The following is a 60,948-nucleotide window of genomic DNA, read 5'->3' as shown; positions in this document are numbered from 1 at the left end:
CCAAGCACAGAGGCTGTTTTGGTCTGTGTGAGGGACAATACTGCTGGAAAGCAGGATTGTGTGTTGGTGAGGTGGGACCTTGGGTAGAAGTGGTCTGCAGGTGAGGTGTACGGGGTGGGGACAAGGAAAAGTATCGAAAAGTGGAAGCAAAAAAACCCCAGAGTGTCTCCAACAGACTAACAGCAAAGTGGGAACGGAGCCTTTCACCCAAAAAACCCCAAAGGATCCCCGTTAAACACACGTCTTGTGGCTCCACCCCTGGAGGGGCTGAACAGATGTGGAGATGAGGTTCTCAGGGTTAGAGACGGGTGGATTAATGGTTGGACTCGATGATCCTGAGGGGCTTTTCCAACCAAAATGATTCTGTGATTCCCACTCGTGACATCAACAGGGGCGGAAAGCAGGTATTCGGGTCTTGGATTTTGGATGTTGACGCCTCAAGTGGGATTGAGCTGCCCGGTTTGGTAGCGACTCATCAATAGTCTGGAGCACGAGTGTGATGGGAGCGGCTGAGGGACCTGGGGGGTTCAGCTGGAGAACAGGAGCTGAGGGGACACAGGGACACAAAGAAACGGCCTCAAGTTGCGCCAGGGGAGGTTGAGGTTGGATCTGGGGAACAATTTCTTCCCCAAAGGGCTGTGGGGCATTGGAACAGGCTGCCCAGGGCAGTGCTGGAGTCACCAGCCCTGGAGGGGTTGGACAGACACACAGATGAGGTTCTCAGGGACACGGGGCAGTGCCAGGGGTGGGTTAATGGTTGGGCTTGGTGATCTTGCGGTTCTTTTCCGTCCAAAATGACTCTTGTCATTCTGTGGAGGAGCGCACTACTTTTTCTCAGCTCCCACCCGCGCCTGGGGCGGAAGGACCCGGGGCCGGTAGCGGTGCAACCACCGCCCTCCAGTGCGGCTGCGCGCCCACGGGTCACACAAACCTCCGCTCACCGGCCAACCACCCCTAGCGGGCGCGTGGGACAGTGAGTGACAGCCATCACAACCAATGAGCGACGCCTCCACGCCCCCGCCGCTCGGGGCACGCAGCCCCTCCCACCCGGCTCCATCTCCCGTCTCCTCGCGTCTTTTTTTTCTTATTTTTTTTTTTTTCCGCCGCGGGTACTCGATTGGCTCCTCCATCCGCCAATCGGCGGCGCGGGCCGGGCCTCCGCTCCTTTCCCCCAATCCCCGCTCTGTCTGTTCTCAAGCGACGGGCACCGCAGCCAATGCGCCGCCTCCCCGCCTCCCGCCGAGGGCGGGGCGCGGCGGCAGCCAATAGGCGGCGCGGAGGGCGGGCGCGCAGGGGACGGCAGCGCTGAGGGAGGAGGCGGCCGCGCAGCTCGCCGAGGAGGAGGTTGGTCCCGGGGCGGTTTCGGCGGGCAGCTCGGCCGCGGGAAGCGGGGGGTACGCTGTGCGGCCGCTCCGCGGGGACGGGGAGCCTCACGGGGTGTGGGGGACGCCGGGCCGGGGCGGGGAACCGGGGGCGCCTCCCCACGCCCTCCTCCCCCTTTGTTGTGGTGGGCCCGGGCGGGTCGCGGCCGGGGGAGCGGGAGGGAAGGGCGGCGGGAGGCGGGGGGCGGGCGGGCTGGGGCTGCGTGAGGGGAATCGGGGATGGTCGGTGTCACCCCCCGCCGCTCACACGGCGGAACAGCCCCCGGGGGTGCGTGGGGAGGGTCGGGTTGTGCCTCCCTGCGTGTGTACGGGGGGTAAACGGCGAAAAAAAAGGTAAAGTTCTGCTTCTTCCTCTCCCCACCCAGCTCTGCGCTTCTTGCGGAGCTCAGGTGTGCTGGGGTGGTGGAGAAAGTTTAGGAGCGAGTTGTAAAGAAGCGTCGAGGGTCGCGAAGCTTCGGTTGAACCCTTTTGTCTGGTCCTGTCCTGGTGCAGAGCCACGGGTGTGAAATACACGCTGCCTACACGAGAAATGGCCACGCGAGTGGGGAGCAGTGGTTTTCTTCATGGCTCTGGTTTTGATGCTGTAGCTGTCCCTATGCGTTATAAGATGTCAACAAACACGGTCTGTTAAGTGTTTCATCTACCCTGATAACTAGAAGTTGTGTTGTGATAAATGCAAATAGTCGGTGTTCCTGCAGAGTTGTAGAGTTAGTTCCTAGTTGCAATTTTTTTTTTTTTTTTCTGTGGGGAGTGGAAGGGAAGAGAAGCAGTGACACTGTGGTATTTTTATTTTTCAGTCCTCACTCTGGAGAAATAAAAGAAAAAAAAAGGGTGAAGAGCCCTTGTGATAGTCTTGGAGAGCTGTTGAATTGAACAGCTGGGATTCAGACTGTAGCCTAGTCTAGTGTCTTTTTGGTTGTCCATCACAGTTTTTGACTGAAAAAAAAATAACAAACGTGTGTTGTGCTCCTTTCAAACACTTAACAAGCAAGTAGATAGTGTTAAGAAAAAGTTTTATGTGCTGGATTTACCAGATGAGTTTTTCTGAAAATGCTGCAACCGGCGTATATTGGGTGTAGAGCTCATGTTATCACAGCTCATGGTTATAACCGAGTCAGATTCCATCTGTAGCAAGAAGTATATAATGACAGCTTATTAGGAGACCGCACGTAACAGCAGGTTTGTCTGTTCTTTAGTGTTCCTCTCTTAGCCTGGAGAGCCGTACTTTCAAACTGATTCATGACATTATTTCTGTGGGGGCTGGACTCTGTAGTGAGAGACTGATTAGTCTTTACTTTGTTTGCCACACTGGAAAAAAGGAGAAAACCCAAAACAAAACCTCTTGTCGTTAAAGCTTCTCTTAGCAGAACAAGGTTGTTTTTTAGACTTTCCTGTGTTTTATCACGGTGTTGGAGCTTGCATGGTGTGTGAATAAATTGTTTGTGTGTATTTGTTCTGAAGTGAGCTTAAAAACTGTAGCATTTATAAAATGTAGGGAGCTAGAGGGGAATAACAATATAAATAAAGAGGAGGTTTTGAAGTTGCTTCCCCCCATTTGTTTAGCACTATCCTGATGAAAGATAACATGAGTTACAAATGCCTTTAAAGAGAAGGAGGTGACGATCTCATTTAAGGTGGTTTAAACTGAACTCAAAGGTGAGTCTAAGCATACATTTGACAATATATTGGGCTGCTTAATAGAGCAACCTGGTAGTTGATTGTTTTTTGCAGTTGTGTGGGTCAGACTCAGAGTACCCTGACAGTCAGCAAAAAGAACAAAAATGTTTGAAGTTACAGTTTTCTTCATGGGAGAAGCTGGATGTGTGTAGTATAATCTTGGAGAAGAACTTGTCAACTTTCCTGAGGTTTTGTGTGATGATGAAGAATGACGTTGAAAAAAATGAGGTTAAAAAATTGGTCTTTTAACTGATCTCTTCTTTTCCTTCCTCCAGAAGTTAGATTCATGAACAAAATCAAATAAGTTTGAATTACACGGTGAATCTCCAAATGAAAGGTGCTCCTGGGTTCTCCATTTTCCTGTTACACTTGATCTTTCTGAAGTGCTGAGCACCAGTTGATATAATTGAATTTATTGGAGCTTAAAGAAAAATCTCTGCTTCTGAGAGCAACTTTAAAACCCAAAACTTGTTTTCATCTCTCTAATCCCTTTCCCACAAAAGTCCTGGGAGAACAGGCTTTGTAGTAGGTTCTGGATAACAATGAATCTGAGCTCTGCTTGAGACTGAAGAGAATTCCTCAGTTTTGTTTGTATAAAGAACAGTACGCAAAGTTTTAATTATTATAAAAAGTATTCTAGAGTTTTCAAATGTATTCAACGCTGCCTTAATGATTGTGCATGTAAATGCCCTGTAATTGAAAGCATCCATTTATGGGCCTGACTTGCTAAGTGAGCTGTAAATTCTGCTTTTCAGATTGGATTTAATGACTTTTATCATAAAGCCACAAACTGGTTGTGAACTGTGCCGAGAGGCAAACAATACCTAAGCTTACTTTGCCAAAATATTTGTAATTGTTGATTTGTTAAACTGAATTGCTGCAGGTCATGCGATGGGATTAGGTTTTTTGTAATAGAATGGAGAGTACAGGCAGCCCTGTGTTCAATCCTCTCTGGGCCAGAAGAAATTGGCTATTGCAGAAAACCTTCCTAAATGCTTTTCTCCACTTCCAGTAGAGAAACTGTGTTACAGGCATCATTCCAGATGATATTTTATTATGATTATGTGCTTTTGACAGCCATAGTGTGAAGTAAGACCAAGAAGAAACTGCGGGAGAGCAGTTCCTGGGTTTCTTATCAGTTTAGTCTGGGGCTCAAGCTTGATTTAATTACACTGGAACAATATGAGCTTAATACAAGATGCTCTTTGGTGCAGAGTGAACTCTGCTTATCAGGGAGTTGAGGGGGCTGGCTTGTTTGAAGAACATGTACCTTAGGCCTGTATTGAAAGTGAACTTTCATTAACTAATGGTTAAATGCAATTGTTTGTGGTTTAAGAAAGTGGAGAAGCTGCTAAGCTATACAGAAAAACTGAAACAGGTACCTGCTAATCAGTTTTGTGAATATTCCTGTCAGATTTAGCCCAGGAGTAATTTTATTTTCTAAAATAGTAGAACTGACACTTGCCTGTTACAAATGGAAAATTTTAGTCAAAACAAATGAGGTGAGAAGGGCTTCAACTGCTGTGGTTTGAAGTGCTTATTCAGTGCTTTTGTGGGGCTATTAAGGTATTTTAGTTTTAAGAAGCAATATTGTGAGGTTGTTCATAATATTAAGTAGGTGGAAGAAGTATGGTGCTTTGCAGAGACAGCTGGATTGACTGACTGCTGTTGTGGTAATTTTCCTCTTTTGTAATTCTAGGAGAGTTGCTAAAATACATTGGTCCTATTAGTAGTTTAATCAAAGGTCAGTAAAATTAACATCTCTTCTTTCTCATGTCTCTAGTTGCATGCAATTTTAGTATACCTTGAATACATGTGTAACAGTGTGCTAATTTTCTAATAGCAATGTAGGGTTTTTTTTATTACATTTGCCTGTAATTTGCTGCAGTTCTTAGTAATTGAAGAAAAATCCAGCTTCTGAAGCTTTCATAACACCACAGTGAAGCTTCTTTTAGTTCTGTGTATGAGAAACATGAGTTTTTTCATTTGATTCATAATCAAACTTCATGAAATGAGTGAGAGGAAAAAAGTCTACTTTCAAATTAGGTGGGTAATTCTGCTTTCAATGAGCTGTATAAAGATAATACAGTTATGCAGAGTTTTGAGATGCAATAGTAGAGCAAAATAACCTATAAATTCCTGTGGAAATTGAGTCTGTAGATAGGCTCATTACAAAATCCTCATGCTAAAGCTGACCCAGAGGAAGAATTTTCCTTGCTCCTGTCCCCCCAGATGACAAGCAACCTGCCTTGAACTTCATCAGCTCATGTCAAAGCTTCAGAAAAGTATGTATGTGACTGCAGGTTTGAGCTTCTCCACTATGACAAAACCAGGTCTTTTTAGTATGTGTGTGTAGGGAAAGAAGAAAGAATTATCCCTTCTGAAATCTCAAAAGACAGTTTTTGGAGGGGGTGTGGTTGCAATAGAAGTGAAATACCTTGTCTTGTCAGTTCCACGGAGTTATTTAACTAGAGCGTATCCTATGTGAAAGGGAAAAGACTGGCTTGGATTTTAGTTCTAACTTCATAGAGAATTCAGATGTCCTGTGAGTTGAGATCGTGAACATTGGGAAAACTTTCTCAGATTCTGCTGTGAATAAACTCTCTTCTTGTTGTTTGGAATAATACAGCCTAAGGTATCCAGGAATGGATGATAAATTAGTTTTGCTTCTACTCAAGGCAAGATGAAATGCTTGTTTTATCATTTCTATCAGTCTTAATGACTTTGGATTAATATAGAAGACATATGCGCTGCTGCATAAGCTATGCCCTTTAAAACTTCAGCTCTCAGTACTGTTTAGCCTAACATAAGGTCTTGATACTGCCTTAATTAGATGGTGCTTCAATTAATGTGGCCTTATTCTGAAACCACTATTATCACAGGGATGCCTGTGAAGGGAAAGGGTGGATATTTCCTCCTCTCCTAAAAGATCTGAAATAATGTGCACTGGGTGAAATCAATAAAGAATCTTGTCCAAATTCCAGGACTAATGAAAAAAAACCATAGCCTTTTCAAAAAAATCACAAAACCAGGACTAAAATAGGAAGGAAATGAACTTATAGACTCTCTCTCAAATGCCACAAATTATTTTCCTCGATCTTCTTTTCTTGGGAGCTTAACTTCTGTCCTCTTTATTCCAGAAGAGCTCTTGCGAATGAAATTCCTCTAAGCCAGAATACTTCTAGTAAAACCAGAGGAGATCAGATTTCTTTATTTCAAGTTTAAGACGAATAAGCAGACTGATATGAAATATGTTGCATAAGGCTTTGGAATAAATTAGCCAGAAATCACTTGATATTTTTGGTAGCACCAGTGTATTTGTAGTGTGTTCCAGACGCTCAGGAAAGGAGAATTTCCCTTGAAGATTTTAGTCTACTTAGCATGCTGCTCTAAAGGTTTTCTTCGTCTTTTATGCTTAGTTATTGCTGGGATCATGGGCTTAATGTTTAATACTTGTTCCAGAGAGCCACAGTAGAATGGAATAATAGCAGACATGACTCAAACTGTGACTTTATAAGTTGCCAACTATGACACTGTTTGACCTACTATAGAAACACGTGTGCATCAGGAAGCGGAGATACACAACAGAGGCAGAGATGAAACAAATACCACCAAAGTTAGGCAAATTGTGAATTTTCCAGTTTTAATCTGTTGGGAATAACAGCACGTGCTCCCTGTGTTCCAGCAATCTAGAGACAGACTCGTAACTCTCTGGGTAACAGAGTGAGTCCTCCTTCGAGTATACAAATCTGTATTTTTAAGGCATAATCCAGAGAACATGGAAAGGGGTAAGATAGTGTGTTTGTTTTTTTTTTTTTTTTTTTTTTTTTTCTCTGTATCACGCTGCTGCCTTGATACTAGTAGTTCAACTGTAGTTGAGCTGAGAAAGGGGTCTCCAAAAATCTACTTACAGTTACTCACAGAGTCCCAGTATGTCGATATGTTGTAGTGGGAGTAGTACATAGGAAGGTAAAAGATCAGATTTGGCCTGTGATGTTGGGCCTCAGTAGAAAAGAATGAGTGAAGGAGAGACAATGCGAAGAATAAGCAATGGCAAGGCACATTTAACGTCCTTAAAAGCAAAGGCTGTAAATGGGTACTTGGTTTTTGGAGGTGGTTAACTGTAGACTAGAAGGAAGTAACAAAAAATATATTGCAAGGAGGAAGGGATGTTACATATTAAGCATGTATTTAATCTGTGGGCATTTTAGCAATGTGAAAATATTTTTGGCAGTGTTGTCAAAGATTGTTTTCTGGGTGCATTTGGGGAAAAAGCAATCCTTTTTTTGTGGATGAGGAAAGTGTACATTGAAAAATACTAGGGGAATGTTTTTAGTAAGAGGGTATTGTCAAAAGACAAGGTGTGGCAGGGTGATTCTTCAGGAACAAAGATCAAAACTCTTTATATTACTGTATCAATTTGAAGGCAAAAGTTACAGGTGATGAATTGAAACGAGATTTTACTGGTCAAGAATGAGCTGCAACAATGACTCCTATATCCCTTAGTATAAACATTGTATCCAAGACCATCTAGGTCGATACCTTTAGAACCCAAGGCAAATTTTTGTTTGAGCTGCTGCCAGATGTTCAGCAGCAGATACAAGGTGTCCACCTTCTGTCTCCAAATTCCTTGTGAGATGTAGATTTCTTTGTGCTTTTAATTGTAGTGTTGAGAGCTTTAGGGTAATATAATAAAAAAAGATAAGCGAAAATATAACTGTAGACTGATAGGGTTTTTCTGTGGTCTTCAGATCAGTCCTTATGCAATATCTTCAAGGACTTGTAGTTAAATTGAAGTAGTAAAGCTTTCAGGCTTGAGATCTGACCAGAGGAGCTTCCAAAACTGTCTGTGCTGTGTTCAGATACTTTCTTTATGACAAAAGGCTAATAGTCCTCTCTTAGAGAGGGGGACGTGATTCAGATGTACAGAATCCTGAAGCTTGTGGATGATGTGAACACACATGATTCTTTAGCAAAGCTTGCAGTAGTAGAACAAGGGCCACTTTCTGATGCTAGAAAGAGATCAAATTAAAGCAACCAAAAGTACTTCTTGAGACAAGTGGGCAGTTAAACTCTGGTGCTGTCTGCCACAAGAGGTTGTAGAAGCAGGTTCAAAAAGTGGTTAGATGAATTTGTGGACAACAGGTCCATAAATGGCTACTAAAGGGAACAGGTAGGAATGGAGCCTTTAATTTCCCGCTGGAACAGTTTAAGATGCTGAAGAATTACGAGAACAACATGTAACAGCCGGTTTCATGCATTTTCCTTGAGTAGTGAATCCTTTTGCCACCTTTGGAGACAGGACTACCCAGTAGGGTATTTCTTCTTAATTTCTTTCTTGCTGCATTTTCCTGGCATAATTCGCATGGATCAAAATTGCTCAGAATTCAGCCTAACTGTGCCTTGTACTTTGCAGTGCCTTCTCTAGGCTTGGAGCAGAGTGTCACTTTTGCAGAAATTAAACTGGCTGAAATATTCTCCTGTAAGCACTCATCACAAGTGGCTGAAGTATTAAACCGAGTGAAGTCCTGCCCTACTTGTGTCACATTCTCTCTGCTCAGCCTCTCAAAGACATGGGGCCAATACAGGAAGAATTTAGTGAAATTCTTATTGATACCCCTGGCAAAGCTCTGGCATGGCAAAACAACAGCTAGAAGGAAAAAGTTAGTTTAAGCTTCTCAGATTTTTAGTCTGCAGCTGTGGTGTATGTTGATTTTTTTTGTTTATTTTATTTGATTTTTTTTTTAAACAGCTGCTAAGCTGCAATAATAATTGTAATAAAGGGCTCTTTAAGCATGTCCTTTTGTTTTTTATTTTTTTAAAATCAGATCAACCTGTGCTTTCTGACAGCTTCTGCAGAAACTGGATGAGCAAATGTCTGTGGGGGAACTGGTTAAAACCGAGTATAATATTTGGAAATTTCAGTTTAGTTACGTCTGCATGGACAGTCTTTTGGAGATGGGAAAAGAAAGATTTTTTATTTATTTTATTCTTTTTTTTTTTTTTTTAAACCTCTACATATGTCAGAATAGTATTGGAATTCAAATGTAAAGGAAAACCGAAACGTATGGGGTTTCTGAATTTTCTTCCCTGCTACATGACTTAAAATATGCATTTGAAGCAGGAAAGCAAATCTTAGTTAAAAAAAAAAAAAATAGAGCACCAGAGAATCCAGAAAATTGTATATAGATCAGTGTTACGTCCGTCTTAGGGGAGAGAATACTGCAAAATTGGACACCTCATCACGAGGGGTGTTGTAAAGCTGACAAATTAGATAAAAGCAATGAGGATGTTTAGAGGGCCTGGAAGAATAGTCCATTTACCCTGGTGGTAAATGAGGCCCTTCTGAAGTGTGTATTTTATAAGGCTGACAATCAAAGGAGTGTTCTGGGGAATTGAAAGGTGTCAAATTTGAAGCTAAGGAGCAGGAAATATGTATATTATGTGTCAGTGAGCTCAGCAAACAGGAGAAGAATTGGTGTGTGGATAAGGAACGGTACTGGGACTTGGTTGCATGTGTCTGTCATCATTGAATTCATTGTTCAGATGTTAAACCACCAATTGGTGGTGTTCAAAGCGGGATCTTTGCTGCGGAAGAAGTTATCATCTTTGGTTTGGTGTTTTTTAATTTCTTGCCTCTGAAGGATCTCGTGTTGCCTTTGCTCAGTCAGCCAAGTCTTTATAAAGCTCTTAGTGACCGTGGTTCACTCAGGGAAAAACAAAACAAAACACCAAAAAACCCTCAGTTAATTAGTTTTTACTTAGTTATCTACCTGAGTCTTTCTGGAAAGGTGTTAGCACTAGTGCTGAGGTGGAAGGTATGGGCACCTGGGCTTCTTATGGCCAGAAGCTGTTGTGTTGGCTTGGCTCCCCTTGAAACTGTACCCTGAGTGTCCTAGTCAGTGTTTAATTTGAAAAAAATTGGATATTGAGTTTATTTTTATTGTGTTTGTAGCAGCCAGGGCTCCTGTGCAACACTTTTGTGATCTGCAAAACCTGTAGTCTGAAATATTTGGGACATTTATGTAATAATGTAACATTACTCAAAGAATAAAGGTTCTTTTCGTATTATAGTCTTGTGAAGAAGCTTTGACTTTTTACCAAGGCCTGTACTGACAGGACAAGGAACAAAGGTTTTAAACTGAAATACTAGGTTTAGATTGGATATAAGGAAGAAATTTTTTACTATGAGAGTGATGAGGCATTGAAACAGGTTACCCAAAGAAATTGTGCATGTGCCATCATTGGAAGTGTTGAAAGTCAGGTTGGACAGAACTTTGAGCTACCTGATCTAGTGATCCGTGTCAGGGGGTTGAATTAAATTATTTTTAACCAAAACCATTGTATGGTTCTCTAATTTGGAATAGATTCTTTTGAATGACTTGCATAAAGTTAGTGTTAATCTTGACTCCCTCTTAATGGGAACCTCTCTCTCCTTGACCCCAGAAAACTACAATTCTTGCTTCAGTCATATTTTTAGGTGCTCTCAGAAGCTCATTTTTGGAGGTATATTTTAGTTGAAACTGAAATGTCAATGCTGCTGAATGTTCTGTCTCATGGAAGTTGGAAAGTTATGATTTAAAGTTACCTGTAGAATATGATTTAGTGTTAGTTCGACCTGTCGGTCCTCACTGAAACTGCGAAGATATGATGAGGCATAAATTAGCCATGAATACTGTAGCCTGAAGTATCCCAAATAATCCATGCTGTTTTGCAGATGGAAAATTTCAATAGGATGAAGTTGGTACATTTTGGGTAGAAATGAGGCACGCGCCTGTACGTGATGGGGAAATTTGTAAGCTGCCTTCAAATCTCAAATTAAGTAGCCTGAAGGTACTGTTAGCTCTTAGCTAAAACAAAATATTTTCAGGTGACCGAACTAATTTATACAGCTTGGAAATAAGGTAACTTTCTGGACATCAAATACCCATTTGCTGCTTGGAAATAAGGTTGTTTTTGACTTCAACCCATAGGGCCATTATGTCCTAAAGCAATTTCTAACAGCTGTCTGCCTGAAATAATACGGTTGATTTGAGGCTTATGTTTTAATACCTCAAACTAGCCTAATAAAAGCTGCAAAAACAATATATCTATCTATCTATATATATATATATTTTTTTTTTTTTTTCCTAAATGGCTGTCATTTTTCTTTAAAATGATTCGAAGTGCAAATTGCAGTGAATGCTAAACATAGCCCAAGTTTCGGCATCCCTTCTAATCTTTCATTTTATATAAACATCCTGATCAGGTAGTTGATACTATCAAAATTGAAAACACAGTTCTACTACTCAGGTGCCTGCAATCTAAGATTTTAGATATCCTTTAATGAATTTTGAAAGACTTGATGATTTTAAGTGCTGCCAGTTGAGAAGTTTCATTTTCTGTAGGCAATTGAACTCTAGAGTGCAAGATGGGAATAAGCTTATTAGCAGATTTGTCAGAGAATTTCAAATCAGTGTCCTCAGTGAAATAAAAGTTGGTAGTTATTTAAAATATGACAAACAAAATGAGAAAAGGCTTGTGAAATGGCTGGCTGTCGGAAGACTTCTATCAAGCCATAATGACTAAATGACATTCAAAATGCAATTTGGCTTGCTAAATATATTTAGAGATGGGCAGAATGTGCATATATGTGTATGCAATATGTCAATCATGTGTGGAAATTTTTAATAAATGGCTAAAATGAGCCTGCCTCTGTGCAAAGTTAGACTCAAGTTAACTTCCTTGTTTTCTGGAGTTGACTTTAGGCAGGAAAGACTTGCAGAAAAATTAAATATAATCCAACAATAGCCTTAACTGTTGAAGAGTCTGCAGCAAACTTGCATTTTAACTTCAATGGTGAAATTCTGAACCATGATGAAGACAATTTCTGAACTATTATCTGCCTTGTTTTGGGTTGCAGTGTTCTATGGCATTTAGTAACGAAAGGTCCTAAGCAAGGTATTAATATTTGTTTCATGTGAAACCTCAGTGCTAACGTGTCTGTTTTGTTTTGTGTTTTTAGGGATCGGACAGGAATCTCTAATTTATTGCTTGCTGAGCGTTCTGTCTGCTGAAAGTCATGTCATCCATATTGCCATTCACTCCACCGGTGGTGAAGAGACTCCTGGGGTGGAAAAAATCTGCTGGTGGCTCTGGAGGGGCTGGTGGCGGTGAGCAGAACGGTCAGGAGGAAAAGTGGTGTGAAAAAGCAGTGAAAAGCTTGGTCAAGAAGCTCAAGAAAACAGGACAGCTGGATGAGCTCGAGAAGGCAATTACCACTCAGAATTGCAATACAAAATGTGTGACGATACCAAGGTAAGTACTGTTGTATTTGAAGTTGTTACAACCACTTAAGAAACAACTACATGGATATTTAGGCCATCCCATGAACAAATGACTAAAAAAAAAATCAGTTGCATGATTTTGCTTCTTTAAAACATGTTTTGGTTTTACATAGTGCTTGCTTTGTAAAGTCACAGTTTGTAATGGTAACTTTACGTTTCAATTTTCATTACTGCGTAGATTCCAATTTGTGTGGTATTCTGGTGGTGCCTAGCACAGCTCCTAGTTTGTAGCTCTGCCTTATGCTTTTATTTAATAACCTTGTCTGTATTCGGAGGGGCAAACTTGAATCTACGCTTCTTTAAAAAAAAAAAAAAAGAGACTAGTTTTTCCTTGGTCAATACTTCAGTCATCTAATTATTTTCACTTGTATATAGTAGTTTTATTTTCAGTTGTACAAGCTGCATCCATTCTCCATTTTGAAGGGGAATTTTCTCTTTAGAGGCAGGTTGCCGGAAGACCAGTTTATTTACTGTAATTATTATTTGTTATTGGTTAACAAAAGTGCTTTTTATTTAATAACCTGGAGTATTTCTAGAACTGCTCTTCTGCTCCTGATATGTATATACAACTAGGTGAACGACTTGCATTTTACCCCTTTGAATTTCTCAACTTAATTCACAGCAGCTGCTGTGTGAGAGGCAAGGGTTATGTTTGTCAGTATAATGCAGTCTGCTCTCGATTCACGCCGTACAGAAATCCCACTAAGGTGCATGTGTAAGCTCATTATGTGTGACATAAGTGTCAAATCACTTCACAGGTGTGTTTTTCTAGGAAAATTTAGAGGATCTGGTGGCACAGGAATATTCTGGGCACTTAGCCCGTTGTCACTTAGAATACTTTCTAGGGGAGAGAAAATGCATCTGGTTTATGAACTTAATTTCCCCATTAGCACATTTGCCCCAGCTACTTTTAAACTTTGTATTAATCATAGCGCAAGCTAGATTTGACTGGTGTCAGTAGTGATTTCCATATATCAAATGTGTTATAGTTGTTAGATCTGATAATGGTTTTAGCATTCTGTTTTAGATTTGACACAGCTTTCTGGGAAAAATCATAAGTATGTTCTGAATGAATGACAAATTCTGTTCTCTCTCTTTTCTGCTCACCTTTTGTTTCCTATGCTGCCCTCTGCTTGTATTTTCTTCCCTAGAGCAGTCCCAAAATTCTCTGGGTTTTCCTTCTGCTTCCTTCTTTTTGCCAGCTGGAAAAAAAATCAGAAATAAAATATTTGAGTTTTCTTGTCTTAAGTATATATCAGTAAACTGAGATTGGAACCTGCAGAGACATGGACTTTGAGTTGACATGCAATGACTTTATGATTTTTAGCAAGTATTTACTATGACAGAGACAAAATGCTTAACTGGAAGGCATTTCATATGACAGAAGGTCCATGTGTCATGCAGAGCTTCACTTGATATAAAATGTATATCTAACTTTTAGAGCTCTTAGAGAGACTTCCTAGAGCTCTCCTGCAGAGGTACTGGGGCAGTAAATGTTACTACTTCAGAGGAATTCTTGTTTAAATGTAATTTTGAAGATGGTGTTGGGAAATACAAACCGAATGCCAATTTATCACTGTTTCCATAGTCTACTTGTCGTCTGTATTTGACTATCTCCTCCCACATGCGTGATTGTTTTGCATTAAGGTAAATATAGTAAATAATTCTTTAAAACAGACTACAAAACTCAGTTTTACTCTGTATAGGCTCCATATTGTGACCAGCAATCCTTGCTGGGCTGTGATGGATAATCTTCCTCTACCCTCTAGTCCGCTGTAAAAAGGACTGGACCTGCATTTTATTTTTCTTTACTACCTCAGGAGAAGCTGGTAGCCTAGAGAGCTCTTCGCATGGTTTTAGTTATTACACAAGGTTTAAAATTAAACTAAGAAATGGCTTTGGTATTAAGGGATGAGGTATCAGGGTTGCCAGCAGCACTACACAGAATTCTTGAGTTTCATAGTTGGCTTTTGGACTGTTGATATAATTTAACTTTGACAGCAGTAATCTGGGTTCCCAAGAAAGAGCAAATGTCAGCTCAGTACTGTAATGACTTCTGGAGATTCTTGGTCTTGAATTTAGTAAGTTAATGAAACTGCTGCTTGAAACCAACTTTAATGAGTGTCTTTAATGATCTGCAGATCAGCAGGTCTAAATAATAAAATGCTGAATTTGAAACTTTTTGTTTTCTTCCTAGTCAGCAGGAAGTTTGAGGTGCTAAGCTGCTGAGATGTGGTTCTGATGTGACCGACCTTTCCACATGTTCTGTGTGGGGAGGGTTTTGTGTTTAGTTTTGTGTGTGTGTGTGTTTAGCCTTAGATTTAATTACTAGTACTGTTTAACTCAGTGTAGATATTGCCAAATGTTGTGGGATGCTTCTGTTTGCAACTGCTGCATTATTCCCTCAACAGAAGTTTCAGTTGTGGTTTCACAAAATTCTGGTCCCCTTGGAGATTTCCAGTGAATTTGATACAGTACTTTATACTTTTTCATCATTGAAACCTAAAACAACTCAACGCCTACAAGCTTTTTTTTTTTTTTTTTTAGAAACTGAGAGCAAAAATTGAATTAAATTGCCCCTTAAGAAATCTGAATATTGTCATTGATAACCCTGCTGCGATTGGGATTGTTCTGTTTCTGCGCTGTTTGTCCAGGTGACTACGCGTTCAGTGAGGCTCATACTGTGTGTACTATGCAAAAGCCGCTTGTTTAGTAATTAACACAATGCGGGCTAATAGAGGTTCCGAGAAAGCAGAGGCAAACAGATGGAGTGGGTGTTGGCATCGCGCAGCAGGGGTGCTGAGCTCTTCATAAGTGGGTCAGTAATCTAGAGCAGAGGCTAAATAAGTACAGAGGTCCTTTTGACACTGGCCCTCTAAGTAATTTGTAGTTATCTTGCTGAATCCTTCCAGCGAGCCAGTGGGATTCTAATTGCATAATCCCTGTGTATCCTGAAACTAAATGTTGGCATGTGAGTTCACTTTTCTAAAATTTATGATGAATTTGGTAGATTTTAAGATGACGTCTTTGCACTCTCCCTTGCAGTTTCAACACAAATAGAGCACAAGAAGAAGTCAGTGAAGAAACAGAGCATGAGCATCCGCTTATGATGTAATTCTTAGAAGGGAGCAGTTTCTTCCTTATTAGCATGGGTCGTTCTGTTGAAATAAAGCTAAAATAAAGCCTTTAACCAAGCAAACCACGTAATGAATAGTCAACAGGCATATTCATAGTCTGTCTACATTATTTAAGAAGTCATTTCAGTGGCGATAGTACAGAGTATTAGAATCCAAAGTAGGGAAACACAAATCCCTCTTTTCAGTGTCCCGGTGTTTTGGTATTTCTGTCTTAAAAAGAATACAGACATGCTTCATGCTTGCTTCTTGCTGCCTTTAAATGAGACCAAAATGCACCTGTTTTTGTAAAATGCCTGATACTGTACAAGTAACAAGAGTTTAGTGGGAGTAGGTTTGGGATAATGTTGATCTGGGATGTTGTAGCTCTTCTATTTTTAAAATGTTAAAAAAAAAAAAAAACTAAGGGAAGCATTGAGTTTTAAGACTCCTTTGTGATGTTTTATGTTCCTCTAGAGCATACATATCTGAAATCTAATGCAGAACTGTGTCCTTCCTAAGCTCTCCATCCATATCACATGTAGAATTCTCCTTCCATGCCAGCATTTGGGAAATTTGACAACTGTGGTATGGTCTGTTAAAAGATGCGTCTGTAACATTTGTTTTTCTCTTCCCAGATGTTTGTGTGCTCATGTCAGTACTGTAGAAGGGTTTAACACAGCATCAAATGACGTCCTGATTGATAACTTCAGAAACTTTCTTCTTGAACAGATAATTTTTTTGTTGATGTTAATAGTAGTAGCTATATTATAGTTTTTACATAAACTTTTGATGTCATGTGTGGAATGGTACTTAATGCCTGAATCTGAGCTTTAATGGGAGATCCTGAGTTTATATGAGGGAGTTTATCACTACTTTATATTAGAGGAAACTACAGCGCAAAAGCAGAGCAATGTTGAAGGTTGACGAAAAGTAATCTGGCAGTTCACTGGCAGAAATAAGGTTTTTAGACCAACTTGCTTGAATCTCAATTCAGAGTGTCTTTGCTGGAGCGCTAGTACCATGCAAGTGCTTTAGATCCTTAGGTGGAAAGCAGCGGTTGCTTCCAGTGCAGAGAGAAGAGTAATTGTCAAACTCTTGCTTTCCAGCCTGCTGTGCAATAAGAGTTTTATAAAGTATTTTCTGAAATATACTTTCTCTTGCTTAACACTTCAATATGTATGTAGGAAATGTAGTCTTATGTGTGCCCTCTGTCCTTCTTGCTTAACATGAGGACAGCACCCCTGTGCTATGTTTCCTGTTTTTCAGAAGCTTACTTTTGCTTTATTTTCTGCAGCCGCCCAATTCTGACTTAAGTGGGAGTGCGAGAGGGGCTCAAATCCTGCTATTGTTCTGTGAAGAGTGTAGTTGATTTGTGGGACTTACTGTCAACAATTAGACTTTGGAAGCATCTGACTTCTGCTTCAGAAAAGTTGAATTCTGCATATTTTATTATCCAGAGAAGAAACTCTACAATGGGTTCCATGGTTTTGGGAATATGGAAGATCTTCAGGGAGTGTTGGAAATGTGAAGCAGACAGACAGTTGCAAGTGAAGTGATTGGTTGACATTGAAAGCAGGAGCTAATTTCTGACCAGTTTCACCATTATTGCTGTTTCTTTGAGCTTGTTAGGATGAAACGGTAGTATTTTAAAGCCATAACTGTTGCATATCTTTCACTTCAGCCAATAGTCGAAGTGGATAACTTTTAAAATTGCTGTTATGGAATAATAAATCACACCCTGATTCTCCCAAAGAAATAGCATGGTGGTGGTTTTTAAGCATTGTGTTCAGAATGCCTTTGTAATATTTTTTCCTTAAGAAAGTAAAAATGTGATAGTCTATACTGACTGCTTCTGAAGGCTGTAATGTGGTGGGTTTTTGTGAAGCAAAAATCTGCAGGGGTTTCTTCTCCATGTGATTTCTGAGGCTAAAAGGCTGTTACTGGTGTTAAAATGAATAGTGCGATTGACACTTGACAACATTTCTCATACTTGTTTACAATGTCCAGGAAACAAATCCAGTACATCTTAATGTTGTTGTATTTCCAATGTACCCTACAAGGATTCAGCTATTAAGACTGCAGAATCTGGTGAAGGTTCATCATACATGTGAGGGTAAGACCATTTGGCATGGTCAGAATTCCCTACATAAATGCTTTTCTCTGTTATTCTAGTGTTATTCCTTTGCTTGCTTGTCCTGTAGCCCCTTGTTCATTCCTTGCAGGGAATTAATGCTATGGATAAGACTTAACAGCCTAAGCATAGTTTACAGCACATGTTAAGATTGTTTATTGAGGGCTGACTCTCTTTATTAGTGTAATAACAAGCCTTCATACGTGGAACTTTTTTTTTTTTTGTGCTGTTTGAAGTGTCCACAAAGGAGTTAAGAGCAGAAGTAAACTGGGCAGAGAAAATATCTTTTTCAAGACGGGACAGTGGGCTTGACTCTGCTGTATAAAAGCAAACAGATCTTTTTAAATTGTGGCACTTTGACACCTTTTTCTTCACATAGCTGAGTAAAAAGTAATTTCTAATTTAGGTGTACGAGGCACAGTTTTACTTGAATATAACCTGTGCTACCAGTTAATATGTCTCTTTGAATTCCTTGGGAATATTTGTTGGAAAAGTGATCACACAGGTGCATGCAGTAACCTAGTTTTAAGGATGCTTTTGATCACCCATAGAGCAGAGATGTCAAGCAAATGTGGCTTCTAGAATAGATTGTTTTCAAGCTTTAAAATCTTTCCCCAAAATAGGTTACTTCAGAGGATAGCAATACAGAAATTCCTTTGTTCCTTCTCAGGTTAAAGCCATAGGAGATGGGTGATTTTGGCAATTACACTGCAGGGGGAGATTCTTCTGGAAACTCTTTGAGGAAAGTTCCCAACATCTGCTGCTAAGCTGTGAATTAATTTAGCTGAGATAGTTGGATTGGCACAGCAGATCCTAAAATAACATTGTTGTCCAGACAGAGGTGAAATCTCTTTTCCCAGAAACAGAATTTGACACTGTAGGTTTGTAGCAGAGCTGGGATAATTCACTCTTCAAGTTGGGGTTGGATGTTGATTCTTAATCTTCGGTCACAAGTTGTGAACTGCTATGTATTAGAATATAAATATAAATAATATAAATATAAAGAATGTCCTCAAACCATATACCGTATTTCAGTCTGGATGCATTTGCTTAGATGTAAATTGGTTCTATAAATGTTTGAAGACTATAGTTGAACATCTTAAGCCTTCTAAAATATGTATAGATATTTAAGGCAGTACATTAGAATACACTAAAAGCAAAATTTTTATTGCTGAGATTACAGGAAGACCATGTTTGTAAATTGTTTTTTGATATGCTGACTCTTTTTCTCATAGGATGCAGCAGAACCCCCTCTGCTTTTCTCTTGTTGGAATTTCAATAAAAATAATGCTTTAGAACAAAGCGAGAGGGATCTTTCCTGGAAGGATGTTTGAGATTTTGAGGAGCATTGACCCAGATTAGCTTCAGAATCCCCTGATCCTCGTGGCACCTGGTGCTATGAAGACTGGATGTGTTCACTGTGTTCGGTCCTGTAGTTATGGTGGGACTTGAATGTTGTTTCTACATCCTCCATAAAAGACTAAAAGATGTTCTTGGTGCTTTCTAAGTGTCACGCCAGGCTCTGGCTTCTGCAGAACAGTAAGGACAGAATGATGGTGCTTTGCGGTGGTTTCCTGTTCCATGTGACATCTCTTCATCTCAGAGTTGGCCCGTAGGTACTCCTCTGACAGATTGCTGTGTACCTTCCTCTTAGTAAATGGTTTTGAGCCTAGAAAAAAGCCAGGTGGCTGCTGGCCAGGTGAACAAAGTACACCTGCATTGCCTGAAAATAAAATGTGAGATGATCCTGCAAGAGAAACAGTCTGTTGTTGCTGAAAGTGGCCAGTGGAAAGCAGTTGACTCCAGAGGTGTTTTTCTGACTTCTTGCAGTGCCTTCTAATCTGAGTTGAGAGTTTCTTTCAATAATTTTACAATGACAGCTTCCAACTGGTCCATGTTCTTTAGTGCAGAGAGAGAACAAAACAAAGGGATTCTGAGAGATTGCACCAACTTCAATGAAGACTTTCTCGGAGCTGGTGTGACACAAGCAGGCACCTGTCTTTCCAAGACCTTTTCCTGCTTAAAGATAAATGGAGCCAGGTTGTCTTAGTTTCTAAATGTTCAGGATGGTGTGATTGTAGACAAAAGGATGCTGGACTTAATTAAATATGTGTAAAATGATGTGCAAACTCTAGGTTGCAGGACACCTTTAGGTGCTGCAGGGACATACAATGCGAAATTAAAATTCATGCCAAGTTTGACATCTAGGCTCTATGCAAATCAATTTCTAAACTTGAGGTTAGCAATAAGTAGGACAGTGTTGGTGACATTACCTGTATCTGTTTAAAAACTACTTTTACACATTAACTACAAAACTATATTAAAAATTATAGCCTCAAGTTATGTTGTGCTTGCTCTCTCCTGTTGATTAATAAAATCAGTATATTTGATATGTAGAATAGGACACAAGATTAATATAAGCATAAGATAATGCTTTTTTTTAATAGCATTTTTTTCCTCTACCAACTGCCTTCTAATGCAGTGTTGATTGAAATTAAGAGCAGTGATTGTGTTCAAGTGTGAGATTTTATCAAAGGTACTAAAACATAATCGTTGTTTTGGTTTGCACAGCTGTGACTGATGTTGAGGACTGAATTGCCGCAACTAAGGTTAAGCTTTAGTTTAGACATAGCTCAGGTTACAGCATCTTATAAGATTGATGTCATCCTGAAAAAGGAAGTCTTAGAGTATTAAACAAAGAAACTTAGGGCTGCCAGTTTTAAGCTCGTGCAATTCAGGAAGCCACGTGACTTACCCACATCATTTCTCACAGAGCCGGTGTGCCAGGCAGAAAGTATTGGCATGTCATTTGGGGTAGGTCAAGGTGTAAAAAATAAAAGTGTGCAAGATATTTAGCCAATAGCAAAATGCTGCGTAGTTGGAAGAGCTTGCCTGGAGTCAGGAGGAAAAGTTGCTGTCAGTTTTCAGTCTATAAATTGAGATTAATTTTTCTGATAATGCCTTCACCTCCCTGATCTAAGCTGAATTATTTGGTTAGGGAGTGTAAGTTTAAGGCATTGTTCCCATCGGAGTATCAGTGATATGGAAAGCAAATTTAGGGGTGTTGGAAGTTGTTGGAATATGTGGAAATTCTTTAATTTCAAGGTGCTGTTGTTCCTCACTAGGAATGTTGTAATGGTAAGAAGCAGGAAGAGTTAGAATAAAAAATAAGTGTTTAAACTTGGTTGGCTTTATATGCCATTAATTGTTTGGTAGGTAAACTGATGCTGGGGCTGTTGAATTTTTAAAAAGTGAAAAATATGTACTTGTGGTTAATTTAGAAGTGTATCTGCTCAGCGGATCCCGCTACTGAGCTCTGACTAGGAATAGTAGTATCTGTATCTGACATTTCATGCTACTGTTAAGAAGACACATTCATCACCCAAGAAAAATAAGTTGACTGTGCTTTATTGTCAATATTGAGCCCCAGATTATCTTGGAAATAGTACTTATTTTTCTCCAATAAAAGAATCAGGGCTTTAGTCAGCCTAAGTCAATGCTAAACTATTCCCTGGCTTACTGTGGTAATTAATGTCTTTATATATGGTGAAGATTACTCTCTTCGTTATATTGTGGTTTTGTTTTGTGGTGTGATCGTGTTTTTCTTTTTTTGGTAGAAGTCAGACAATTTCGTTTTCTTGGTACTGCTTTTGCTCATGTGAATGTTTTATGACAACCAGAGCAATTTTACAAGAAAAAATTCCCAATTGTGTAGCTCAGGCTGTTAGTCTGGTAAGAATTTATAGGATAAGCAACATGCTGCAGTTCTTTAACTGCTGCAGCTTTTGAACACATATAGCTAGTTAACAGGTTCCCTACTGATTTAATCCTGTTTGGAAGCGATACCTCCTAATTTAATAAAACTAATTCCCCATGTTTTGTTTACTGCTTGTTTCTGTTCACTTACTCTGACTTGGTTGCAGTGCTGTTTGGCGGAAAACTTCTAAAATTTACAGTATACAATGCCGTAATATCATCACAAGCGGCTTTCGTTGGCTTCTGTCACACTGCATTGTTTGAAGCAGACCGGCAGGATACGGGAGAACAATCGGGAGCTGGAGTAAGTTCACATCTCGCTGCGTATGCTTCAAAATTGGCAGAAGAACAATGAAATTGGGGAAATCCCCTCGGACAAGTGCTGCGCAGTAAGCCGACTTCAGCTTTTGTTCAGAAAAGATCCCCCAAATTGTGGTGGTTTTTTATTCTGAAATGTACAAGTGGGTTTCAGTTGGTCAAGAACTGCAAGCTTTCATTCAATTGGAGTCTTTTTTCCATAATTGTAGCAAAACTGATCATTTATTTGGATGCTTGGGTTATCTTTTCTTAGGTACTTGATAGAGAAAAGCTTGATGCAAAAGAAGTAAACTGAGTTTTGCTTAAATGCAGAATTTTGAGCTTACTGTGTGGTTAAATTGGTGAGTTACATCCCAGAACTGGTCTTCACTTCCTCTTAGTTTTGTGGGAGGCTTCAAGTCAAGTTCCTCTGCTGATATTTGAAATAATTTTAACTCATGCTGTAGTTTTGAAATTTTGACTCAAGGGTGTGAAATCTTTTAGCTTCGTGGCCTGGAAAGTTGCGTTTAAAATGGTGTTTGGTTGAAAAAGTATTTTCTTTTTAGCAGATAACTCAAATATAATTTCATGGACTCCAGCTACAATTTTCAGGAGCACCTTGCTGTGTTTGTGTAGCCTATAGCAGCGCAGCTTCCAATCACCAGAGCTTATTGATAGTTCTTTACTGTCCTTCTGTAATAAATCTCCCCTTATGTTATAGTGGGAGGACTTAAATGTAAACTTCATCACTGTATCAGGGGAAGAATTGAAGTGTGCCCATCCTGATGAATTCTGAAAAGCTAATATGAAAATACCTTTAGTTCCTTTATATCTAAATTTTGAGTGTTTTGCATCCTGTGTACCTGTCTTGCAGACTGGCGCCTTGTCTAAGCATGGTAAGTAACCAAAAATCAATGTTTTGCTGTCCCCTGTATATCTCTATTGTAAGCTGCATTGGTGGTGGCATTTTAAAAATGCCGTAATAATCTATTCAATGGTAGGAAGACATTTTTACTGGAGCTCGGTGTCAGCATGGTTGTTCATCCTGTGGGAACCCTTCAATGTTTTGGGCAATAACCGCATACATTCCAAGAAGGATTTAAGGAGCTCTCCTTGTGAGAAGCCAGGTAACCATTTACTTGAATGCTAATGGTCCTAAAGCCTTTGGAATTCTCTTTTATTTTTGGCTGCAATGGGAGAGAGAGTGAGCAGGGCAACTGCCACCTCAGCAGAATGCAAATGGTGGTAGATCAGAGTTGATTCTTTTTAGGTGGAGTGAAGAAAAGAAGCTTTTGGATCTCCTGGGAAAGTGCTTCAAGTGTTAAGCAATTGCATGTGAAGCAAGAGGGCTTGTGGGCATTGTCTTCAGGTGCGTGTTGTGGGTGTGGATCGTGAGCGAGATGCCGAAAACTTCAGGACTTGATCTTAACACGTCCTTTCTGGCCAGCTCTAGGCAGCAAAACTCTGGAAATAGATTTTAATTCCTCTTTTTCTAATAGTGTACCCTGCATACTCAGATTTTCTGTCAGTAGTGTCTAACACGGGGTCCTGTATTCTGCTCTGGGCCTGAGGAGAGCAGACGTCTGTAGTTGGGCAGCTTGGCTATTAAGTTAACTTGCTTGATTTTTGCTTTTGCTAAGCACATAAGGCAATATAATGTCTCAGCAAACAGGCTGGGTTAATTTTAAAAATAAAATACCAATTTCTTGTATCTTTGTACCAGTTGCTTGTATCTGAAGACTGAAACTCTTCAAGCCTTTTAATGCTTCCTTGCTAGTTGTGAATTTTCTTTAATATTTCTCATAAAATATGGACATTGCTGTGAGTGGTGGTAATGTCATCATCTGACTTAAGTTTTTGCTTTTACTTATTTATGAAAATGGCACAAGTGCCGTTCAGTTCTCTTCCCCAATATGTTTCTTGGGGAACCGTCCTCTATGGCTCAAACTTCATTCGAAATATCTTATGGGAAACACTGCATGCCTTAGTTATATAACAGTTGATATTATATATTCTGTGTTCATTTTTCCTCCTGGGTTTCTTGAGATGGGTGTGTAATTCGTAAGAAGCCTTCCAGAGGCAACTTCAGTTTGAAAAGAAGTATTAAAGGTTTCTGTAACTGTTGTTCTAAGAGTAATATTTTGCCAAGTTAGCATAGTTTTCAAGCAACGTGGACAAGATAAATGTCTTGCAGAGTTAATGCCTCCCCCTCACTCCCGCAAATACCTACTAGTTGGAGAAGGTTAATCAAAATGTCACATCTTTTTTCAGCTGTCCATTAGTTGCAAACCAGCCCACTCGTGTGGTAGCATCAGCCACTCGCCCACTTGGAGGATGACGGACTATTTCAGAAAAATTATTTGACGTAGCCCTTGGTATCTGTACCTTTTAGCTTGTGGGAAAAGCTTTCACCGCACCTACTATGACTAATAGTGGTTAGAGAACTTGAGATAAAGGTTGTTTTTTTAATATCTGTCTGGTGCTAGTCCTGAAATGTGTACGTTTATGTTTTTTGAAAGTATGATCTTCCATGAGATTCCTTTCTGCTGTTAACAAAGCAATTTGTTGTGGATAGATCAGCCAGTATTGTGAGTATATCTTCCTATAAAGATCCTCTGTCCTTTGATACTTCTGTTTAGGGCTGTTAAGGATGACAGAGAGCGTTAATCTGCGAAACTGCATTGGGTGTCATGTTAACCCACTGCGTGATACCGCTTACTAATACCAACAAGCAAAAAAGAAAAAGTAACAACCACATGTGGTGTGAAATGAAATTGAGATTAATCTGTTGGGTTCTTCATTCCTTACGTAACTTATAAGGAAGATATTAACAGTTTGACGTTGTTCCTGTCTGGAAGACCGTACAAGTCATCTGTCTCTTTAGTTGGAACTTTTCAGTGGTAATTCAAATATTAGAAAGAATTGCTTGATCAGCTGTTTTCACAGGCATGGCATAATGAGAGTGGAAGACAGGTGGTGATTTCTTCGCTAGACTGAGTTGCTGAACACACCTGCTTCGTAGCTGCTTGCTACGTGACATGGTGCAACATCTCACTAGATATCCAGAGCTCTGATTCTTTTCCTAAATGAACATTTTTGGAGCTTGTGTTCCTGGTTGTGCTTCTTTTACTATGATAGTATAGTTTTGATACTTTATTTCTTTCAGGAGGTGGTGATCTTGTGTTCTTTGGAAAGCTTGTGTAAGAAAGTCTGAAGACTTCTTCACGTGTGATGTTCTCAGATGAAATACAGATAATTAATGTTGAAGATAAGTTCGCTCAGACACATAATGAACACAGTGCTTTCAGCTGTGGGAATTTCAAACTTGGAAGCTTCCATCCCAGTTGAAAAGCTGTATTTACGTTTCTGAAGATACTGTGAGAAATTGAAAAATAATGCAGCAATCAGAAAGCCCTTATTGGATATAATAGTGTAAAAGAAGAATGCAGTAGGAGCTCCAGGTTATAATTTCAAGAATGCCACCTTAAAGTACAAACATGCATGTCCTCAGAGCTTGTGAGCCCACATGACAGTCTTTTTTTTTTTTTTTTTTAAATTAATAACTCACCTTGTTAGTCTGGGGAGCTGCCATTGTGAATGATGTACTTGCCATCCTCACTGGATGCAGGACATCTAGAATCACAGGATGGTTTAGGTTGGAAGGGACGTTCCCAGCTCCCCCAGTGCCCCCCCTGCCATGAGCAGGGACATCTTCACCAGCTCAGGTTGCTCAGAGCCCCGTCCAGCCTGGCCTGGGATGTCTCCAGGGATGGTTCAGCCACCACCTCTCTGCCCAACCTGGGACAGGCTCTCACCACCCTCAGGGACAACAATTTCTTGCTCATATCCAGCCTCAATCTCCCTCCTTTAGTTTAAAACCATCACCCCTTGTCCTGTCACAACAAGCCCTGCTCAAAAAGTCTGTCCCCATCTTTCTCACAGGCCCCTTTGAAGTCCGGAAAGGTGCCATAAGGTCTCCCCAGAGCTTCTTTTCTCCAGCTGAACACCCCAACTCTCTCAGCCTGTCCTCCCAGCAGAGCTGCTCCAGCCTCGGATCATTCCTGTGGCTCTTCTGGCCCCTCTCCAGCAGGTCCATGTGTGTCCTGTGCTGAGCACCCAGAGCTGGACCAGCACTGCAGGGGGGTCTCACTGGAGTGTCACTTGTTTAGATGGCTTTTTTTTGAACATGTGATTGATGGGAGAAATAATGAATCAGTGTTGTGGTTCATCGTATCTCCACTAAGACTGTTTCAGAGTTTGTGCGACAGAAACTGCAGCTGCCGAAAGCTTTGGTGTTACATTGAGAGTAGGGAACTGCAGGGCATGTTTCCCAGTGAAGCTCTTAGCTCATGATTTGCATAGGTGTCTTTTGCATGCTCCTTGTCTTCAGTCTCTCTCCATAAGACTTGTGACCAGCTCCCTGCCGAATCTTGAGTGAGACTGAGCTGTGTTGCATGCCTTCTATTTCTCAGTCCTGAACACATTTCTGTGCTGCTTGACCTTGCCATTTATAAGCATAAAAGTTTGCAGGCTGCCCTCCGCCTGGCCTTGAACAGAGAGGAAACACTCCCTGGTAGGATCTACATCTGAACAGACCATATGGACAACAAGAACAGAAAGAAATATTTTACTTCTGCTTGGTTTCCATGGCATCCTGGAAAAATCACTCTTGAACTTTGAGGTGCTATCCTTCCAGTATCATGTAGTATTGAGAGAGAAATCAAGGTAACGCTGATTGTTGGCTGATTTATTTTGTCTGACAGCACTGGGCTAGCATGTCAGGATTTGGGAGAAGGAAGGAAGATACTGCACGGTCCCTCCTACTTTCTGTATTTTTGCTTTTGCAAGCAGTTTGTCGCACATGTGACTTAAGAAGTGTGCCTTTAGAAAAGGCAACAGAAGCATATACTGTTTGTCAGGACAACTTCTTGGCGCTCTGCAAAACTGGAAGAAACCAGCTCCTGGCCCTAAAATGAGCAATGGGCAGCTCAGATGTTAGGCTTTAACAGAGTATCTTTTGTACCTCATGTTCCACTTTTGCGTCCCCTGTGGACATCCTTAAAGTTTAAGCTGAAGCAAAGGGGAGTTGTGCAATGACTTATTTTTTTTATTTTCCCACAGTGTTAGAGAGGTTAATTGTATCCTGTGCCTCCTGCTTTTCTGCCTGTTTTGATGTGTTAATTTTTTAGCATACATCCATTTATAAGTAGGTTACTTAAGTCATTTTCTTCGGTTCTGATGCTCCATTTTGTATTTGATGTAGTAGTTTTGAATGTGTTGTGTAAAATTCTATGTAAACTTTATGTGTAAAAGGCTTATGATTATGAGGAATTGTGCAGTGGTTCCTGGTTTATATTCCACTGAATATGCACATATGTAAAGATTTCTTTCTTGGATCTAGTATGTCCTGAATGTGTGTATGTGAGGAGGAGGGAGGCAGGGGAAGAAGGTACAGTTAATGTTTTGAGCAAATAATCTGTGTTGCATATGTTTGATAAAAAAGGTCTGCTTTTGTGTTACAGGGGAGAGGGAAAACTAAGTGCTTTTTCTTGTTGTTATGTGTGTAAAACCAGTTGCTTAAATACAAGTAAATCTAAGGGGTTGGGGACGCATTCAGAACTGTGGGAGCTGAGTGTCCCAGCTGCCAGTTTTACTATTGTTTTGCTGAGTTTGTGCTGAGAGAAACCTGGGCTTTCAGTTCTGTGGGAGATTTCTTTGCTGGAGTCCAGGGCTCTTTTAGACATTACTTAATACCCTTTTCCTATTTTTAACAGGCTCTGTTTCTCCTTTGAAGAATGGGAGAATCTTTTAGCAAGCTGACTGCCCACCTGTGCTTAAACATGTGTAAATATCCATTTACTCTGGTTGCTTATATTACCCTTTAACAGAATTTTTCTAGGGATTTGGTTTTCTACACCAGTGTTTATTACAGAAAGGTCTCCATGGAAGAACCTTGTCCAGCTGCTCTTAAAGATGAGTTTTTCAAAAGAATTCACACTTGTGCTTTTTATTTGGCATGGTTAAGATATTAGCTTATCCCTCTAGTAGGTGCTTAGAAGGAAGATTATTTCATCCTGAATTAGTGACTCTTTACATTTTCTGTGGCAAGAAAATGAGATCAGGACCTCTGTGTTCGCATAACTCACAAGCAGAAATGAACTGTTGTAGCTTTGAGTCATGCCATTTGACGAATGTGCATGCCTGGTTGTGTACATTTAAGTAGGTAAATGACATTCTGCCACTGTAATATGGGATGATGGAAATGTGAGTAAATAGATTGGTCAGTTCTGCAGGGATGCAAAATGCCGTGAGATTCAAAGAGCAGTAGGGCAGATATAAAAGTAGCTTAACATTTGCATTGTTATTGCAGATCTCTAATGTTTTCTAGGTGAGCATAGTGCAGATAACCTTTTCCCTGCCAACCCCAGCATGGGGCAAAAAAAAAATCAGTAATTGAGACACTTAGGCCAGCAAACCTACATTTTATAATAAGCTTTTGTTCAGACAACTGGCTGTACAGCAAACTGAGGTGCTTTTTGCAAAGACAGGTAGTATAGTTCACATTGCTACTGGCTGGTGCAGAGACATTTTAGGCTGTAAGAGGGAGAAATGCTAATTGCCAGTACATAGAAAGGTCTGTCAAGTCAGAATATAAAAGCAGCTGCATGTATTTTCATTTGAAACCCAGAATTAAAGAAGCCATTATCAGGCAGATTTGGTACGATCTGTTGTCACTGCTGAATATAATACTATATGTAAGCCAATGAACTTCTAAAATTGTTGGCTTTGTTTCATCTATATTACAGCTAAGCCTTTCAAATCAGTCTGTCTTATTACTGTTTTCTTTGAGACCCTCTCTGAGCTAGTTCCAAAGGTTTGATGTATCTCCTCCCGCGCCCCCCAGCTTTTTGGGTTCTTGAACCCCACTTGCATCAGGAAGAAGATAATTGATATGAGAGGAAAGATTCTGTTCTTTTATCCATCAATTAGTTGCTCCTTTTCTCAAATTGAGTATCAGTGGAGTGTAATGGACAGTGTCTTCACAGGAGTATAACTTCAATCTGTCTACACCAGCAATGAACCAGAGCCTAAGGCAATATTGAGGTGTTCCTGCCTTGGGTTCCTGTTCCATATGTAGCTGTGTGAGGTCTTGGATCTTACATAGCAAGATTTGGGCAGGGGGGAACAAGTTAGTACACAAGGTACAGGTCTTCAATCTGCAGACGTTAACCTGCTTTCTCAGGCAAATTTTATAGAAGAAGCCATGTGCAATGCTAAAGTGATGTAATTTACTGATTTTTAATGAGGAAATGGGATTCCCTAAATCTAGTGGCCATTTTTTACTGCTCTAACTCCATTTTTGATAGCTTGGTGTAGTTCTTGAAGCAAATTCTGCACCTTTTTTCTGCCCCCTTGGCAGAATCTGAGTCAAGGCAGTAAGTCCTATAAATGTTAGGCTGGTATAAATGTGCATGTGTGCCTGTGCTAAGTGACTTCTCTAGCTCGGGTGAAAACCTGATTGCTTCTCTTATTGTTATGTTTTTCTTCTTTACTCTTTGAGTGAAAACATGAGTGGAAAAAAGAAGTGAGGCTCACATCTGTAAGGAAGACTTTGCATGCCAAATCTAGAATTTGAAAAGTAACTTTCATTCTTATCTCCCACCTTAAAACTGATAATTGGGGTTCTGTCTCAGTTTGCTGAAATTATTTTTCAGCTCCAGTGCTACAAATGCCTCTGAAAATGTAGGGGTGGACAAATTAGATTAATTGGAAGAAAGGCTCATGATGCAGGAGACAGATAAATGGAGAAGATTGCCTTGAACATGGACTTCCAAACTTGTTGGTAGCTGTATATTCTGAAAGATATGAAAGATTCAGGAAAAATGTTTTCAGTGTAATACTTCACAAATAAGTGAGTTGAATATCCAAGACCATTCTATAATGATTCCTATATAATATGGGCTTTGACTAGCATGATGATATTTGTGTTTTGGGTTTTATTTGTAATTTTTCTAGTGCTGCTACTTCAGGTGAAGAAGAGGCTGTCAGCCGAACTCTGTGCCTTTTAGCTCCTTTAGAGCTGTTCTACTTTGCAGGACTTTAAAGAAGAAAGTGGGATCACAGTTATGTATGAATTGTGACAATATTTAACAACTTCTGTATAGAGTTTCTGGTACTTCATATGTCTTTGAAGTGGTTCTGCTTACTTTAATCTGATGGCGTACTTGTTGCAAGCACTTCATTTAGTACAAAAAATACCTGGAGCGTGCAGCGTTGCCAATAGTGTAGCTAGCACTAGTGGCAGGATAGTTGTTTTATTCATTCTGTCTCTGTAAAAACTGGTAATAAATTCATATTAGCAACAACCTGTAGTATATAAATACCAGCCTAAGCACATGTGTGACAGTTTTGGTACACACAGCGTACTGTTTAAAACTCTTCTGGCTTCAGGTTCTTTTGACTACAGCCTCAAATAAAACTGCTTCTGTATAACTGAGTATTATTGACAAGACCTACCACCTTTATCCCTGGTTGTATCTTCTTTTTGGCAGATGCACTTGGAGAAAGTACAGGGACATCTTAGAGTGTGTGCAGTGCCGTGCTTGTTTGGACAGTACTTGCTTATGTGTTTTTGGATCTACAAATCCATACATCTGCCTTTTAACTGTGCTGAACTTAATTATAATAAATGGTATGGTTTAGGTTAAGTAGCAGCCTGAGGTGGCTTTATTAATTGGCATTTGGATATCAGTGAGGGGACTGTGGATCATTCTGTGTAGCTGCATCTCCATCTACTCAAGTTTTTAATTCAGAATTACTGCTACTGCAAGCCAGGCTTTTCCGTATTCAGTAAGATGAAGTTGTACTGTCACAGATTTAACACTAATATGCTGGTTGGCAGTGATCATTTTATTCGGTTCCTTTTTTTCACCTGGATGGGTCCTTTTTTCACCTGGATGGGTCATCATCCTTTGCAAATACAAGAATTGTTTTTTGGGTAGTGTGTTCCTGTTGAGATGTTGTCCATCTGTATTTTTGGACTCTTGAAAATGACTATGGTGTGTTCCTTTAGACTCATTCATCCCGTGTAGCTTATATCTGGTCATTACAGATTTTGATAGGGACTTTGATTTCTCTAATAGGGATATAATACATTAAAGCAAGCAATCATATTGCTTACTTATGAGTTTCCCATGTTCATTCTTCATGGGCACATCAATAATTCATTTGTATTTTAACTGCGACTTGATAGTCCAGTTTTGTAGTAGACTTACAGATACTATGATTCCACTAAGATAATGTTCACTTATGCTGATTGAGAACATAATTCGTGATATGTAGACGAGACAATACAAATACTTTTTAGTTATCTTTGATATTTAGGTTTTTCCTGTGTCCACATTTTTCTTGCGTGTGTCACTGTTTTCTGTCTTATTCAAGAAAGGCAGTTTTGGCACTTGGTCTCAAAATCGTGCAGCATTGCTGCAGCTCTTTGCTGTTGAGGTAATTTCTTGCCCAGAGTGGGGTTTTTTTGGAACTCTGATTTTCCTGTGAAAGGAAATGATGAAATGGAAGAAGTGAGGGCATACCGTGTGCTGTTGCATGCTGATAGCCACATTAAAGATTCTTCTTGCCAGAGTTATACAATATCACCCGAGATGCTGCTCCTTATAAGCAGATAAAAAATCAGGTTGAAACACCAGCTCTCGCAACCCTTATGGAAAAGCTCCGATGGAGACGGCTTTGATTCCACCCGTTAATAATTTATCTGACCCTTTCTTTATTACATCAGTCCTCTGGTCAATCCCAACATAGGGATTGCGGGGTAGCAGCTTAACCAGATGTCTGCTAGATTTCAATTTTCCTTAAAAATCCGTGGGTCACAGAAACTAGTTGTCATTCCTTGCAAGTATCCTTTGAACATTTCTTCTGTAGAAAAGTTTTCTTTTGTTAGGACTTCAAAACACCTGGGAAATTGAGCCAATTTGATGCTTTATGTCCCTGAAGTCCCTTATAAATTCACTTATTTTGTGGGGTCTGCAAAAGCAGCAATCTAGTATTCAAGCAGGCTTGCTCTGGGAGTGCTAGAGGCCACAGAACACAGTGATTTGCTAATCCAGGCTAGTGTTGAAAAGATAAAAATATTAGCTTTTGTATAGCTGACCTCGTTTCTGTCAACAGACCAATTGTTTTGAGAACAGCAGTGAAAATGCTCCTTGGAATGAAAGTGTCCGCTCTGGTTAGAGGAAGTATATTAGCTTTAAGCTTGTATTTTTGAGTGTATTTAAGTGCTGTCTACACAGGAAAGATTTAAGTAGAGCTTGGATGCAGGAGTCAAATTATATTTTGAAAACAATGATGCCTTACCAGTGCTGCAATATACAGTGAGTTTGAAACTAAAAAAAACCCACCCACACTGTATGGCAGGAGAATGTTCTAGCTGCTTTCTAGCATATATGATCATGTTCCAGGGGCTGGGATTGTTTCCAGACAAGATGTAACTTCTGAGTATGGATCTTAGTCCTCAATGGTTCTGAATTCTTTATGGACTAAGGCCCAGAAGGACTTTTCATATTACAAGGAATTTGGGACACTGCAGAAAGGTAGGTTTAGGAGAGAATGCTTCTTATTTATTTTTGAGGCAGTAATTCTGCGCTACTAAAAAGTCTGTGCCTCCTGTCTTCCTTTTAGATGGTTTTAGTGGTTGTCTAAACATCTTTCAGAATTCAGTCACCTTCTTTCTAGCCACAGCCTTTCTGGGATGTGTAGGAGTGTCTGCCCTTCCTCCGTCAGGGTATTGCTTGCGTATGAATGAACACACTGTGGCCTTTCATGGAAGTACTGTTTATGAAATATGCTTTTTATGGTTGTGAGGAATTCAATTCTGATTTGGTGTGTATGTGTGTGAATATCAAGAGTCCTAGTTTACTGTCTGGGTGAAGTGGTGGGACAGTCTTGCATGTTTTAGAATTTAATGTGAGCAGGAGAGTGAGGAGACCACTTTATTTTCTCAAATGTTTCTTCTAGTGAACAGTAAAAGCTGTGTTGAGCGGACTTTATTGATCATACAGGATGATTTCCTGCAGGCTCTTCAGTGTTTGGTTGTGGATTATAGGAGCTGGTGTATAGTCCTAGTGTAGGTGAGCCAGTAAAACACTGTTATGAATCCCAACTCTAAGCAGACATACATCCTGGAAGACAGTGTCATGTAAGCTACCGAAAACTGGAGCAACTTTGCTCTAATTGATCACTTTTTCTGTCCCTCCTGGCCAGCCCTCCCTGCGTGGTGTCCTCAGTTTCATTGCAAGATGTGGCTCTGTCACATCCCTCAGGATCCTGTTTGTCTCTCCGTAGCTTATGGAATATGCTGTCACCTTTGATAATTTGAATATTTATAAAGAGGTTAGCAGTGCAAAATACTGTTCTTGTTGTGCATGCTCAAGGACTATGAAATTTTACTTTTGCGTGTGTTGGGAAGCAAACACGTGGCATGTCATGCTCACACCAGTGGTTCGCCCCACAATTTTGGAAACGCGTAGTCTCAACTTTGGAACACGGCGTTGTACGAAGGATCCGTTTTTCAAAGGTCGTAAGCTGTCGGAGCTGACTGTGCCAATTAATATGCAGCAGGCTTTGTGTCTGCTGATTGTTCTTCTAATTTAATGTGCCTGATCTGTCTTCCCAGCAGTAGCGGTGCGTATTTAAGGACACGGTTCAGCATGGGGATGCTCCCTGGTGTCCCACAAGCTGCCTGTGTGTCTTCAGGGCAACTATTTCAGTTCTTAAGCAGCTTCTGGCAGTCCAGTGTCCTGGAGGCATCTCAGGAATATGAAAAAGAGAGGTTTGCAGGCTCTGCTGATGATCAATATTCCTCTTCTTGCCCACTTGGTTTCTGGAGAGCTGCGATGCTGCCCGTGTCCAAGATGGATGTGTCTTGTCCAAGACAGTCAACTCTTTTGAAGAGCTGGGTTTATGTCACAGAATGGGCCTCTCTGCAGCTCTCTTCTAGGAAAAACGTCGTCTGCTGCAAGGTTTTACCTGTGTCTTTAATGAGTAAAATGTCAAAAGGCATATTTTGTTTCATGTTTTTGTCCGTTGCCAAAATCGATGCTCTCAGTCCTGCTTTGTAGTGCTCGTGTAGCTCCATGGTGAACAGAAAAACTTATATGGATGAAAAATAACTTTCAAAATGTTAATTATTCAGCCATGTTCTATGGTCTGACAGCCAGCTTGTTGCTTTGGGTTGCTGCACAATTGGATGGACATTTCAGCCTCCCTGGGATGGCAATAGAAATTAAACGTGTGGGACGGGGCGAGAAGTGGACAAGAACCATTCAGTACCTTTTTCAGTAGCCCACACTTAATGTTTTATTAAAGTCACCATGGAATTGAGGTGGTTGTTGGCCCTGAAAGTGGTTTTAAGTACAATGCTGTTTTTTCTCCTTTGTTTCTTAACACTAATTAATTTTATCTGTGTAGGGGCCTGAAATTCAGAATACCTGCTACATCTCTCTTCGCTGTACCACTCAATCGAAATTTGTGAGTGCATCAGCTAAGCTTAGTAGCTTATATTTAACTAGTGAAACCTGTATTTAAAACCAGGAGTTTGGTGAACTTGGATTCTTTTTATTGCGACTTTTTGGAGCTGTTAAATTTAATGCAGCAGCCAAACTTCAGGCTTTTTAAGTAGGGAGTGGAGTTTTAAGTTGCTTGTGAACCCAAATTCTCTTCATTTCTGAGGTGTGTTACTTCTGTAAAATAAACTGTTGGTCTTCAGTGGTCACAGAGCAAGTCTGTGGTAGAGCTGAGCTTAATTTATCCTTCTGAAAATGTGCTGCCTGTTTACAAGTCCGTGCTGTTTTCTTGCTTTGCCTAAATCTACTGCTGCTTTTATGCCCTGAGGCTCCGTTTTCTTTCCTGTTGTGATCTTGTCATTCAACCAGTTTGGTCAAGAATTAGTTGTCTCTCCTTTACTCCTGCTTGATTTAGCAATTAAGTTTTGTTATTCTATGGTTAAGTCTTAAAATACTACACTGTAAAACTCGGTTAAATGTTCTGTTTTGTATACAGTGGAAAATAATATTTAGCTCTTAAATCGAGGAGAGTATAGAAAACTGTGAGAAGTGTCAGCTACAGTCTGCTTTTCTTCGGAGTCTGAATTCTACTGTTTTGGGATAAGCAGCAAATTAGTGTGTGCATGGAGAAATTAGAATAATACCTAAGTGGGTGTACTGAAAGTTAGATTGTGATGTTTGGTTTCAGGTACACGTGGCCTTTGTTTGAAGTCTTAGAGAAGCTTATGTTTAAAAACAAACAAAAACAAAAAAACCCAACCCATAAACTACCCTTTAAAATCTAATTTTGTCAAGAGCTAGGCTGAGGAAGTTTTGCCTGTTTTAAGGAACATTACAACTGTATTGACTACTTAAAAACCAGAGAACTTGGTCACCTTTTAAAAACATTATCATTTACCTTGAATCACGTGTTCCATTTTGATAGCCTCCTTCATATAGAAAATATAGCATGAGTTGTCAATTCAAATGCGAGTCTTACAATGCTCTATCTTCTATGTGAAAGGAAGTATTCTGTACATTTTTCCATGTTTGACATCATGGTGTTTTGAATAACCATGTTCCATATTCATATCAATTTTTTGTTTTTGTTTTCAATTTATGCACAGCACTTGCTCTGAAATTTGGGGACTGAGTACACCAAACACGATAGATCAGTGGGATACAACAGGCCTTTACAGCTTCTCTGAACAAACCAGGTGAATATTCCGCCCTCTCTCGCATCGTAGAAATCTTGTGGGAGGGATTGGCTTTGGAGGGTCTGTAAGGGGATGCTTTAGCTGTAAAAAATAGCCTAAAATGCTTCCTAGGCCTCTCATGGTATAGCATTTTAAAATATTTGCTTGCCAGTGTAGAACTCTGAGTGTTCTCAGCTGATGTTTTGACCAATGAAACTCTAATTCTGGAATACTCCTTTTTCACGCCAGTGCCGTTGAAAGAATGGGAAGACTTGTTAAATGCAAGCTCTAATGTGATTTGGTATTTATATTAACAAAGTTGGGATATTTAATTCTTTAGACCTAATCTTACAAAGTGTTTAAACTGCTTTGTATGCCACAAGCTTTCAGTTAAATCTCGCTAATTGGCTCAGATAGGAGCTACTAAAGAATTGTTTGTAAATTCTTCAGTAGTTAATGGTGGGCAAATTATAAACACGGTCTTTATTTTTTTTCATGTCACATTACTTGATTTGTGTACCGAGGTTTGTCTCCCATCCCATAACAATCATAAACATCTGCATTTGTGTAAGCATATGCAGTCTGTCTTTAAAACTAGCAGAATGTTTTCAGCTGGTAGCAAGGCAGATGAAGTCAAGAAGATAAACTGTCCAGCCCTTACAAGATGTGTATTCACACTTTTTTGCATTACAGTTATACTGCCATGTGGATCACTTGGGCAGCTGACTGCTTATAGGCTTATTTGCAGTCCTGTGGGAATTCTTATGCTTAAAACCGTAAAATATCCATGCCACAGCAAAGCCTTGAGGTTTAGCAGTGCAATGGGACTATTAAGTGTGTGATTATTTTTATTTATTTATTTTTTTTAACAACTGTCTTCTGCATTTAAAAAGATCAGTATGAAGCAATCATCTTAAATACTTGGTTGGAGGTAAAGTGGCTTTTAATGAACTCTAAATTCACTGGCAATAATCTGAACAGCTCAAAAATAAGTTAAAGACACTGCTTGATACCATCATTTTTATCACATTTGAAGCCTTTCAACAAGAATATACATAAATGTCGCTAACAATGCCATTCCACTGAATTCTGAGAATAAACAAACTACCCATCCCATGCGTGTACATTGTTGCTTGAGTGATTTAAGAGGCAACATGCAGTCTGTAAATACCTCTCCAAATCTTTCCCCTACAGATCTCTCGATGGCCGCCTACAGGTATCTCACCGTAAAGGGTTACCGCATGTTATTTACTGTCGTTTGTGGCGCTGGCCGGATCTTCACAGTCACCATGAACTTAAAGCAATTGAAAACTGTGAATATGCTTTTAATCTTAAAAAGGATGAAGTCTGTGTAAACCCTTACCACTACCAGAGGGTGGAGACGCCAGGTAGGAAGAATTCTGACTTTCTTTAGCAGCACCTCTGCGTACTTGTTCAGAATAACGTTTTAAATGAAAAACAGATGATGCTTTCTCTTGCCAGAAGATTCTTAGAGATACAGCTTTTGAGAATACCATCTCCTGGAAGTTTTTAACAGTAAAAATGCTGAAAAAACTTTACAAATGTGTTGAATACCCCTGATAAACACTTCCAGTACCATTAGCAGTTTTCAGCTGGTTAAGTATGGTCTGGACCGAACCTTTACTAATGTGGAATAGTTTTACTCAAGAGATACCACAGAAATCTGTTTATTCTATGAACTAGCAGTACATTTGCAGTATTAGTAGTGCTGAGAGTCAAAATTTCAAAATGTATTAAGAAATTGTTGATTTTTTTTTTTGGAGGGGTTTTTTTTTTGGCTCTTGGTTTGTATTTTGAGAGTCTTACTAATGCTTTGCATTTTGCTTTTCCAGTCTTGCCCCCTGTACTGGTGCCGCGGCACACTGAGATCCTAACGGAGCTTCCGCCTCTCGATGACTATACCCATTCCATTCCTGAAAACACTAATTTTCCAGCTGGGATTGAGCCACAGAGCAATTACATACCAGGTATTTTCTTAACTCCCACAGCAAACAGTACACTTAACACATTGCCACGGGGACAGAGATGGTGATTTCATCCTCCTGAGTGACTGTAGTAATTGAAAGATGTACCAGTGAATTAAATCTGGGTTGATTTTGTGTATTTATTCCAAAGGAAGTACTTGAACACTCGCTGTTTGTAGAATATGATCCTGTGTGAAACCACATCGCTGTGGTTTCACCATAGCTTACTTGGTTTCAGTAGCTTATTTGAGATTCAAAAGGCTAATGAGTGCAGAGTAGACCTTCACCTTGTGCTTTAAGCCTGTTTTACAAACATATAAGGGTTGCCAAATGCGATTTATTGGAGATTTGAGGAGTAAACAGTCAGATTTGAGGAGTAATCAATCTCACCATGTGTATGTGGAGAAAACTTAGTTGCAGAACAGTGACTTAAAGTGTTTTGTTATGTTGTTCGCAGTTGATCAAGGTCTGCTTTATGGATTTGTTACTATAGTTTGCCTATAGTTTTGTCTTTTAATATGAAAGAACAACCCAACAACATTGAATGTTTAAATAATTCCTCTCCCCCACCCCAAAGCAAATACTGCTACAGTGGACCCAAAAGCCTGTACACTTATTGGAACATAAAATCATTGACTTTTGTTTCCTGCCCAGCTTCCTGTTTCCTGTCTCTTCAGGAAGTTGCCTGGAGTGCAAAACCAAGCAAAGCTGAAGTTTTCTCAAAAACATTTAACATAGCTTCATTACAAACAAACTGAAAATTCACATTTGGACTCTTGAAGAATAAGATGACTGCCTTGAAACTAAATTATATACAATGTACAAGTTGTATCTCCGTGTCTTAAACAGAATTTTGCTTATGTTTTCTTTACGTGTATCCAAGAATTTAAATGGCATCAAAAATTTTCAATTAATTTGATCTCTTCAGTTTAATTTGTGGCACATTTGTTGCCAGCAGATCTTTAAAGAGCAATTTCAGGTGCTAGAAGCTAATGTTGTTTTCTTCACTTATGTCTACTTTTTTGACTCAAACTGAAGGTTTTTGGAAGCATTTACAAACAACTTACTGGAAAGCCACCATTAGAAAAAAATGAGCTAAAGCAATTGAGTGGTTATTTGCAGGAAGTTTCTTCAAGGTGATTGTGGGTATTCACAAAATCTTCAAATATTTACAAAGCTGAACACACCTTGCCTCCTTTTGTCACTTATACCCTAATGTTGTATTCATATAATGACATCTTGCTTTATTTGACCTGGCTAACAAAATCTTGAATATTTATCTAGTTTCTGCTAAGTCTTGTGTCTTGACAGCCTGCTTCAGAGATCCGTTTGCTTTAGGCCAGGCTTAACAGCCATTGTAGTTTTGCACCGTAAAACTCTCTCCGTACTTGGTCTACAGAGAGGTTGGTTTCACCAAAAGCTGGGAAGAAGATTGAAGGTGCAGAATGTGGCTTTTGGGGCTGTTTGTTCCCTTTCGGTTACAGATGCACTGAACTGCAATATTCAAACTTTAGGCAGTGCTCAAACTTGGCTAAGAATTTTGAACGCTGCACTTGAGCATTGATTTCCAGCTGTGGTGGTGCTCAACCTCTGGCCTTAAAACAATATTAATAGTACTAGGTGGAGGAAATATCTGTTCAGACAGAGACTAGATAGGGAAAAATAATGTGTGCCAAAGAGCTGAGATTAGCAACTGGAAACAAGAGGTGTGAGTTGGGTTGGAAATGGTTGTTGACCTTTTACCATGGCTGTGGGCTTAACTATAATGAATGATTTGGAGAGGGGTAGAGTCCTCTTTATCACAATAAATTCGCTAAAAATGTTCAAAACAAGCGTGATTTTTTCATCCTACTTCTTGCTAATAAAGATTTCCCTTAATCTTCCTTTAAAATTCTCAGTTCAATTTTGTTGCATCTCTCTTTAGCATGGTAGTTTTATAGAATGAATCAAAGATATAATTATTTTGATTCATTTTTATTTAATCAACTGACTTGATCCAGTTTCCTCTTGCTGACTTCCTTCTAATCTTAGTATATTCCTGTAAATCTCAGACATGATATTGGATATAATTGGATTTTAATTCTTAAGCGAAAGACCTTATCTTTAAATTTCTGCCGTTTGGTAATAATGTAATTAAATGTGTTTAATCTCTCAGATGTCTCAGAGACAATTCTAAGGCGATTTAGGGATAGTTTGACTTCAAACACTTTCACTAAAGAAATCCAGGTTTTGCATTTAATGTATAGGAAAAGACATTTGCCCAGTTCAAAGAAAATTATTTCCTGAAAGGCAGTTGGTTAACCTGTTATTTGGATTACAAAGTACATTTTGAGTGGAGAAAAGGAACGGCCTTTTTCTCCTGCGTTTTGAGGATATTTCTGTGGAATTAGACACAGTTTCTGGTATCAAAATGCTTCAAAATTGTTATTGAGTTTAGTTTGGTCTATGAAACTCCATCTTTAAAGAAAACTAATTAAAAGAGTAGATGATTGTTTTAATAGAGCTTGGAAGTAAAAATAATTATAATATACCTTGTATATTGTAACTAGTTAGATAAAATAGTTATTATTAATGAGTGAAATCAGCTGTTGGGTATGGAAGAAAAATGGGTTTGGTGACTGAACTAAAAAATAACCTTTAAATCTAAAAACTTGTATAAGGTGTGGGAGGGTATCTGATCTGATGGTTATTCTACATAAAGGCAGCTCACTCTTTTTTTGTAGAAGTCACCAGATGGGTTTTTTTCATTTGTAATTCTCCTAAATGTGAAAGCTGTTGATCACAATTGCAAAATTGTTACTCATTGTAGTGAAAGTATCTTGTATTAAATGGAACAAACAAGGGTCATGTGTTAATTATATAACATATCTGAGCAATTGACTGGCAGACAAGAGATGATACATTTTCCATAGGCAATAAGGCAGGTAATGGGTTTGAAGTACTGCTGGAAGGCAAAAAGGGACAGCAAAATAAAATTCTAATTCAATATTCAGGTATATGTAGCTTGTGAAGGCTTGAGGACAAAACCCCCAAGTGCTAAATATTAACACATTTCCCCAATCATTGAATCAATACGATCAATACTTGGATCTTTTTTTTTTCTTTGTGACAGAAACACCACCTCCAGGATATATCAGTGAAGATGGAGAAACAAGTGACCAGCAGCTGAACCAAAGCATGGATACAGGTAACATTTACTTTTTACTACTTTCAAGGCTTGGGCATTAATTCAGCCCAAAAGATGCTGGCAATGGCTCTCTGTACAATGTGGTGGGTTTTGTTTAAAAATACCACTTTCAGTCTTTTGTGAACCAACTAATTTTTTGTGAGGGGAATACTTTTAGAACATTCTGTGCCATATTAAGTACATTTTGTTTTGTAACAAAAGGATAGAGATCTAATTAAAGTCCTCATCAGAAAGCCTTAAAATAGATTTTAATAGCTGGCTGGTTTCAACCTACCCCTGTCTTCACGTTCTGAAAATAGGTTCATCAAAGCAAAATGTCTCTTGGCTTAAAGTGACAGAAATCCTGCGTTTTGAGAACCTCTTAACTCTGACAACCTTATCGCTTCGGCCATGTTTCAAATTAATTCTTGCATGGAATGGTTTCTGGGTAATCTGGTTGGCCTTAGTTGGACAAAGCACACTGAATGTGCTGGGTAAGAACCTCCTACGTGCTGGCAGACTTGAGTGTCTGTTTGGTTTAGCTAATGTTAGCAACCTTTTTCAGTTAAACTGGAATCACCGCACTAATTTCTGTAAGAACTGCAATAGTTTCCCCCTATCTGACAACAGGTAGCTTAATTCAAAAAGCCTGACGTCAGCACTCATTGTAGGAATGTTTCTGTTCTAACCTTCTCTATATTTTCAGTGCAAAAAAATTATGTTGGAGAGTTCATGTTTTTGTTTTTGTTTTTTTTTTTTCTGAGTTTTTTTCCTTCCTCCTTCCAGAAAATAATAATTTCCTCAGATTAGGAGATAAATCCAGCTAGTTCATTTCTAGAGATAAACCTCTCCTTTGAGAATAGAGAGAGGTAATATCTTCATTGTCTCAGCCACTCTTTCTTAGCTTTTTTTTCCACTGAATTTGGGAAGAAGTCACTACTTTCTCACATGAGTAAAGTTATGTGCACAGAGGGTGCATGAAGCGAGAGCTCTGCCAAAATACAGTGCTAAGATGTTAAGCGAGTCTTTACGAGGAGGGGTAGGTTCCCAGGAGTCTGGAACATTAAATGCAATCTTAATTCAGAATAAGCATGTGACATGCTGGAAAACTGGTTGTAGGATTTCTGAGGTTTCTTATTCCAAAGAATTCTAATCTAAACCTGTGTCTAGATAATGGTTATACCTACCCACCTGAAATAATGAGAATTATTTGCTCTGAAACAATCTGTGTTGCTTCAACAGGATCTCCTGCAGAGCTGTCTCCTAGTACTCTCTCCCCAGTTAATCATAGCCTGGGTAAGCTGGAAATACTTTTAATTGTTTCTGTGTGTGGTGACTATTCTTTATATATGTAATTACATTAAAAATGAAAATGTACTTTAAAAAAATAAGAGCTGTATTAGGAGGAGACTATTGGTTTGGCTTCCTGATGATAAACACGATAGGGCTGGGTTAATAGCTTGTTAATAACTATTTCTGTAACTATTGAGCTACTAGCAAATAAAATAACATAGTGGTGTGTGCAGGAATAGTATTTATAACATAAATATTTTAAAGGATGTTAGCCTATCCTTTATGTGGTTCAGTGTTTGATAGTTTAATCTTTTCTTTGACGTTGCCAAAATGTTTGCAAGTTATAGGAAGGCAACAGAAATGTCTCCATGTCTGGCACTCACAGTAACATCGGCTTAATCATTTTGTTGAACAAAATGCAAGTGCTGAAATACATGAGCTGTGGTCAGATTAGCTCACCCCTTCCTCTCCCCCTCCTTCCTTTGTGTGGAATCTTGAATTCCATTCTGTTTACTGGGGTAGGTAAAAATGACAGCGAGCAAAATATAATTGGAGTAGTTTGAGGGAGAGACGAAGAGCAGGGCAGATTTCAGCTTCAAATTCTATGTTAATCTTGTTTTTCAATTATTTTTTTTTTTTTAGACTTGCAACCAGTTACTTACTCAGAGCCTGCGTTTTGGTGTTCGATAGCATATTATGAATTGAATCAAAGAGTGGGAGAAACCTTCCATGCATCACAGCCTTCCCTGACCGTAGATGGCTTTACAGATCCATCAAATTCTGAACGATTTTGCCTAGGTCTGCTCTCCAACGTTAACAGAAACGCTACAGTGGAAATGACAAGGCGACACATAGGTAAAAGTCTCCCATCTTTTAAATGTTTGGTTTCATCTTAGCCATTACATTAGCTGGAATCATCCAGGCAGGATGAACAGATCTGTGTGTTGGCATCGTTGTGGAATTTCTTTCTTTCAAACCAAATCATCCCAAGGGGCAGGTTTTTGGCTTTCAGGCTCCTACTCTGCTTCAGGTGGTGTTTATAGTCTGAGTTGCTTGTAATTGAAATATAAGCTTTAATTACAAATTATTCACATGTTGCTTACTTATTCTAATATATAAAATGCAGGATGGACATTGATAGTACTTAATTTAAACTTAAATTATTTTCTGAAATGGGAAAAGCTGCCATTAAGATGACACGTGATCAAGATTTTCTTTGTAAACTGTTTTCCACAATGCAGCATCTTGGCTTTAAGTTCTTCAATAAACTACTTTTATTTTTCCTTGTTTGTTTTTTTTTTTTTTTTTCCTGGGTTCTTTTATTTAGCAACATTTACAATATTTTTTTTGTTTTCACTTTTAGTAAAAAAATAAAGTTTAACCTCTTCAGTAGAACCTTCTGACTCACTCTATGCCAAATCCAAATATTCGTTTAATAAAACTTTAGATATACAGAAACCCAGGCTATGCCTGTCATGAGTGATCAAAATGGTCAATGTTGAAGAAAAGCAAAAATATAAGGAGCGCTCATTTTTTATAGAGCAGCTCATATTTCATTTGAAAAATAGTTTTAAAGAAAAAGAAGAGAAACTGGCCTATAAAGGACCTGTTCGTTATTAATAGTTTTTTTGGGGGGATTAACTGCACATTATTTCTCTTTTGATAGAAGTAACTCATACAGATTTTTTTCTACTCAGAGAGAGAACAAGATCATAATTCAAGAGTGAACAACAGGATTTCTTATGGGTATTTTTTGCGATAGGGCTAAATGAAGTCCTGTTGGTGTCGTCCACTCAGTGGGTTGTGAAATAGTGTGGTGTGAACATTGAAGTGATGTACTTGTGTTTTCCTTTTTTTTTTTTTGCCATAGTGGCCTGTGCTACCTGACATACAACACTTTAATGTTAGCACGAGTTTTAATTCTGTTGGATCTCAACTTTTTTATTTCCATTTCGGCATTTCTTTAGTGAAAAAGTTATTTGGTGATGAACTTGGAGCTGGTTACAAGTCATTACATGGCTAGAAAATTCTGTCTCACTCTTGACCAAAAGTTATTCTGCTTCTCCTTTAAATAGTGTGTGTTCCTGGGAGAAGAATGCAAGTTAATTGTGTTCTCTTTCTACTACAGCTGTCAGCCCAGCAGTGTGGTCCTGTAGATAATTGATTTCTGTTTCTGTTTTAAAGAAAAGCTTTGGCCTTCACTGAAACAAAATACTCCCTTGTTTGTTAATCTTCTCTGGTCGTATCATAACAAGAGTTCCTTTGAATTTTGCTACAGGAAGGGGAGTGCGTCTCTATTACATCGGTGGAGAAGTTTTTGCCGAGTGCCTAAGTGATAGTGCGATTTTTGTTCAGAGCCCCAACTGTAATCAAAGATATGGCTGGCATCCTGCAACTGTGTGCAAAATTCCACCAGGTTAGTAGCCTACAAAAGAGGTCACATAAAAATATCCAGTGAATATATTCTTTTTCTTTCCTTTGGATAGTTTATTCATAGTTTATTCATAGGTTTTGGCTTCTTTGTAGCAAACACAAGCATTCATGGATTGTATCCTTTTGGTATTTTTTGTCTTTGTAGGATGCAATCTAAAAATCTTTAATAACCAAGAATTTGCTGCTCTTCTGGCTCAATCTGTGAATCAGGGTTTTGAAGCAGTTTATCAGCTTACTAGAATGTGTACCATAAGAATGAGTTTTGTTAAAGGATGGGGAGCTGAATACAGGTAAGAAAACCTTTGTTTTTAAATTTAAGTGTTAGTAGTTTTCCTTTTTTCATTAATATACTATTTCTGTGTGACTTCAAAGCCATATGTACAGGTTTCTTACTTCTACTTTAGAAATGTTGTCTCCAAGTTGAACCCATATTTTCCTTCTGCCCCTCCTAAGTCATAAAGACCAATAAACTGATTTTAGCATTGCATTGAAGTCAACTGTTGAGCAATGAATGTCGTCAAAATTCTGTTTCCTCACTCAGTCCTGCTTGCTTATTGTGGTGGAAACGCTGACAACATCTAGAAGTTACACAGCTTGTGCTATGAGATTATTTCTTCTTTATTAGTTGTACAGTTGTTTTGGTCCCTCTTGTGTTCTATATGGAGTATAATGAATCCATTAGGTTGTGGTGTGGGATAGTACCCAACAGAAAGAATTGAAGTCACTCGGAGTGCATTCTGCAAAACAAACCAGCTGGAGAACACACATTTAAAGGACGTTTTGGAACTTGTAGCGGAAAAAAATTTTTGAAAGAGTAAGATGACTGTGTAAAACTGCTAAAAACAGCTTCCTGAGTGGAAAAAATAGGGTTTTTTTTTAGTCTGCCTTTGAATAAATTCTAATTGTATTCTCTATTAGCATAAACTAAAAACTGTAGTATAGGACTCTGCCTGTTTTTAATGTAGTACAGTAATTTGGGAAGAAAAAGCACTGACTTCTGAGCACCATTAAAGATTTTGTTATTTTGGAGAGCTAGAGATGTAGTTTTAAATAAGTCCCTTAAACCTCTAGAAATTGACATCTGAAAGAAGTCTTGACCTATACTCTGTTTCCATTCAGAACGTTGGGGTTTTTTGTTTAAATCCTTATCATTTCTGAAGTTGAATAATGGCATGTAGATTCCACTGTAATTCCTTGGGTTTTTATTCTTTTATCTGCTCTTGAAATATGTACATGTAAATAGTGGCATCACTATGTGGGGGGAGGCTTCTCGGCTAAATGAGGCCAATTTTGTGAAAGCCTAATTAGATGAAATGAGAAATTTGAGTAATGGAATAAATTGGTACCTCTTTGTGAGCAAGAGGTACATGAGAAAGAATCTGGCTCAAGTTTAAAGAGCTGTTGGATTTGGCTCAAAAGGAATATGTATAAACTTACACATAATTAAATACAACATTCAAATCGGAACAGAAGAAAGGCTTAATCAGTCAGATTATATGGAGACAGCTTGAAGTGAATGGAGCGTAAGTGCTGGTTTAAAACAGTGGGGGAGGCTTTTGGTGAAGTGATTTCTAATGAAAATGTTGGCTATTAGTCCATAAACCCTTCAGAGATCATTGGGTTGAAAAAACTCGAGTGAAAACTCTATGAGAACAGCACAGAAACCAATATTACTGGCATAATGCTGAACTAGTTTCTTTTCATCTCTGTTTAAGACGCTGCTAATAAATTATTGATGCACAAAACTTGTAAGTTTTGCTGCAGTTGTGATTAAAGCAAGAAGAGGCTGCTCCTCCAACCACAACCTAGGATGTAAATGAATATAGTTGGAATTGCCAAAATAGACTAGGAAGCTCCATGAAATCCATCATTCTTGTTAAAACTTCCATGCTGAATTATTATGTCAGAAACATTTCTCATAGAACTGGCTTTGCCGAAGAATTACTTGCATTTTTGGGCATATGTGCATGAGTATGGCAAGGTGGTAGATTTTATAAGCTTGGTAGACAAAACGGTTTATTGCTTTTTGGTCAATATTTCTTGGTTTGAATCATGGTAAAAGTTCAGATCAGCAGATAAGTGTTGACGTGAACACATGAACTATCTAGGTTGAGGGTCATCTTCTGAAGAAAGTTAAGCAGAGGTAATTACACCAGAGATTTAGTGATACAAGAACTGGAAATTCACAAATAGAAGCTTTGACACATCTGCTAAGTGACTGTTGCTATTTTAGCAACCTTTGCCGGTGCAGCACAAAGCCAAGGTTGTTGGACAGATCCAGTTAGAAAATTTTGAGGAAGTGTGTTGTGGAACACATGGGGGGGGAGTTGACAGCGGTGGAATAATGAGCTTCCTTCTTTGGGAGAGGATTCAAAGTTAAATGGAATTACATTTCCTGTGGTTTAGATTGTTCTTTTATTGGATCACTTCATTTTGGCATTGGCATTCAGGGCACAGACCCTCACCACTTTCTTCTAGAAAAATGTGAAACCACAGACAACTTTTGAAATCCATCTTCTTAATCTTTCTGCCATTTTGGTTCCTCTGTTTACATAAACAGATTTTCTTCAAGCCAAGTGTTGCATTGCCAACAGTAAAAATGTGTCCGACTAATCTGCTTGCCTTGAAATCTTAACGCCTCCTTGCTTTGGCTTTGGGATAGCTAGAATTATTTGGAAAAACTGACTTAGCAACACTAGTCTTGCCAGTCTCTTGGGAAAACTCCCATGCCTGGAGTGGAGACAGTGAAGTAACAGGATTTCTCAGGCAAGAGGATGGCCAATACTGATTTATTGATTTTGAGATGAGCAGGAAGATTTTCTTTGAATAACAGGTCTCTGAAACAAGGATATGTGGCAAAGTGAGTAAAGCTTCAGGGTTGACAACTATAAAGCTTCACTGAGGCTTTCTAGATGGTGTTTAATTAATGGTTTCTGTGGTGGAAGATTATGTGCAAGTTTATATAGAAGACAAGGGAAATGCAATTTTTACTGAAATTGATTGAGGATGTTACAGTGCAAAACACACGTAGAAATGTAAGACTACAGGAAATCAGAGGTGAATTTTTGAGATAGCATCAGTCAGCGCAGCTCAGCCATGCTTTGACGTAGCATTTCTGACAACATCTGCCAGTTTCCTCAGACGTTTCTCTTGTACATTGCTTCAAAAAGCCAGACCCGATGGCTGCAATAGTGTTGTGTTGTTTGGCCATGCCGACAGTGCAGAGCCAAGTGGTTTATTCCGTATTTCTCAGTAATTTTCTACAAAATTCAAACCCTGTTATGCATACAGGCCTTTCAAAGGCTGTAATATAGCTGCATACAGCTATCTCCTCTTGTTTTAATTTTTTTTCCTTCTTTTTCCTCCCTCCTTCCTTCTCTTTCCTCCCTCCTTCCTTCTCTTTCCTCCCTCCTTCCTTCTCTTTCCTCCCTCCTTCCTTCTCTTTCCTCCCTCCTTCCTTCTCTTTCCTCCCTCCTTCCTTCTCTTTCCTCCCTCCTTCCTTCTCTTTCCTCCCTCCTTCCTTCTCTTTCCTCCCTCCTTCCTTCTCTTTCCTCCCTCCTTCCTTCTCTTTCCTCCCTCCTTCCTTCTCTTTCCTCCCTCCTTCCTTCTCTTTCCTCCCTCCTTCCTTCTCTTTCCTCCCTCCTTCCTTCTCTTTCCTCCCTCCTTCCTTCTCTTTCCTCCCTCCTTCCTTCTCTTTCCTCCCTCCTTCCTTCTCTTTCCTCCCTCCTTCCTTCTCTTTCCTCCCTCCTTCCTTCTCTTTCCTCCCTCCTTCCTTCTCTTTCCTCCCTCCTTCCTTCTCTTTCCTCCCTCCTTCCTTCTCTTTCCTCCCTCCTTCCTTCTCTTTCCTCCCTCCTTCCTTCTCTTTCCTCCCTCCTTCCTTCTCTTTCCTCCCTCCTTCCTTCTCTTTCCTCCCTCCTTCCTTCTCTTTCCTCCCTCCTTCCTTCTCTTTCCTCCCTCCTTCCTTCTCTTTCCTCCCTCCTTCCTTCTCTTTCCTCCCTCCTTCCTTCTCTTTCCTCCCTCCTTCCTTCTCTTTCCTCCCTCCTTCCTTCTCTTTCCTCCCTCCTTCCTTCTCTTTCCTCCCTCCTTCCTTCTCTTTCCTCCCTCCTTCCTTCTCTTTCCTCCCTCCTTAGACTGTCTGAAAAAAGCTTAGGAACACTTATGGTAATGGCTGCAGATTTTTATACTCCTAGGTCGTAGTTATGAATGGAAACATATTTGGTCGTATGATGGAGAACTTTTTGGCAGCTGAAGCTCCTTTCTGACTCTCCTATTTTTTATTTCCTAGACGGCAAACGGTAACAAGCACTCCTTGCTGGATCGAACTTCATCTGAACGGACCTCTACAATGGCTGGACAAAGTATTGACTCAGATGGGCTCCCCTTCAGTACGCTGCTCCAGCATGTCGTAAAACTCCTTCCTCCCTTACCAGTGGGCTAAATATTGAGTCCAATCAACAGACTTAATATAACAGCTCGTCTGTCGTTAGTATTTGTGTGTGGTCCCCATGAACTGTTTACTATCCAAAAAGGTTTTTAAAAAAAAAAAAAAGAAAAACAAGAAAAAAAAAAGAAAAACAGCACTTGAGGTCTCATCAATTAAAGCACCTTGTGGATTCTGTTTCCTATACTCTGATACTAGATGAAAATTTAGTGTATAGAAATGCCTTCTTCAGAAAGAAGAAGGGACAGTTCTAAAGACTCTTAATGGTGTTTTTATTGGGTATATAATTGAGTGTCCTAATGGTTTATCAATAACATGAATAGCTAAGTATATGTACAGGTAATGTATCATGATCTCAAATATCACAGTATTGTGCTGTTCTACATTTTAGTTCCCATAAATAGTTGTTTGTTTTTTTGATTGGGGCAAATCTCTCATAAAATTCCAAGACTCTACTCCTTTATTCTTTTATATTTTTTTATATAAGCAGATTTTCGAGTTGTCCTAAACATAAAAAGCAGACTTTCCTTGTAGAAAAGCTTAACTTTTTGCTGCCTTCTTAAAGAAAAAGAAAATCCCTCCATTGGAAGGGAAAGAAATGTCTTGAGATTCATCTGTGAAATCTTAAGATGCTTTATATGCTTAATGGGGCCTAAAATTAATTCATATTATAAATTCTGAGTATCCATCACACTAGGAGTCTATTTTTCCCTACCCATCTGAGTTGATGCATCTGTTGCCAGCAATATTGCGGGCACTGATGTAATTTGTGACTTTTTTTGTACCTCGAATCATTGAAATCAGTGTGTTTTCTCATGGAATGAGAATTTACTGTAGCATTTTGGATACTGGATTAAGTAGACAAGGTTACTGGCTTACCCCTTACATCTGTGTTTTTTTCATTAAACAGATGTCACTAAAAATAATGGATTTTTTTAGTTTTTTGGAGCCAGATACCTTGAAAAAAAAATCCTTTCCCAGGGTAAACTAGACTCTTTCGTATAGGTTTTAAATAGATGCAGCTTCTTAACATATTTCAGTAACAGAATTTAAATTTCTGATCGGAGTGGCTTTGTCTAGCTTACTTACACACCAGATCATACGCATTCATTACGTCATAATGGGCCTTGTTATTAAAAGTAGTTGCTTCTGCAAAACCTCTAGGATAGTGGTTGCTGAGGTATGACCAGCGAAGAAGGACTTCTAGGTTCTTCGTGACAGTGCATGTTATTGTGAACCCTTGGACACTACAGCTGCACCATATTAAAAATATTCTGAAATATATTCTACAGATAAGTCTGGGTTGGGAAAGGGTTGGGAAACTGTATAGAAGGGTTATTCTGACTTGAAAAAAAATATCTTACTAACAATCTTGTGATCTAGCTGTCTGTCATTCTTTTGTTATTGTGGCAGTAGCGGGATTGCCTTTGTCTGTTTTTTGTTTTGTTTTTTTTCCCCCCATTGTTTCATCCATTACACTAGTTCTGTACTTTGTAAGTACAACTAGTGAGAACTTTAGCTTTGAGAACAAAAATGTGGCCAGTGTTACAGCTTTTAATCAGTCAACTGAATCGATGATAGCGATGGATATTTTTATGCCATAATGACTAGGGCATAGAAGCAATACCAAAAATCAAGCCTTGAAAAAATGGGCCAGACACCTTTAAAAAAATGTGGCAAAGCAGTTACCAGTTTGTGTTAGTTTTACCAGTAGACTAATGTATTGGTAGAACTTGTGAACCTAAGAAATATGCTTCATGCGTGTTGCATTTGCCTAATATGTGAATACACTAATAAAAGTTTTAATTCTCATGATGGTTGGGGTTTTTCTTAATTAATTGCTATATGTGTGTGTATATATATATATATATATGTTGAACATTAGGAATCATTCTACAAAATAAATGGCACCAGTGTCCTGTATGTTGTGACTGGAAAGCTGTTGTTTAGATGGTGAAATCAGTCTTACTCATCTGTCATGGAGGTTCTGGGTCCATTTGTGTTTAGTGATAGACTTCTACTCTAGATCAAGTTTACTAAAGCTGGTGCTTTTCTCTACCACAATCCAGTTCTGTAGTCTGCATCCCGTGGATTTCTGCACGTGTCCATTTGGTGACGGTGACGTTAATTGCTTTGCTATGAACATGGTGATAGCCTTGACTGGACCCTGTTGTTTTTTTTATGGTGGGCACTTCCAAGCAGCGTACAAGGACACCGTAGGCGTTATCTGTGGGCCTGTGGTGCTGCTGGCATGCAAGGCCATTTCAGTTTGTGCAGAAGTCGCTTTTTATGACTTTTTTTTTGTACCACTGAAATATTCTCTCCTGCCATTACTGTTTCAGCCACAGCGCAGTGGAACAAGGGAACTTTATCTGTGTTTGAAATGTTTGCGTGCCTGTGTTTCATTTAAATGCCTTTGGCAGTTCTTGGGTAACTTTAACCTACTCCTGTTTCTTAATCCAGTGCCCTTCTGACTTACCCCACTGCTGTTCCACTCTTCTTCAGGATCTGACCAGTGCCTGCTCAAGCATCTTAATGCCTGTGGTACATAAGGAATGTGACTTCATCCCTCCTCTCTTCTGCCAGTCAAAGTACCAACGTCCAGAATACAAGTGAAAAGTGAACTATTTTTTTCAATTAGGCTGTTTTGTTAAATGAAATACTTACCAAGCAGGGAGTAATCAACTTTAAGTGTGGGTAGCCAGCTGCTTATCTATATCATGAAGCTGGAAAAGCTCTACATGATGTTGCCTCTAGTTTGCACTGGGATTCCGTGCACACGGGTTCTGATCTCTCTCTTGTCATTAGCCCTGAGCTTGTTTTCTATAGTACTACCAAAGCCAAGTCATCAAAAATCAGGTACTGTTAACGACCGAGCCTAAAAATCATTTTTGAGTTGCCTTTTAGCAGTTTGGATGCACTGAGTTGACATTTCAGAACCATTCCCCCCTCCAAAGAAAAACCTGATTTAGTTTAGAAGTTGTTCCAGGTCTGAGGCTTTGAGAACAATGTCGAATGTCTGGACTCCTGCACCTTTGCACTGTGAGAATTGATAGTAGAGCATCATCTTTGTGTGTTTCTCCCTTCCTTTTGTGCATGTTTCTATTTAGGTGGTAAACTCTGCAACAGGAATTTTCTGCTGTTACTTTAGCATCTTGCACAGAGTCCCTTGACTTACAAGTGCTGTTCTACAAATCCAGAACGTGGTGAGAGCTGTGGTGGTTTCTTGTTCTTATGCAGAAGTTGAGACCGATTGCAGGCAAACACCATAAATAGTTTTAATTTCAGACTCCCTGTATACTCAGCAGGGAGAGGTAAAATCTGAATTTGGGGCTCTGAATTCCTCTCTGCCTGATTTAAATACATGAAGTACAAATATCTGCCTTAAAATATTCTTGTGTGCCATCAAAGTAGTCAGCTTAGATGTTTAGGAGTAATAGCTTTAAACTAATTTACACGGTGAAAATTAGAAATCACAACTACTGTACTTCACTAAGATTTTTATGTTTATGTGTCCAACCTGATTTTTCATGTTGAAGTGGGAGGGTGTGATGTTTGGGGGTTTGATAATCATCTGCAGCTCTAAACTGTTGGCACAGTGAACTGTAAGCGCTTTGTTTTAACCTTCAAACTTGTCATACTTCATTGTGGTTACAGCTTTTTTTAGCATTGCAAACTGAAATTTTACTGCAGCTGGGTTTTGAGTTAAAATATTGTGAAATACAGGATTTCACTACACTCCACCCACACAGCATTTTACTTGAGTATAAAGCCGTGTTCCTTTTACCAAAACAAGTTCGACTATAACCTAATTTTGGGGACACTGAAGCTGCATTAATAGCTCTGAAGAACACTGGTGTTCTTAGAAGAATTACCGATATTGCAAGTAACACACCAGCTATATCAGAAAGGAAGGACCTGCTCAGGGAATTAAATTGCAGCTGGTCTGGAAGTTTATTACTATTAAGAAAACATTAATGAAATGTGTGTTTTCATGACTATGTGGCTAGGAAATAACCATCATAAACTGTATTAAAGGAGGCTGTTTAAAAATAAACTTCAGTCACATTGGTCCACTTTTCCATCTCTCTTTTGGGTAAAAATTGCTCCAAATAAGGTTGCTGTTTTCTTCTCCTGGGAAAGCACAGTTGGTGGAGTAAGTTTCTAGAACCAGACTGTCACAGCTACAAAAACAAGAATCAAGGCTTCAAAGCCAAGAAGAGTCTTTGATGTTACATTTGCTGTTGCTTCATTACCTGTAATCAGGATTAAATCTAGTTAGTTGGCAGAAGAAAAATGAGCGACAAGAAATGGATATGTAAAGATGTCAGAGCTTGATGCTCTTGATTCTTTTCTGCCACGTAGAAAATCTAGTCAGGATGGATTCAGTAAAGCCCAGTTGCTTGTTCTGTTCCTTTTGGAATAGAGTCCAAAGTGACAATGGATAAATATATATTCCAGCCCTACTGTTGTGGGTTTTTGTATTTTAATTTGCAACGGGAAGTTGAAACAAAGCTGATTTTTCTGTTAACAGCATCTAGATATTTGCTCATCTAAAGTTGTAGTAAGGTATAATAAAAAATTAATGTATGCCTCATGAATTAATTGAGCTTATGCGCAATGCACGCCTGAGGCTGCAGATTCCATTTGATTTTCTAAACTGATCTTTGCTTTAAAGTCTTACTTACCTGCCTTTTTGTTTTGAAGTAAAATTTTAAGAACAGGTATTGTGGCACCAAGCATAGGAAAATCATTAAATTTAGGCTGCCAGCAGATGTAGTTTATCTTTGTGTGAAGGAGTGGGTGCTGCCCGTTGGTTCTTATTTAAATATATGAAATCTTTGTCTTGGTGATGGGTTGCCTTTGATAGAGGAATAATGAAACAGAGACGCTGGAGCCTCAAACATGCAGCCAGTTTACAAGAAGCAGGTAAAGCTGTAGAACCGTACGTTGGACCAGAAATTGCAGAATCCGCAGGATTATTTGTCATGTGCTCCAAGCTCTGCAGAGATGTGAAAGAGTTAGGAAATAGAATACAGGAAAGCTTAGTTTGTCTAGGTTTATGAATTACTTTGAAATAAAACCCAAGCATAATGAGTTTAGAAAACACTTCAGAAGTCCTGTCTTTTCTGTTTGTGTTGCATCTCCTTGAAGAGTTGATCGGTAGGATTCACAAAGCGAAGCTGAGAAAAAGATGTGCTGAAGCTGTTGAGATTTGGGTAGGAGTTGTTCAGCATGGACTCATCAGGACTTTCACAGCTGGGTGTTGGTGTAACTTTTTTTTCTGTGCAATCACTGATGAAGCCTGTGGTTGAAAAACAAGCCTCAGGCAACAGAGACAGGCTTCCCAGGAGAGGAGCAAGACTCGATCCTACTATAGCTCTGAGAAGAGCAGAGTTTATCTTGCCAGGAAACAGTGGCAGGTAGTGCCGAGATCTGTGAGCTGGTGGAAATCCAAGTGACGCCACATGGAGAGGACCATGGACTAACCCAGGGGATGTCAGCTCGGTGAAATTCCTTAGGGACCTGAGCCAGGTTGTGCTGTGTATCGGTGCTGTGACCTCCTCACATCCTTGGTTCCCAAGCCAGGTCAAGCTTGGGCTTGTCTCTGCTGCTGGTGGAGATGGGTGAGAGCTCCACAAGGTCGACCAGAGAGTTGAACAAATGTTCACTACCTGACTGCTGTCTGAGAGTGGAGAAAGTACTTTAGAATTAGCTGCCATGTATTTTCATGAGTTATCTAGTGGAATAGCAAAGAACATCCACTTTGGCAGAAAAGGATCTGGGAAAAACATGATTTGTAGTGGGCAACAAATGAAATCCTCTTTTGGATGAGGAGTGTGGTGCATCTGAGGATGTAAGTGATGTCAGAAGTGAGGAAGGCCTGTTGAGCTGTGGGTTGGGAAGGGCTGTGGTTGCTCTGGAGAACATCAACCCTCCAGGCTGGACATGCCTTGCAAAAGAGATTCATACATATACGCCAACATAAACCCTGTATTTTCTTTTTGTAGTTAAACTTTGCAAATGATAACATTAATTTAGGAACAATAATCCCCTTCTAGACAAGTTCACTTGTCTTTTCTTTTCCAGCTTCAGAAGTCTGAGAGTCCAATGGGAGGAGAAACCACAGCTATTAGCAATGCTGAGGTTAGTACTGATGTGAGGGGAAAATATCTTCATAATGTGCTCAGGCTTTGAGGTTTGTATAGTGTGTGAAATTAAAATGGGCGAAGAGCCAGGGCTGAGAAATAACTGAGGTTTGGTAGAACAGGAAAAGTGGTAGAGCTGAAAAACAAAGTAGCTGATGCTCCGCTTCAGCAGTGATATGTGGTCACCAAAGCACCCTGACCAGTTATCTGAACGCTCTTGATTATGTATCAGCTAGTTAAAGGTCATAAAACTGGTTTTCCTTTTGTTTCAGCACTAACACAGGAGCAGGCTTAATGGAAGTTGAGCTGAGCACAACTCTAGTTTTGCATCTCTTTTTACTGTCAAAGCTAAGACTTAGCTTAGTCCCTTGAGGAGCAACTTGAGCTCAAGACTGAAGAACTGAAATAACTTGTTCTGCAGCCTGGTACTGGATGGAAGAGACTATTACCTGACCCACAAGGAGAAGCAGTCTTACAAATAAATAGTAATAAAAATCCCACAAGCCTGTGAGAAGAGGTTTGCTGTAATATCTACATGAATTTTGATTTCAGAGAAGAGTTTTGCTTGTTCTTTAATGAGAGCGCTTGGACAATCCCTGCAAGTATTCAAGTACTCCTCAGCAAATAGCACATCTCATCCTGTGAAGCAAAAGTGTTTTGTTTTGGGAGTTTTTGGTGGTATTTCTTTTGTTAGGGACTGAGCAGAAAGTCTGACTTAAGCTTTGCAAGACTTCTTTGTCTCCTGATTTCATTCTAAAAACACTTAAATCCAAAATCAGTGGGTTTTTGCATGACAAACAGCAGCCATGCCTGTCAAATGTGAAGAAAACACTGTGTTCTTCTGAGGAAGGATATTAAAGAGGACTTTTCGTTTCCTAAATGCTTATTTCCACCGGAAGTACTGTTAGAAGGAGGAAGGAAAAAACAGCTTCAAAGTTATCTACTTCAAAACGGGGGGAAATAGGAAAGGAATTAGCATGCAGGTAACAATCTAAATATTTTAGTTGTTTGGATTTAAGAGTACTGGGTTGAAACCTGCCTGGCTGATGGACCGAAGTCTCACTGAACTTCAGCTTGAAGAGGCTTTAATTCAAGTGCAGGGCACTTGATCACAGATCTGTATTATTTTTAGCTTGTCATGTCAACAGACCCTTGTTTTGTGCAGCTTCGTTTGGCTGACACACAGTATGGCAAAGATGTCCTGTCTACAGTGAAGACATCAGAAAACAGGTCAACCATCAGTTGAGTTATTGATTTGGTTTGATGTAATGAACTTAGTACATCTGAGAAGGCAGTTCTGGTCTTGGTGCCACCCCAAGGGCACAAACTAAAGCTCAGCAGTTCCATTTCTCTCATACCTTTCAGAAGGTGCTTCCTCAGGACCTTATTTCTGGTCATCTAGTTGAAATCAAGGGGAACTACCAGTAAGCTTTACTGTGGTAATACCATAATTACATGATAATGACCAGAATTTGTTTTCTCTCTGAGTTCTGCCTTCTGTTAGTAGAGCTGTGGCCAGTTTACATGTGAGTGGATGCTGTATGGAGTCAAAACCCTTGAGCCTTGTCTTTGTTAGGGAGCCAAAAGGTGACTGTAAAGTTCTGGAGATCTGTTTGTACCCAGTGCTTCCCCCGGACATGCTCTGAGAGCTTAATGAGCAGAAAGAACAATTTATTAATATCGTGACATTGGGGAGGTTGAGCAGGATTTTGGGAAATTGAATCTCTGACCTAGGGTAAGCAAGGGTGCTTCTCCTCCTGCCTTCCACCAACACCCCGTGTCTGGTGCTGTCAAAAGATCTGGGTACATTTAGAAGGCCTAATTGTGCTGTTAATTAGCACTGCAGTAGGTAGCACCGGCCACACTAATTGCTACCATCGGGTCTGTTATGTCCAACTGGGTGGCTGACAAAATACAGATAGATGGCGATGGATTAACTGACTTTTTGACCACGGTTCAGATGCTGGCTCGAGGAGCTCCAATCTGCTTGCGGAAGCTACTGGTGGGCCATATTTGCTAAGACCTTGTCAAAAGCCAGCTTAATGACTTAGCTAGGTGTTGAAATGCATTTGTATTTCTTAAATATTAGGCCCAATTGGCATCTAGTTAAAAAAAAACTCTAGCTGGATTAAAACATAAGGGGAGGAGGGAAGAATTGGTTGACTTCTTCCTGTGGTGTGGGATGTTTAAGTCGTTCCAGTTCAACCCAAAATTCATGCATTTTTGTGGTAATCTTGGCATGTCTGCACCCGTGGAGCTCTGACTATGATAATTTCCCCAGCTGCGATTGAGCTAATTCCCAAACTACTGATTTCTAAGATCTTTTGAGTTGTACAGGGGCTGTTGCTTCCCTTGATATTCATAAATGTCCTGTGCTGTAGCTGGTGTCTGTGAAACCTGGCCTTTGACTGAGCAGTCTGTGATCTTTTTTGTGTTCTTGTTATCTGTGTGTTTAAAAGATGTATAGACAAGGTTCTTAGGGACATGGTTTAATCCCAGAGTTAGGTTGTGGTTGGACTCAATGATCTTAAGGGTCTTTTCCAACTGAAATGATTCTATGATTCTGTGTGGTTAAGGCATTCTCAACTTTTACAAGCCAAGTCCCTTGGGGTCCGTTTCCCACAGAAAAGATCTAATGAAGTGTGAAGATTAAAAAGGGATGAAATGCTGATACTGAGTATGGTAAGAGGTAACGTGATCATAATTTCAGAAATAAATTTAAAAATAAAAAAAGGTAGTAAGTCTCCTCTGCCACTCTCCTTTAAAAGGTGCTTGCATGAGTTGTTCTATATAGCAGAGGCATCAGGTTCCCTCAACACGGGTGTCAAACCTCCGCAGTGATGGAGGAGGAGGGAAAATGATCTGATAGAGGTTGGTGTGGAGGAATGTCAAGGGAGCAGAGCTGGAGAATGACGTGAAGATGGAAAGCAGAGAACTACAGTCAGTAGGTTTTTCTGCCCTTGTTTTCCTGGAGACTTTGGGTGTTTTTTGTGTGTGTCAACCCAACGTACTTTCAAATAAGTTTGAGCTCGTGGGGAATTTCTTGGTCGCTTTTAACCTGGTGATGCAGTAGCAGAGTTGGCATTAAAACCTGCGTCTTCCTGCTTTTGAGCCTCAGATTGACTTCACTAAGCCACAGTATAGTAATGGTTTTAAACTGAAAGAGGGGAGATTCAGGCTGGACGTGAGGAAGGAATTGTTGGCCCTGAGGGTGGTGAGAGCCTGTCCCAGGTTGGGCAGAGAGGTGGTGGCTGAACCATCCCTGGAGACATCCCAGGCCAGGCTGGACGGGGCTCTGAGCAACCTGAGCTGGTGAAGATGTCCCTGCTCATGGCAGGGGGGGCACTGGGGGAGCTGGGAAGGTCCCTTCAACCCAAACCATTCTCTGCTTCCATTAATATTTTTTTGGACAGGGTACCACCGTTGGCGGGCAGCCCATAGCTCTGAGTCATGGAAACACTGAAAAGACTTGTGACTACAGAGATGTTTTGCTTTGTTTCCCCCTTCTTTTAGCTTGTGGGAGTGTTCTGGTTCCAGCCCAGTGACACCCACGAGGGTGGTTTTCTTGTCCTTAGTTCATGAGGCAGTGGTGGAGGTTCTATGACCAGACTGTAATTCAAGATGGGGATGGCCTTCTGACCAGCTGAAATAAGAAAGTATCTTCTTCAAAGAGGCAAAATAATGAGAAACAGGTGTTTGATATTTATGAAACTAGTCATGTATCAGTTGACTGACTATTTTTGTTCTTAGAAGTCTTGGAATTTGCAGATTTGACACTATTACAAGCTGCCCTTGCTTATTGAGAGGGTAAAGCACAAGGCCTGAGGACCCTTAGTGACCTTGATTCCTTGTGTAAGACAAGCTTGTTTGACCTTGGGCATCAACCCAAAGCCATCTAATAAACAACCTGCTCTTCTCACCTCCCAGAGAAGGTGGGTGAGAATGACCAGTGACACAGCTATCTCACAGCTAGCAGGGTTTTAAATAGAACCTGATGCTTGTGAGAGTGAAGAAGCTTGAAAGAACAAAAGCAAATAAGCACCTTCAGTGTTGCATTGAGAATAACTCAATCCTTTGAAATTTACTACTCTTAAAAAATAAAAAAGAGGGGTACCTTTGATTACAAATCTTTAAGGAACTTATTAATAAAATATCAATAAAGTCTTTGATGCACAGTGTTAGGTGATAATTTTTATCCCATCTACATAAAAGAGGTCACTGAATTTATTAGCTTTGGATTTATTTTTTTTTAAAGAGCCAGGCACTTCTGATGGAGTCAAAATGTTACATGGAAAAGTGTTGATTACATGGGAATGTTGAATAAAAGCAAAGCAGACAAGTTGGTCCCTTGGTCATCTTTCCAGCCAAGCAACCTCCCTGAGCTTATGTCACCCCATGTGTCTCCAGGTATTGAAAAATTCATTTATTTCTGACAAGTCTTCTTCTGAATATTTCTCACGTTCAATTTTCTATTCCCAAATAACATCAAAATCATCTGCCTTCCTTCACATAGGGTAGGCATTTGGTTCTAAACCTTCTCCAGCTGTTGTTATGTACAGCACGGTAACTTCTGTAAGGATGTGGGCATTTCTCTCTCTCAAAGCTGTTGTATGAATTCAGGCCACTTCTAAACCCCTTCACGGTTTTCACTCCTCCTAACAACAGGACTGTCTTGTCTTCCCAAAATTTGCTGTGCTGTTATTTAACTCCCCAGCCTCATTATCTTACAAGCCGGGGAAGCAACCTCTTGAGCTGTATGATGGGGAAGTGTCATTTTTCCCATATCATAGAGTAATTTTGTTTGGAAGAGACCCTCAAGTTCATCAAGTCCAACCATTAACCCAACCCTGGCACTAACCCATATCCCTAAAGAACCTCATTTATGTGTCTGTTGAACCCCTCCAGGGATGGTGATTAAATCACTTCCCTCTCAAGATGGTTTGTGCAAAACCTTGGGTCTCCCAAAGCCTAGGACAGCTAAAATCTGGAAAAAGGCCACAAAAAATGTGTTTTGAAGACATCCTACAGTGGTTTCAGGTAAGACCATGTGGTCTTAGGTAGGTGCCAAGCTTGATTAAAATAGTCTTTGTGAGCATGGAGTTTGTTAGAGAACCTTGTCAGGCATTGGAACAGGCTGTCCAGGGAAGTGGTGGAGTCACCATCCCTGGAGGTGTTTAAAAAACACGTATATGAGGTTTTTAGGGACATGATTTAGAGGTGGACTTGACAGCGTTAAGTTAACGGTTGGACTTGATGATCTTAAAGGTCCTTTCCAACCAAAACAATTCTATGATCTTGTGACTCTTTAGCAAGGTAACGTTAACTTCCTGTGGGCAAGGTTTCCACCATGTCAAACTTGATTCTGCAGTTGACATGCCAGCCAACCACCACAGTCAGATGGTGTCTATTACCTTTGGGCACATGGTCTTTGTTCTTCACATGAGGTTTCATACATAAGCTTTGCTTCAGGTGTTCCCAGATGGAGCTGCACTCTCTTTACTCTCCTGCCAGACTTTCCCACAACAACCTGGTCACCACTTGCGCTGTGGCAAGACTCGTTGGGTGGTGGGGAACAAAAAACCCATCTCTCCCCAGGTTAGTGTTAGTGAACACCATCTTTTCTGGTTGGAGTAGCTCATACAGGCAACTTGGGGAGCTTGGTTTTAGCCCTGGTAGATGCAGAAATTTCACATTCATGCCCTAAAGGTCCAGGCTGTTTTAAAAAGTGTTCATGCAAAGTTTTCTGGTCTGTCAACCGCCGTGTGCTCTATCAAAAAGATTTCCTCCGTCAGGCGGTCCCAATTTCCCTGTGGCTTTGGTGTAAAGACAATGTGATTTGCTTGTCTCAGCAGCTCCACTCCTGCTCATCCTTGAACGCTCTAGGAGATGAATTGAGTGGAGTTTTGCTTCTCCACACCCCCCCCGCTCCAAGGTAGGACATCTGTTTTGAAATTATTTTGAGGGCATGTGATGCGGAGTTAGCCAAATGTAAGTAAACCCCGCCAGCTTATTTCCCATGTGACCAGGAAACATTGATGCTTCTGCT

General features: G+C 39.7%; 1 protein-coding gene across 3 annotated transcripts; it reads left to right on the top strand.

The window, feature by feature from the left end:
* Positions 1 to 1,279: 1,279 nt before the first annotated feature.
* Positions 1,280 to 50,569, top strand: SMAD2 (SMAD family member 2). 3 transcript variants are annotated; one of them, XM_082075572.1, is made up of 11 exons: positions 1,280 to 1,344; positions 12,064 to 12,356; positions 35,367 to 35,456; positions 36,630 to 36,823; positions 37,289 to 37,423; positions 40,533 to 40,607; positions 41,829 to 41,882; positions 42,522 to 42,734; positions 44,158 to 44,295; positions 44,458 to 44,602; positions 48,598 to 50,569. In XM_082075572.1, the coding sequence occupies exons 2-11, from the start codon at positions 12,121 to 12,123 to the stop codon at positions 48,719 to 48,721; spliced, it is 1,404 nt and encodes a 467-aa protein (XP_081931698.1). In that variant the 5' UTR covers positions 1,280 to 1,344; positions 12,064 to 12,120; the 3' UTR covers positions 48,722 to 50,569. The 3 variants fall into 3 exon arrangements, with proteins under 3 accessions (XP_081931698.1, XP_081931700.1, XP_081931699.1); XM_082075573.1 differs by lacking the exon at positions 1,280 to 1,344 and adding an exon at positions 1,345 to 1,394; XM_082075574.1 differs by lacking the exon at positions 35,367 to 35,456.
* Positions 50,570 to 60,948: the final 10,379 nt, after the last annotated feature.

Source organism: Streptopelia decaocto (genome assembly GCF_964273445.1).
Source record: "Streptopelia decaocto genome assembly, chromosome: Z".
In the NCBI taxonomy this organism is placed as follows: Eukaryota; Metazoa; Chordata; class Aves; order Columbiformes; family Columbidae; genus Streptopelia; species Streptopelia decaocto.
Note: the sequence above shows the minus strand (reverse complement) of the source record. Positions and strands in the feature narration are given on the sequence as shown.

Bases quoted from the DNA above. Each gene is read 5' to 3' on its own strand.
- SMAD2 (XM_082075572.1), top strand. From the start codon at position 12,121: ATGTCATCCATATTGCCATTCACTCCACCGGTGGTGAAGAGACTCCTG. The intron at 35,457-36,629 runs GTGAATATTCCG...TTTCCCCTACAG, and splicing joins AGCTTCTCTGAACAAACCAG to ATCTCTCGATGGCCGCCTAC. The intron at 42,735-44,157 runs GTAAAAGTCTCC...ATTTTGCTACAG, and splicing joins AATGACAAGGCGACACATAG to GAAGGGGAGTGCGTCTCTAT.